Here is a 72,089-nt window from a genome sequence, read left to right on the forward strand (position 1 = left end):
TCTAAGCTGGAGCCAAGGGGTGGTGTTGCAAAGAAGCTAGAATACAAGCCGCAGGAACCTGGTTATCGATTCTTTTGGAAGTGCTACAACTGTGGTAGCGAGGGCTTTTAGCTCTATTAGGGCTACATGCCACATCTGTTTCGAGAAGAAGCTATTTACAACTTTCGAACAGATTAGAAACGATGAGAAGTTCTTAATGGGAAACTCTGCTACCTCATTTGTTAAGGGAAAGGTGGTCCTGAAGTTAAGCTCAGGAAAAAGAGTTAACCTTGAATTTGTAAGAATCTTGTCTCAGGGTCTCTTCTCAGTAAACATGTTTTTGTGCATCATTTTTGAGTCTGACAAGGTCGTTCTGACCAAGAATGAAGTGTATGTGGGTAAGGGTTATATGTTGGGGCGTATGTTTAAACTCAATGTGATGACTATTATCCCAAAGATGAATAAAGGTACATCTTCTTCTGCTTACATGCTTGAGTCTTCCAATTTGTGACATGGTAGACTAGGACATGTGAACTTTGAATCTTTACGTAGATTAATCAAGTTAGATCACATACCATCTTTTAAGATTAATCTGAAACACAAGTGTGAAACTTGTGTTGAAGTGAAGTTGACAAGATCTTCGTTTCATTCTATTGAAAGAAGTTCAGAACCATTGGACTTAGTACATAGTGATGTGTGTGACTTAAAGTTTATACAATCACATGGTGGCAATAAGTACTTCATCACTTTTGTTGATGATTGCACTAAGTATTGTTATGTCTATTTGCTCAAAACCAAAGATGAGGCTATTGACAAGTTTGTTCTTTATAAGAATGAAGTTGAGAATCAAGTAGGCTGCAAGATTAACGCTTTAAGAAGTGATCGTGGTGGTGAGTATGAATCACTGGTTATTGAGATTTGTGCTCAATTCAGGATTATCCACCAAACCACGGCGCCTTATTCTCCTCTGTCAAATGGGATTGCTGAGCGTAAGAATAGGACGCTAAAGGAAATGATGAATGCAATGTTAATAAGTTCTGGGTTGCCACAGAACATTTGGGGGGAAGCAATTCTCTCCGTGAATTACATTTTGAATAAAGTACCCCGGAAGAAGATGGACAAGACCCCGTATGAATTATGGAAAGGCGTTAAGCCTTCTTATAAATTCTTACGAATGTGGGGATGTCTTGCAATAGTGGCGATACCTACACCCAAACGGGTTAGGATAGGCCTGAAATCCATGGATTGTATATTCATTGGTTATACACATAATAATAGTGCATATCGGTTTCTTGTACATAAGTCTGAAATTTCAGACATACACAGGTTTACCATCATGGAGTCAAGGAGTGCATGTTTCTTTGAAGACATTTTTCCTTACCAAACCCAAGAAGGGGTTCCGAGTTTTTTGGAGTAATTTGCTGAGCTTGCTAGTGATGATGATCATATTGATGATCAAGTTGATGATCAAATTGAGGTTTTAGATGAGCCTAGAAGGAGTAAAAGGGCTAGGATGTCCAAGTATTTTGGTCTAGACTTCTTGACTTATATAGTTGAGAACGAACCTCAAACTTTCCACGAAGCTATGACTTCTCTTGAGAGTCCTTTATGGAAAGAAGCAATCAAAAGTGAGATTGACTCCATCTTACAGAACCACACCTAGGAGTTGGTGGATTTACCTCCAGGTAGTAAGCCTTTAGGCTACAAGTGGATTTTTAAAAGAAAGATGAAGGCCGATGGGTCAATTAATAAGTATAAGGCTAGGCTAGTTATCAAAGGGTACATGCAACGAGAAGGCCTGGATTACTTTGCTACGTACTCACCTGTAACTAGGAGAACATCCATTCGCATGGTGATTGCGATAGCAGCTTTGCGCAATGTGGAGATACATCAGATGGATGTAAAGACAGTTTTCTTAAATGGGGATTTGAATGAAGAAATCTACATGGAGCAGCCTGAAGGGTTTTCAGCTCCAGGGTGCAAGAAAGTCTGTAAACTTGTCAAATCATTTTATGGTTTGAAGCAAGCGCCTAAACAATGGCATGAGAAGTTTGACAACGTAATGTTGTCAAGTGGGTTTAGAATCAACGAATATGACAAGTGTGTTTATGTCAAAGACACTGACAGAGGTTATGTCATTTTGTGTCTATATATTGATGATATGCTCATTATAGGTAGTAATGATGAAATGATCAAAAGTACCAAGAAGTTGTTAAATTCTAAGTTTGACATGAAGGATATTGGCATTGCAGATGTTATTCTGGGAATTAATATTACCAGAACATCTGGCGGAATTGTACTTTCTCAGTCTCATTGTGTTGATAAGATACTTGAGAAGTTTAGTGGATCAAATACGAGTGTGTCACTAACACCTGTTGACTTAAGTCTATATTTTATCAAGAATAATAAAGACAGTGTCTCTCAGTTAGAATATTCTCTGGTAATTGGAAGTTTAATGTATCTAATAAGTTGTACTAGGTTGGATATAGCCTACTCGGTTAGCAGGCTTAATAGATACACAAGTAATCCCGATGCTACTCATTGGAAGGGCATGGTGTGGGTGTTAAGGTATTTACGCTACACTCGGGATTATGGGCTGCATTATACTCGATATCCAGCGGTGCTAGAAGGCTATAGTGACGTGAATTGGATATCAGATATAAAGGACTCAAAGTCCACTAGTGGATATGTGTTCACTCTTGGTAGGGTAGTCGTGTCTTGTAAATCTTCTAAGCAAACGTGTATATCTAGATCAACGATGGAATCAGAGTTTATTGCTTTAGATAAAGCAACGAAAGAAGCTGAATGGCTTCGCCATTTCATTGAAGATATCCCATGTTGGTCGAAACGTGTGCCAGCTATTTGTATTCATTGTGATAGTCAATCTACAATTGGTAGGGCACGGAGTAATATGTATAATGAAAAGTCTAGACATATCCGTCGTAGGCATAATTCCATACGAAAACTACTCTCGAATAGAGTTGTCTCTATAGACTATGTAAAGTCTAAGGACAACATTGCGGATCTGCTAACCAAATGGTTAAATTGAGTATTAGTTGAGACGTCGTCAAAAGGAAAGAGGTTGAGGCCTTTGGAAGTTACCAGAATGGAAACCCAACCTAGTTGACTGGAGATCCCTAGATCTAGGTTCAATGGGACAACCTAATTGCGTGTAATGGTGATATGTCACTAAGGAGGTTAAACCTCTAACCATTCTTTTTATCAGTGATACCTGCAAGTGTAAAGGTTAAACTGAGCTTTTAATGACTCTAGTGTGTTAAGTTGTTGAGCCGAGTATAGCAGGATATTCAAGTAGAGTCACCTATGTGAGTGTGAAGTAGGGCTGCTTCTAGAAGAACTAGGCAGGCCAAGATTCTTTGAAACCATTCCCTGAACCAGGCTAGTGCCCAGGGCCATACAGGGCACATCAGTGAGAACAGAATGGTAGTAGGAGTAATTCCCATGTGAGATCTATTGTCTCAGTTTACATAAACGACAGAGCAATTCAGGAAGTCATAGTCACTGATCAGCCAGTAAACTCGATAGGTTTTTACTATGAGAGGTTCAAAGCCAAAAGCTACCTTCTCTGATGTCGGGGTTAGTCCGTTGTACTCTCTCTCCGAGTCATTATTGTTGAATGGTACCCGTTTGTTAAGTCATTTGGTCAATTTTTATTCATGTGGGAGATTGTTGGAAAAAATGGATTTTTGGTGACTTTAATTAAATATTAAAGTGGGTTCCAACCATCTATTGTGTTGGGTCCAAGTGGACTAAAAACTATTGGAAATTGAATAAGAAATTGCCAAGAAATTGCCTCATGAAGTTGGGCATCCAAGCTTTTCAACTTTCTGAAAAGGGGTTATGGATGCTGGTTAATGGTGCTTTAATGACACTCCTGTCAAGTCTCATATATTGAAATTTTTATTTTATAAGTCAGTTTGCTAGAAAATTCCTACAGTGAGAGAGTGCTGCCATGGTTTTGTTCGCTAGGCTAGACAGAAAGTGCTTCTGCCGTAGCTAGTTTTTGACCATCGTACCTGGGAGACAGACGCCGGAATTCCTCAAGCACTCGACCCGTGAGGCGGCAAAATCTGTTTTAAGGAAGCTGCTACCGTGCAGGCTTCAGTTTGCTTTCTTTAGCATTTTATTGTATTGTGTATTTCTGTTGTAATTTAGTTATAATTCTCAGCATGTGTTCTTAGTATATAATTTTAATTTATTTGTGAATCTATTTATTTAATTTCACAATTTGGACAACAATACATAGTTTATAATAGTTTGTCCATAAAAATAAACTTCTACAAAATATCCAAAATATTCATACATTGTAGCATCCTGGTATTAGATCATTTCCTTCTTCTCTCCTGTACCTTTCTTTGTCCTTGAGTCAAATAAAATTTAAATAGATAAAAAAAAAATTAAACAGCTAAAAAAATTCAACAGATAGTTTCAACATATAAGGGAAAAAAAGATTTAACAGATAAGAAAATATTTGAACAGATAGTCAAAAAAAAATTAAAGGTAATTTTATTTACACATCGTCAATCCTCTTCGTACACACAATTTAACCATTAAATTTATATGATATCTTCAACTAAAATGATTATTAAGAACAATATAGGTGAGTATATATTCATTTCAACAATTCACATATGAAAATACAAATATCTTTATACACACCATCACCTAGAATAAATCTCTTTTCTATTATTTTTCAAACTCAAAATATTATTGTTTTGGAAGAATTAGGATTTTAAAACATTGAAATCAATTGATTTTAAAGATTTACATATTATGGATGACATTGATTTGGAACAAAACAGCAATAAAAATGTTAGTTTACTTTGTTATTTATCTTGTTCGTATTGATTTGGAACAAAAGATTGATGTTCATCTTTACAACAATGGCTTATTCATTTCGTAGACTTGACCATTTACAAAATGTTCAATTATTTATATTTGAATAAAATTATTTTGTTCATATTATTAAAATTGAACAAGTATTAAACGTTCATACATAAAAAATTAAATATTTTGGTTTTGTTCGAATGCAAATTTGTGAACATATTAAGTTTTTTCAACACTGTATTTATGAATAATACTAAAACTATTTTTTTTTGTTTAAATTTTTGTAGAATACCACCCCAATTACTTCGTCGCCGAAAAATTTTAGCCTGCTATTTGGTTCTCGCCATTTGCTCTCACGTTGCTTTCATAAATTCAACACCAATTGGGAGGAGAGAGAGACACATGAATCTAAAATTGTCGTGAATAGTATTTTGGACCGTATTGTCTTTTTAACTTTGATGGTGCATACATCATCTTGTGTTAGAGTGTGTATTGTGTTGTGTAGGTTAGGCCAAAAGAGTAATATTATGCTATGTGTTAAGTGAAAAATCAAAAGTTTAAAATATTATTGATGTGAACTAAATAATATGTGTGCTGAAAGCATTAATGGCGTGTAAATGGAATCACCCAAAAATTAAATAGATAAAAAAAATTCAACAGATAGATTAAGGGTTAAAATTGAAAAGAAAATGTCCTCTAAAATAATAAAATGTACTTCTCGCCAGAATATTTCACAAAGAGTGTACTTTTCACCCAAGAAAAAGTGATATTCACTTTTAGTTTAGGGGGTCTTGGTGTGATTAACTCAAAACAAAATGTGTGGATTACATTTATTTAAGATATAGCCCATATAACACTAAATTAATTGAACCAAGAGGTTTTGGCCTATGTGGCTAACCGTTTGACTACTAAATCTCTCTTAAGGAAAGTCTCGTGTTTCACTCTTAGGAATGGAATGAGAGACAAAACTTAATTGATTGCAAGGAGTGAGTATAAGTTAAACTCCCCTTATATGCTAATCTAACAACGAACTATTAAATTTCGTCAATAAAAAAAAATAAAATTAAATGTACATTATACACTCACTTTTGGGATATGTTTACAAAGGTAATTGCTTGTACTGTGAATGTAAAAATTAAAAAAGAAAGCCTTGTCAACATGTAGTATGCGAGAATCGCTAAAAAAAATAAATAAAAACATAGAATACAATACGTGACAAGCTCTAGAGAGAATTGAAACAGTTTTGTGGCAACAAAATACACGAAATGAGATTAAAGAAAGCCTTCGCCAAGAGTTGTTCATACATCTCAATTCTATTGGTAGAAGTGTTAACATTCCACTTGAAATTCTAGTCTACTTCATAATGGGAATTTTCAATCAGGCACACCAATTTGTGTCATTGCATGATAATACTACAACATCTATGTTGATAGACATCTTGTTAAAACCCACAATTATAGGGCAACTTATTTAAACAAACTTTCCTTAAAAAAAAAAAATTTAGTAACATAGGTCAGACCCAAAAGTTAACATATATTTCATTTTCTCAGGTTCAAATTCAAGAACTTGCATCTTAATCAAGGAGATTACATACTTCTATTGCAAAAAAACTTCATAAAATTGTCCAAAAAGAAGTAGTACCAAGAGGTCATGCACATTTCAACAAGGTGAAACCAAGCTTGTCGCCAATGAGGATTTATGAACAAAACTGCAACAATCCCCAACAACACAATAATATATGAGACTAGAAAGCTGACATAGAAAACCTCCAGATCTATGAAACCACCGTCTTCAATCTCTCTATCCAGGCCTTTTGACATTGTTGATGTTGATACAGTTTTATTACAATTGGTTTGCAAGGGAAGTCCGCAGAGAAGGGGATTTCCCTCATAGCTACTTTCTTCAAAAGTTGCGAACTGAGCTTTTTGGTCTGGGGTCGCACCTGATAAGTTATTGTATGCCACACTAAAGACTTCTAACTTGTCCAATTCAATCAATTGAGAAGGGATCTTTCCATTCAATCTATTGTAAGAGAGATCCAAACTTTCTATTTGCTTTAGTTGTGAGAATGTTGATGGGATTGATCCGAATAAATTGTTATGAGACAAGTTTAGATCATGGATGTTGCTCAAGTTTCCCATTTCCAAAGGGATTTCCCCTGTTAACTGGTTACAAGAGAGATCAACTCCAGACATGTAGTCCAAAATATTGCCTTTATATGCATAGGATCCATGCTTTGTTGTGAACTCCACTTTTTGTTGGACATCCAAAGAGTGGACGCTAATACTTTCATATGCAATATCCACCGAATAATGGTCTTCTAGTGACTTTGACCCCTCAACAAAGTTCCACAATGCAAATGTTAAAACATATTCTTGAAATCTAGTTTCTAGAGAAGATTTTTCATGGGTAGTCTCAAAAGGTATTTCACGAAAACAAAGAGGTATGGGACCAGAAAAGTTATTTTCAGAAAGGTCCAATATGCTTAATTGTTTCAACTGGCATAACTGAACTGGAATTTCACCTTCAAAATTATTAAATTTTAAGAGAAAAATGCTCAACACATGAAGGCTTCCAATCCAACTGGGAATAGTACCATTCAGGTGGTTATCGCTAAGATCTAATGTCACTAAAGAAGGACTGTTGTAAAATGCATGTGTCATTGGACCGCTCAACTGGTTTCGGTTCAAGTGGACATGTTTTACTGTCAATTGGTTGAAGCAAGACGGTATAGAACCAGACAGGTTATTATCTGAAACATCTAAAAACTGAAGATAACTAAGTTTGCAAAACTCTACTGGAATAGGACCTTCAAAATGATTTGAGAACATAGCAATTCCCATCAGACTGGACATGTTCCCCATCCATCTTGGAAGCTTTCCATACATGTGGTTGTTGCTAATATCAAGTGCTTCCAAAGAAAGGGAAATAGATACACTATCTGGAAATTTGCCTGTGAAATGATTATTGTCCAAATATAAGTATGCCACTGTGGTTAAATTTACAAACGAAAGAGATATTTGGCCAGACAAATTATTGTTTGATAGTTTGAAGAAGAATAAATTGGGGCAACCAATTGTCAAATGCTTTGGTATCTGTCCAGACAAATTATTGTTAGATAAGTCCAAAATCTCCAAAAAGTGCATATCACCTAAAGAAGTAGGAATGTGACCTTGAATAACGTTTCTAGATGTTTTTAAATTCAGCAAATTTGGAAAGGTCGAACCTATATTTGTTGGAATTGGGCCCTCAAGATGATTGTCAGAAATATCAATTGAAATGACATGGGGATTACGATACGATGGCAATAGGAAAGGCCCAATAAGGGAGCAATTTATTAGATCAAAAACTTTCAATCGAGTATTATTTTCTAACAACCAAACTGGGAATGTTCTGACCGAGTTGTGTGATAGATCAATTATTCTGAGGTCATATTGGTAAAAGAGAAAATGTGGAAATTTCATACCAAGATTCTTTGATCCACAGTTTGATAAACTGAGAACCTTCAGTTGGAACTTAGGAATCCATGTTTGAAACTCAATTTGATCACTCAATTTGTTGTTGTCACCTAAAAATACCTTAAGCTTTGAATGGTTGCAAAATGAAATAAATGAGACTGGGATTTCGAAATGGTTATATGAAAGGCTAAGAAATTCCAGTGTTGGGAGATTACTAAGGGGAGATGAAGTAAGATTTCCAGTGAACTGATTGAAAGAGAGGTCCAATATTCGAATTGATGTTAAGTCTTCCAAACATGAGGGAAGCATTCCATTAAAAACATTCTCACTGAGATCCAACTCTTGGAGGTTAGAAAGTTCACACCAACCTGTGAAATAAAAGAAGTGATGCTTAGCTTAGACGTTTTATTTGCTTGGAGGCACATTCAAATCATAACACAATTAATCCAAGGAATATAATCAAATTGTGAATACCTTGGTTAGGTAGGCTTCCGTTAAGGCTAATATTCCGCAATGTCAGCACCCTTAGGGAGGACATTACTCCGACATTATGAAGAAAGATCTTGTCAATGGATGAATAATCCAAATACAACTCCTGTAAGTGTTTTAATCCATCCAACCCTGAAAGATGTAGCTAAAGAATTATTCATTAAAAATTATGTGCCATCAAAATATGATGATACCTTACATGAAAGTCACAAAGAATCTTCAAATATCAGATCATTGTGATAAGATGATGCATCATGTCCCAATACCTCAAATTTGAAATTTTGCGATATTAGTTACAAGGGAAAATTACACCCATGGTTTGTGCATTTGCCTCTTGTGTCACTTTGGTCCCTACACTCTTAATTGGCTCAAATTTGACAGAAAATTATCACTGAATTGGTTGAGATTAACTCACTGACTTAAGTACGTTTATATGTTTTCTCTTAAAATTATGACACATGTCACTTATGTACGTATTTTTCATAAAAAAAATGTTAAGAGTTGGACCAAATTGAGGTAAAGTTATAAATTCAGTGTCAAAATTGAGCCAATTAAAATTACAGAGACCAAAATGATAAAAGAATCAAAATACATGGGCTACTGTTGTAATTTACCCTACTTACAAACTATTGTGGTTATGTTAGGAAGGGATGCACTGTAATAAAAGTCTTAATTACGAATTATTTTGGTTACATTACAACCTAATGTGGTTATGTTATATACATTAAGAAATTATGAGTTATTGTAGTTATGTAATATACATTAAGAAATTATGAACTATATGGTGAGAAAATTTATGAATCATTGTGGTTTTGTTACAAAACAATTGTATTATAGCCTTTCCCAAACATAACAGATCTAATAGAGCCTACTGTTATTATATAATGAAAATGCTACATGTACTAACGTGGCATGCAGCATAAAACTTGAGAATTTAAAATGGGATCCAATAAATAAATTAACATGATAGGAGCCACGTCAATTTGAATAAAATGTTTATAATTTTTTTTTTTATAATACTACTCTGTACAAAATCTTGAAAAAACGTTGTGAGCTCATTTTGTAAAGCACTGTGGACTTAAGTGAATTAATGTCAATTCCAAGTAAGCTTAAGTTCTCACCATTATTAGTAACTAGTCCTTTCAATTCATTCCCTCGGAGGTTCAACATCTTTAGCTTGCTTAAACTCTTCAAACCTGTTGTGTGAAAAAAACAATATTGTAAATATATGATCTTGCTTGTAAATTTTTGGGCAAAATTCATTTTATTCCTATGTGGTTTGAATTTGGAGCACTTTACCCTCTAAACTGCAATAGTTACACCTTACCCTCTCTTGAATTTTGGACTAAATTGCAATAGTTACTTTTTCTGTTAAAATTGACAGAAGATGTAATGCACTTGCCAAATTTGAGAGTGGGCATATTTTTTTGGTTGAAAATAAAGTAAAATCAAAATGCAAAAAGTCATTTTTACCCAACTTCTCCATTCATCCTTTCATCTTCATCGTCTACCTTCAAACCTAAAAAAACTCTCTTATTGGGGTTAGTTATATGTAGAGTTTCAATTACTGGATATATATTATCATTGGTGTATATATGTATAGTTTTTATAATATACTTTTAGTTTTTTTATTTTTTTTCTTAAGTGAGATTACTCTGTGTATATATTTTTTAAGAAAAATTATAATTCAGTGATAGTTTTACAAAATTATTATAAATTCATAAAAAAAATTTAAGACTTTAATTATTGATGTACATAAATTTTACCATTAATTTAAAATTATTTATAAAACTTTACATTGAATAGTAATTATCCTTATTTTTTATTCATTAAAATTAATGGTGGTGGTTGGGTTGAATGCAACTGTGATACTGATTTACGTCCATTAACAAAGAAAGATGAGGAAGATAAGGAAGTGAGTATAGTGGTCTTTTTCTATTTTTTTTGTTAATAGAGTTAATAGTGTGGTTTAGTCTAAAATCACAAAGGAATTATTTGTCTATATTTAAATTATAAGGGGGTAAAATGTTCCGAGCTCAAACTACAATGAGGTAAAGTGAATTTTTCCCTAAATTTTTTTCTACTTGGAAAAAGAGAATACAACCACTGAAACCTTCACCATTACCTTTTATGCTGTCTATGTGATTTGCACTCAAGTCCAGCTCCTCTAAGTTGCTCGTATTATGGAATTCTAAAATGAAAAGAAAAATATTAAAAAAGAAACAAAAATTGAGTAAATCTAAAGCCCTATTGGTTTATAAATTCAGCAGGACATACCTTTATGTAATAAATTCAATCTCAATCAAGACTTACTCTTTTGGTCTTATTATGGTTTTTTGTTGAGTTTGACTATTAAGAAATTGGGTAATTATTCAATATTTTGGAAATATCACGTGATCTTTGTGCATGTGGTGTTCCTAACTAATGATATAACTAAAAATTTTACAAATGAGACAATGTTGACCTATATTTGTTAAATAATTGGAAGATAAGGAATGACTCACCTAGTGTATTTTGGGATTTCACATTGTCAGGAGCACCACATAGAAAATGTCACATGGTACTCTAACACTACCTAATAAATTTTTTTTTTCCCCCACAATTTTGTCTAAGACATGTAGCATTGCTTATATGGTGTTTCAAACCAATCATGTAGTAAAAAATTTTACAAGTGGAATATGTTGACTAATCTTTGTTAGGCAGTTAACGATAAAAAATTACTCATTTAGTGTGTATTGTGATTGTTTATTTGCCAAAAATACCACGTAAACAATATCTCCGAAAATATTTAATAATTTTTCCTAACATTGGTCATAACAAACAACGATGAAGAACATATATAAACAACCTAGGGAATCTTCAAAGGGATTGTCTACCAATCCTAGTAGGTGGTGGAACACATGGATATTGTGCACTTGTTCATGTGGTTACCAACTCATTTTGATGCTAGAAAGATTGTCTCGTTGTGAACATGTGAAGTGTTTTATTATTAGAATTACCTCCTATATCAATTAATCCATTCAAATTGATGCCCCGTAAGTTTAAAGTCTTGAGTGATGAGAGAACACAAAGAGATGGTACGATTCCACTATTGAATGAATTGTAGCTCAAATCAAGTAGCTCCAGCTTGCCTAACACATATGGTCTTTCAAAACCTGCAAAAATCAATTTCCATTTCAAGTCACCACCATCCTCACAAACTAAAAGGAAACGCAAAATTGTTATGAAATCCATCCTGTTTATTAAAAAATAAAAAATAAAATAGTTAGTTTATTTACTAAGAAACTTGGAGAGCTTCATTTGGGATAATGATATACAAACATTATTTTTGTACAAAACATGTTGTGTGAAATAATATTATAAATATATTGCCTTTAAATCTTTTTTAGCTCGGCAAATGAGAGTACAACCTCTAAAAACTTTTGCGAAATCACTATTGTATACCTTTTATATCTTCTATTGAATTGCGACCCAAATCCAGCTTCTCTAAGTTGTTTATATTGCGGAATTCTACAATGAAAAAGAAAAAAAGAAAAAGAATTGAGTGTAAATCTGATCATATTTGTTGTATGAGTCATATTAAACTTCATTTGGGGCAAAATGAAGTTTACGTCAGCAACTTCCATTTGATTATAGACTACAACTAACGACGGGGTGAAATTGATTCAAAATCAAATAGATTAAGTATAAAATTGATATTTTAAAAGAACATGAGTTCAATTAATTTTTGAATGATAATTTAGAAGGCACAATGAAGTTTTCTCCTTACAATATAGTTAAATTACATTTAGCATCCTTACATTTTCATCAAAATCTCACTTTAATTGATTTACTTTCAATTGTAATAGTAAGTGGCGTCTCCAAAAATTTGTAGAGATAAGGTCACCTTGCATGTTCAAGTTCCACAAATTCTAAAAACTAGAAAAAAACATTTACACTAACCAACATTTAAGCCTTGTTTGAAAACTTGACTTTTAGGTTAAAAAAAGCTAAAAGTTTTTTATTTATTTTTTATTTAAAAAAAGTACAAAAACAAAAAAGTTAAAAAACTGCTACAAAAGCAAGTCATAAGTACCAGTCAACACGTTTTTTCATTCAACTAAAAAAAGGCATTACCAAATTCATTTTACTCATTTCATCTTATAAAACAATTAAAAAATTAAAAAATTATTAAAAAAACCGAACCCAAAACGATGCCCTAAACTTTTCAACCTTTTTATGACTAAATTTCTCAAATTTAAGTAAAATAAACGCAAAAATATTGTACTATTTGTCTGAACAACAAATAATATAAACTTTTACACTTACATTTGATGAGGTTTTATTTTTTAGAACTATTGCATAATAACTTCATTGTTAATAATGTCAAGCACATTTTCTTGTATATATGTAATTAAAAAATTATTCATTCATTGATGTCAAACTATACAATGAGGTCCCTTAATTTTAATAAGATTAAATCATATTAAATAAAATATTAATAATTTAAATAGTTGTTCTATTAAGAGTTTTTGATAGGTTGACGGGTGATGGAACCCCATCAACCCTAAGCTAGTGTCGCCCCCGGTAATAGTCAAACCCTACATTTTTTATCAATTTGCAATATCACCTTTCTATCTATTTGTCATTAACGAAGTTTATAGAACTTGTCATTTGAAACCCACGTGACATTCTTTTTTTTTTTCTGGTTAGCACTCTTACACTTTTACTAAAATCTCACTTTAGTCTTTACTTTCACCAAAATCTCACTTTAATCCTTCAACTTTTAATTTATGCTAGCTTATTAATGATAAATGGATAAAGCGGGTGAGATTTTTTTTTCTTCTTTTTTGAACAGTTAAAAAGAACTTTATTGATAAAATTTAGAGTACACTATACAAAGATCAAAAGGGGAAGAGAGCACTAAGCATCAAAGCTAGCAATTCCATTCCAACTAGGTTGACACCGAAAAATGAGCCCTATCACTTGCTAAGGCACAACCCCACTAGTTGGATAAAGTGTTTTGATTTGGTCTCCCAACTTAATTTTGTCTACCTTTCTGGCTAAACTAAGGGTAAAGCTTGAAAACTATATATACACATCATCAAAAATTGAGGAAAAAAAAAAAGAAAAAAAAGAAAAGAAAAGTCAATATCTCTGGAGAGGAATATTCACATTATTATAATAAAATGTAATTTTTGTGACGCAGGAAAAAAAATTTGTCTCCCAAAGCTTATATTCTATAATAAATGAGATCCTTGCCAAATTTTCTGTTGATAATTATTTTGGCAATTTTTTTTATTTTTTTATTTTTCTTGTAATACATCACCCAATATATTTTCATATATAAGCATTCGCTTTTTGTTGATGTGTGTTTATGATTTTTATGTTTTGCTCTTAGTTTAAATAAAGAAAGACAAAATAGGTTAGAGGACCAAATTTTTTTATCAGTGTGGGAGCCAAATAAAAAAATCAACTTCAAACTGGTCCTTTCAATTGGGTCGTATAAGTACAAAGCCCAGTGAGCTAGGGATCGTTGCCGAGTAGGCATTGAGGCCCACGTGGGAAGCCGAGTTAAATATTCCGGCCATGTGCCAAAACCAACTAATCCGGAGTAATCGGAAGGGTCCTATTGGACCAAACTGTGGCTCATCCCATAAAAGCATGATGAGATGGTGGGAGCCAAGAGAAAAAACAAAAAAAAAAAAACTACAAAAGAGAAAGGCAGACTCTTAAGAAATATAAAATACCAACTACCCACACGTAAAAATTGACTAAGGTCAAGTTTGGCATACATAAAATAATCTATCTTTTTATTTTTTTATCTTTTTTTCATCACATTATCTCTCTATTTTTTTACACATTTTTTCGTAAAAAAACAAAAAATATACTTATTTAGGTCATCCCAAACAATCCCTAAGTCGTGTTAATTCTGACACCATTGATCGGAATTGTTTATCTGTTTTAGGTCACATTGTGAGGATCTTTTAGGTTCCTCAGAATTCGAGAAGTATTTCTAAACTCATATCTCCACAACCAGCAAAATAAATATTTCATTAAAAAATATGAAATTAAAAATATAGGAAGATGCAATGTATCAAAAGATGCAATGTATCGAAAGAAAGAGATTAGAAATTATAAATTACCGCTACTCGCATCCATATAATCAATCTCTTGGCCGAGAACCACCCACCTTCCGTGGCCGAAAAACTCCCTAGGCTGAAAACCGTGGCCGAAACTACACCCATGGCCGAAAACCACCCCTCTCCCACCTATTAAACAACCAAGAGGCACCACCCATACCCAAAAAACCACCTCTCCCACCTGTCAAACACCTCCCTGAACCGAACCAGCTGGCACCGAAACACCACTTCCATGGCCTAAAACCTCCCAAGATTTAACACCTCCCATGGCCTCCATCCATGGCCGAAAATCACCACCCATGGCCAACCCCAAAGACCCATGCCTCCTACATCCTCCTAATCTTCAACCACCCATAGCCGTGAGCCCCCATAGAACTGAGATCACTGACCTCCTCTTTGCCGAACAACACCTGATCTGAGACCACTGACCTCTTTGCCGAACAAACTCCTACATTCGAACACACCCATGGCCAAAAAACTTCCAATACCGAACAACCAAGCACACATCGCAGAGAAGCGCCCAAAACTAGATCACCATACACCCACCGATAGAAGACCCGAAAGAAGATCCATGGCCAAACACCATAGATCAAAACACACCTAGGCAAAATCTATAGATGTCGGAAAAACTAATATCGTGGGAAAACTTTGGGGATTCAAGTTAAAAATGAGAGAAAACAACAATCACACACAAAGGAAGCGAGGCCAGCCGACTGCCATGGCCACAGGCAGCAGCCAGCCTGCCAACGGTAAGACCCGGGATGGAGGTTTTTAGAGAGAGAGAGAGAGAGAGAGAAGAAGCATGGATAGTTTTGTAATTTTGGTTAGAGGATCAAATTAAAACACTTTGTACACTTTAAATACTAAATTGCCATGATCTATATATTAAGAACTAAAATAACACAAATATTTTATTTTAGGAATTAAAATAGTGAAATTTTAATTGAATTTCTATATTTATCCTTCAATTTAATGGTATATATAAATTAAATTTGATTGGAGGACGAAATCAAAATAATTTTAATACATTGGAAACTAAACGGATACAATTTTAACAGAGAATCAAAATCACACAAACTCCATACATTAGAAACTAAAATAGTAACCATCTCAACCTTGGGCACTTACTTTTTTGGTGCTATGGTTTTTTTTTGTCGAGTCCAACTATCATAAAATTGAATAATTAATAACTATTTAATAATTTAAAAATATTATATGACGTTGAATCACATGGTATTTTAAGGCAATACATAGGCTTTGTTTGATTAGAATAAATAATAGTGAGAGGATTAACAATTCATGGAATCAGTGAAAGATTGGTTATCCAATTAGATTAGTTGGATAAATAATCCCCTCTTTTTCACGTTTGTTTTGCAATAAATATTGAAATATATAATACCAATTATATGTTTATTTTGTATTATTTGTTATAAGATTAAAAAATTCACCAATTTTGTTGAATAAAATGTCCATTGAAATCTAATTTGAATAATAAAAATTACAATCAAACGTTGTGAATTTCATGGATTGATAATCATAATCCTACGTTATAATTTGTCCAATAAAAATAGCCCATAAAACTTACATTGATGCTGCCAAGATTGTCCATATTGATGCTGAAAAGGTTGTTTTAGTTGTGAATAGGTGAAACATTTTAAATAAATATGCTCTGCATCCATTTCTTCATGAATATACTCGGCATCCATTTTTGTTTTAGAAAGCTCTATAGTCATTTTCTTTGATGTATGAGGGTTTGGTTTTTCTATAAAATAATAGATGGTAAGGAAAATAGATAGAGGGAAAATTGATGGTTAATTTTGGAGGGAAATATTTAGAGAAGAAAATGAACGTTTGTGGTTGGAGTTTGAATGAATAGTGACATACTCTCTATTTACTTTTTGAATAAAAAAATTTATTTTCATCCTCTTGGTGAGAGGATTAGGCTAGAGATGCTCTTAGGGCCAAGTAGGCTTAGATTTGTTCAAAAGCCTCAGATCGAAAAATAGAGGTCATTTCTTATGGCTTCCTCGTCTTGCACTCTCACGTTTAATGCCACATCCAGTATAATCTCGCCAGTGTTCCCTTCGGATCTCACCTCGCCTTACTCAACCACTACGCCGGATCTTCAATCCTCACTCCCGAGGCCGATCCCTCCTGTACTGTTATCGTGATTCCTATTCGTGAAGTGAACATCAATCTCATTTGAGGTACATATACTTTTTTCTCTTCAATTTGAAGATTTACGCGTTAAAGGTTAGGAATTGTGTTTGATACATATTTGAAGTACTCATTCAGTTGCCAATTGATAGCTAATGAAATCATTTTTTAAGTTTAAAGTTTGAATAAGCTTTTGATTACACTTAATATTAGGCGAAAATATGATTACAAGCTGAATAGAATAAAATTTGGAAGCTTGGTATGGTATAAAGGTTTTTGTTGATGAAAATTGTTGGAATTTGTCTGTCAGTGGATTTTTTTGGCACAATTACAACTAGAAGCGTAAGTCAGTTGATTTATTGGAATTTTTGCTTGAAATGGAATGAAGTAAGAAATACTATGGTAGTAATTTCAGAAGAAGTTAGGGAAATTTTTAAATTTTTTGTCATCTCTCTCTCTCTCTCTCTCTCTCTCCTTTGGTGTTTACAGATTGTGTTTGTTTGGAAAAAGTTATGGTTGGAGGAGGGACAGTGGCTGTGAAGAGGCATCACAAACAGATTTGTTCATCTCTTGCTCATTCCCCCTCTTCCATGGGTCTCTGATCCAGATCTGTTGAATTCCAGAGATCATTTTTTTTTTGGTTAAACAGATTGAATTTTTTTTGGATGATTGTTATTGTTGATATTGATGTTGATGTTGATGATTGTTGTTGTTGATGAACAAATAAAGATAAAAAAATTAAACAGATAGAATTTGAACATATAATAAATTTGGACAGATATAATTTTATTTGAACAAATATTTAAACAAATAAGGAAAATTTGAATTGAAAAGATTAACAAATTAAACAGATAGTGTAAAAAATTGAACAGATCGGAAAATTTTTGAACATATAAGAAAAAAATTGAACAGATTGGAAAAAAATTTGATCAGATGAGAAAAAAATTTGAACAGATAATCAACGAAAGTCAATCGATAAAAAAAGTCAACAAATAAATTAAAGGGTAAAATTAAAAAAAAATGTCATTTAAAACAAATGAAATGACTTTTCACCAAACTATTTAACAAAAGGTGGATCTCTCTAACTTAGATTTATCACTAATTTACTCTTTAATTCCCCACAAATTTGGTGTAAGGCATGTAGCATTGCTTAAAACCAATTACGTTGCAAAAATTTTTACAAGTGGAACATGTTGACTAACTTTTTTTTAGGTAATTGAAAGATAAAGAAATTTTCCTAACATTGATCCTAACAAACGACAATAAAGAACATATATAAACAACATAGGGAATCTTCTAAGGAATTGTCTATCAGTCCCAGTAGATGTAGAATACATGGATATTGTGCACTTGTTCGTGTGGTTACCATTCAATTTTGAAGCTTGAAAGATTGCCTTTGGTTGTGAATATGTGAAGAGTTTTATATTGGACTTACCTCCTATATCAATTGATCCATTCAAACGGTTTCCATATAGGGATAGAGTTTTGAGTGGTGAGAGCACACCAAGAGATGGTAGGATGCTATTATTGAATGAATTCAAATCCAATCTAAGTAGTTCCAGCTTGCCTAACACAGATAGTCGTTCAAAACCTGCAAAAATCAATTTCCTTTTCAAGTCACCACCATCTGTACAAACTAAAAGGAAACGCAAAATTGTTATGAAATTCTTTATATATATATATATAGAGAATAGGTAGTTTGTTTATTAAGAAACTTGGACAGCTTCATTTGGGTTTGGGATAATAATGTATCCAAACATTATTTTTGTACATAACTTCTTGTGTAAAATAATATTATAAGCGAACAATATTGCCTGTAAATCTTTTTCAACTAGGAAAATGAGAGTACAACCTCTAAATACTTTTTTTTTTTTTTTTTTTTTTATAATCACGATTGTATACCTTTTATATCTTCTATATAATTTGCAATCAAATCCAGCTCCTTTAAGTTCATATTGCAGAATTCTACAATAAAGAAGGAAAAAGAAAAAGAATTGAGTGTAAATCTAATCATATTTTATTTATGAGTCATATGAATAACAGTCCATTGCATTGTCAATAAAAGAAAGTGCCAAAATAATTGTCACTGTAATGGCCAATGGGTTTCATTTATTAGGAAAAAATTTCATAAAACTAGACTTCGTTTGGAATGTGTGTTGGTTTTTTAATTTTTTGACTTTTTAACTATTTTAACCTGGGGTTAAAAAGTCTCGTTTGAGATTTTTTTTTTTTTTTTGACTTTTTGATTTTTGTGAGAGAAAAAATGAAATGATTATGGTTTAGATGTGACATTTTATCTTATTGAATTTTTAACCTATTTTGTCTTTTTCTGACTAAAATAACAAAACAAACTCTCAAACCCACATACAGTTTTTTTGTCACAATTTTTCATTGCAAAAATGTTTTTTCGTGTAGTACATCAACTAATATTTATGCATATACATAAATATAATAAAAGTAACATGTATGTACATTTTGGGTGACCAGGAATAGTTCACGAAACATGATCGTATTTTTTTTAATATTTTTTTTTTGTGGCTTTTTGTGTTTTTTATTTTATTTTATTTTTTTATTTTCATGTTTACTTTGATTCAGATGAAGAGAGACACATAGGCTCAAAGACCAAATTTTGACACTTTTTATACTTTGAGAACTAAATTGATATAATCTAAATATTAAAAATTGAAACGATACAAATCTCATACTTTGGAGACAAGAAGAGTACCTTTTTAATTGAATTTTTATATTTACCTTTTTTATTTATTTATAACATCTACAAATATAATTAGGTTGGGGATCAAATCAAAATATTTTTTTATATATTAAAAATTAAATTGATACAAATCTCAAAAACCGATCTACATAAGTGTTTTTCTTCATATTGTTTTTGCATTTGAGTCATATTGTAATTTTCACTTTCAATCACAGTCCTTACAGAAGCCAAGTGGGTAAATTTTAGAAAAACAAAATTGAAAATGTAGGATTCAAATTATTCAAATTAAAATTATGAGAATTAAAGCAATACTTCACTCAAACTAAAAGACTAGTGGTATAATTTATCCAAAAATATTTTACCCAATTATACGTAACTGAACACCAAAAATTTAGGAAAAAAATATTTTCCATGTAAACAAACAAAACCTTAGAAAATAAAAAGGTAACTAACGCTTGTTTATAAATTTGGCAGACTATCTTATGTATTAGATTCCATTTCAATCCGAGGGACTTACTCTTTTCGTGCTATGGTTTTTGTCGAGTCCAACTGTCATGAAATTGGATAATTGATAATTATTTAATAATTTTATAATATTATATGACATTATTCATGTGATGTTTAGAGATATTATCCACTACTCCGAACAGCTTGCAGAACACATGGAACTCACATTGGTGATAGAAAGATTGTCTAGTTGTAAACATATGAAGTATTTTATTATTGGACTTACCTCTTATATCAGTATCAATTGATCCATTCAAATTGTTTTCCCATAGGCATAAAGTCTTGAGTAATGAGAAAACACCAAGAGATGGTAGTATGTAATTATTGAATGAATTGTCTCTCAAATCAAGTACCTCCAGCTTGTAATCCGTTCAAAACTTAATATTTACATGTGATTTATTCTATTTATTAAAAAAAAAAATCAAAAAATAGTTTATCCGTTTACTAGAAACTTAGAAATCTTCATTTGGGATAATGATTACAAACATTATTTTTGTACAAACTTCTTGTGTGAAACAATATTGTAAATGAAAAATCTTACCGACAAATCCTTTTTAACTTCCAAAATGAGAGTACAACCTCTACAAAAATTCTCCATTATGCACCTTTTTTTGTTTTCTATTGAATTGCCACCAAAATTCCGCTCTTCTAAGTTGCTCATAAAAAAATAAAAATAAAAAAAAGAAGAAGAATTGAGTGTACATCGGGTCCTAATTATTTTATGAGTTGTATAGGATTGTGTCAATTTACCTTTCTGGCTAAACTAAGGGTAAAGTTTGAAAACTATATATAGACATCATCAAAAATTGAAGAAAATAAAAAAAAAGAAAAGCCTATCTCTGGAGAGGAATATTCAAATTATTATAATAAAATGTAAATTTTGTGACGCGGAAAAAAAAAATTGTCTCCCAAAGCTTATATTCTACAATAAATGAGATCCTCGCCAAATTTTCTGTTGATACTTATTTTGGCAAAAAAATTTTTTTTCTTGTAAAACGTCATCCAATATATTTTCATATATATGCATTTGCTTTTTGTTGACGTGTGTTTATGATTTTTATGTTTTGCCCTTAGTTCAAATAAAGAAAGACAAAATAAGTTAGAGGAACAAATTTTTTAATCAGTGTGGGAGCCAAATATAAAAAATCAACTTCAAACTGATCCTTTCAATTGGGTCGTGTAAGTTCAAAGCCCAATGAGCTAGGGATCGTTGCCGAGTAGGCATTGAGGCCCACATGGGAAGCCGAGTTAAATATTCAGGCCATGTGCCGAAACCAACTAATCCGGAGTAATCGGAAGGGTCCTATTGGACCAAACTGTGGCTCAACCCATAAAAGCACGATGAGATGGTGGGACCAAGAGGAAAAACAAAAAAAAAAAAAAAGACTATAAAAGAGAAAGGCAGACTCTAAGAAATATAAAATACCGATTATTCACACGTAAAAATTGACTAAATCGTGTTAATTCCGACGCCATTGATCGGAATTGTTTATCTGTAACATTGCGAGGATCTTTTGGGTTCGTCAGAATTCGAGGAGTATTTCCCATAACATTGCGAGGATCTTTTGGGTTCGTCAGAATTCGAGGAGTATTCCCCACAATCAGCAAAATAAACATTTCGTTCAAAAATATGAAAGTAAAAATATAGAAAGACGCAATGCATCGGAAGATGCAATGTATCGAAAGAAAGAGACTAGAAATTATAAATTACCGCTAGTGACATCTATATAACCAATCTCTTGGCCGAGAACCACCCTCCTTCCATGGCCGAAAAACCCAAGGCCGAAAAACTCCCTAGGCTGAAAACCGTGGCCAAAACTACACCCATGGCCGAAAACCATCCCTCTCCTACCTATTAAACAACCAAGAGGCACCACCCATAGCCAAAAAACCACCTCTCCCACCTGTCAAACACCTCCCTGAACCGAACCAGCCGGCACCGAAACACCACTTCCATGGCCTAAAACCTCCCAAGATTTAACACCTCCCATGGCCTCCATCCATGGCCGAAAATCACCACCCATGGCCAACCCCAAACACCCATGCCTCATACATCCTCCTAATCTTCAACCACCCATAGCCGACAGCCCCCATAGAACTGAGATCACTGACCTCCTCTTTGCCGAACAACACCCGATCTGAGACCACTGACCTCTTTGCCGAACAAACTCCTACATTCGAACACACCCATGGCCAAAAAACTTCCAATACCGAACAACCCAGCACACATCGCAGAGAAGCGCCCAAAACTAGATCACCATACACCCACCGATAGAAGACCCGAAAGAAGATCCATGGCCAAACACCATAGATCAAAACACACCTAGGCATAATCTATAGATGTCGGAAAAACTAATATCGTGGGAAAACTTTGGGGATTCAAGTTAAAAATGAGAGAAAACAACAATCACACACAAAGGAAGCGAGGCCAGCCGACCGCCATGGCCATAGGCAGCAGCCAGCCGGCCAACGGTGAGACCCGGGATGGAGGTTTTTAGAGAGAGAAAGATAGAGGAAGCATGGATAGTTTTGTAATCTTGGTTAGAGTATCAAATTGAAACACTCTGTACACTTTAAGGCCTCGTTTGGCATAATCTATATAATCCATCTTTTTATTTTTTTATCTTTTTTCTATCACATCACCTCTCTATTTTTCTGCACATCTTTTCGTAAAAAGACAAAAAGTACACTTTTTTAGGACATCCCAAACCAACCCTAAATACTAAATTGCCATGATTTATATATTAAGAAATAAAATAACACAAATATCGTATTTTAGGAATTAAAATAGTGAAATTTTAATTGAATTCCTATATTTACCCTTAAATTTAATGGTATCTATAAATTGAATTTGGTTAGAAGACGAAATCAAAATAATTTTAATACATTAAAAACTAAACCGATATAATTTTAACAGAGAACCAAAATCACACAAACTCCATGCATTAGAAACTAAAATAGTAACCATTTCAACCTTGGGCACTTACTCTTTTGATGCTATGGTTTTTCGACTATCATAAAATTGAATAATTAATAACTATTTAATAACTTTAAAATATTATATGACATTGAATCACATGGTATTTTAAGGCAACACATAAGCTTTGTTTGATTAGAATAAATAATAGTAAGAAGATTAACAATTCATGGAATCAGTGAAAGATTGGTTATCCAATTAGATTAGTTAGATAAATAATCCCTTCTTTTTCACGTTTGTTTTGCAATAAATATTGAAATATATAATACCAATTATATGTTTATTTTGTATTATTAGTTATACAATTAAAAAATTTGCCAATTTTGTTGAATAAAATGTCCATTGAAATCTAATTTGAATAATAAAAATTACAATCAAACGTTGTGAATTCCATGGATTGATAATCCTAATCCTATGTTATAATTTGTCCAATAAAAATAGCCCATAAAACTTACATTGATGCTGCCAAGATTGTCCATATTGATGCTGGAAAGGTTGTTTTAGTTGTGAATAGGTGAAACATTTTATACTGGACTTACCTCCTATATCAATTGATCCATTCAAACTGTTTGCAGATAAGGATAAAGTCTTGAGTGATGAGAGCACACCAAGAGATGGTAAGATGCTATTATTGAATGAATTCTGATCCAATATAAGTAGTTCCAACTTGCCTAATACAGATTGTCTTTCAAAACCTGCAAAAATCAATTTCCATTTCAAGCCACCACCATTCTCACAACTAAAACAACACGTAAAATGAACATGTATTCCATTTTATTAAAAAAATATAAAAACAAAAATGGGTAGTTTGTTTAAAACTCAGGCCTCGTTTGGGAACAGGTTAATTTAGTAATTTTTTGACTATTTGGCTAAAATATGAGCTAAAAAAAATTAGTATGTTTCGGATGACTTTTTTGACTTTTTACGAAAAGATGCGCAAAAAATAGAGAGAAAAAAAAATCTTTGACTTTTTTGTATGGGTTGTTGGCTTTTTGACTTTTTTAGTAACTTTTTGACTAAACGGGAGGTTCCCAAACGAGGCATAATGATCTACAAACATAAATTTTCTATCGAAATTTCATATAAAACAGTGTGGCCTGTTGTGATCTTTTTATTACATGCCAAAACATCTATCATTGTGGCTCATAATTACGAACATATTATGTAAAATTTTTAGTAAATTTTTTGGGGCCCTAACATTTTTGCACAAATGAGTCCATTTCTGCTGTTCAACAAATGTTGCATAGTATGACAAGTAGCAGATGGGATAAATCAGGTGATGGACCCATAAATCATAAATCATATACAAAGATTGAGTGTTTAAAAAAACAAACTTTATCATCATAAAATAAATAAATAAATAAAATATACAAACTTTATTTTTCAAAAAAAAAAAACTAATTCGCTAGAATCATTAATTCGGCCACCATCCGAGGAGTTTGTTTTTAATTTTGGGTTGGGCAAGGAAGGGTGTTGTCCGAATCCATCACGAGTCCTATTTCAATCATTCAAATGGTTTATTTTGTATGTCACTTCATGTATATAATCATAATTTATTTAATTTATCGCATTTATTCTAAAAAATAGAGTTAAAAAAATGTGTTTTTGAAACTAGAGCATCTATATTTTTTTCGGTTCATTATTTTCTTCATATTGAAGTGGTATTGTTATCATACCTGAGTGAGTTATGAAACCATCCAACTGATTATAGCTAATATCAAGCTGCTCCAAGTTATTCAAACCTTTAAGATCTGGTCTCGAGTCAAGAAAATAAAAGTATTAATTAGTTGGAAACCAAGGAAACCTGCTTATTTTTGAATTCTTACACTAGTCTCAAACTCTCAGTTAAGAATGAAAAGAAATAGACTTTAATTTAAACTCACCATTAATATGAATAGTTCCCTTCAAATAATTAGAAGTTAGATTTAGAGACTTTAGAGATGTTAATTCACCCAACTTCTCAAAACCTGTAAAACAGTCAATAATGTATATCATAGCATAGGCCACAACGTGATTTCTGGAAATATTGTCAAAAAGAAAACAATAGAGTAGACTTGTTCGGTTGCTATTCTAGTAATCAAAAAAACCTTCATTCTCAAGCCAACCCGCTAATCCATTGTATGATAAGTCGAGACTTTCAAGTTCTTCAAATGGAAGAAACATGGAGGCATTCATATACCAATCTCTTAAGTTCCAATAATAATAATAATAATTCTCTGCGGAATTGAGTGAGAGTTGGATCACTCGCCCTGTTGTAGCGTTGCACTTGACTCTTTCCCACTTACAGCAATCAGTCGTCGTTTCACCCTCCCAAGCCTCCACCCACATTGGGAGGACATTGCTGTGTTTGATGGAATAAGCTTTTAGTTGCAGAAGAGCAACCCTCTCATGCTCCAAACACCCATAGCACTCACTAGCCAAAACCAACAACATTACCCACAACCACACCAACCTCATCTCTATAAACATCATGATACACCTATTTCTTCTTTGCATGTTCTGCACAAACTCAGAATTGCACATTTAGCACCCAAGTGGTCTGAGTCTTTATAAAGGCACTAAAAGCACCATCATACTCTGGGCCCTCCCACTTATTGATTTGACTAATATTTGTGGAAAAATTAAAACAAACTCTCTCCTCAATATGAATTACTAAAAGCACCATCATACTCTGGGCCCTCCCACTTATTGATTTGACTAATATTTGTGGAAAAATTAAAACAAACTCTCTCCTCAATATGAATTAAGCGGTTGGCCGGCCTTGATTAACTGTAAACGTGAAATCGCAATATATAGTAAGTAAATTATCATTTGTCTCTTAATCATTTAATAAAAGTGAATTATCATGTATTACTTGAAATTTTTTTCAATACGTTGTAGTCTAATTATCCCCCTTATCAGGTGGGTTTTGGGATTTAAAATTCCCACATATTACCACTACTAATATATAAATAAATAAATAAATAATTATAAGGGGAAATTACAAACAAAAAAGAAAAAAGAAAAAAAGCAAGCAAACAAACAAACAAACCAGCCTCAATGTTTAACCCTTAACCTTTGTAACAAATTAAGTCTCGAGTTTTTAATTTTATCAATCTAAATCCTAATCTTTTGATTTAGGGCAAATTACATATACCTCCCTCGAGATTTAGCTACATTACAAACACCTCCCTGAGATTTCAGAAATTACAGATACCCCCTGAGGTTTATATTTTCATAACAAATTGTCCCCTGAGGTTTATATTTTTATAACAATTTGTCCCCGAATTTGTTATGCAAATAGTACCTTCAGGGGGGTATCTATAATTTTGCTAAATCTCGAGGGGGGTATATGTAATTTGCCCATTGATTTATTTTCAATCTAAATATTTGCATATTTTGGTTAGATAAAACCAACATAAAAAAGAGTATTTTAGTGATTAAATTCAATGTAAGTGTACATAAAATGAGTCTACATTGACAAAATTAAAAACTTTATTTTTATTTTATTTTTAGGGTCGAATCCTGAATTCCTTTAAAATTACCCCTAATTATAATAATAAAAAAAATTATATCACGGCTAGCTAATTTCATATTCATAAATAATTAGACCAAGGAAAATCCTATACCAAGTAACATTATCAACTTTTCTAACTAAATGACATTACCGTACAATAAAGAAATTTTAGAATTTGAAACAGAATGCACTTTAATAATGTGATTTGTGCCATATTAGTAAGTAAAAAAATTTTACAATTTTTTTAATTTGTATAGTATTAAATCTAATCCCATCTCTTACCAAGGTGGTGTCAACCCTAATGTTGCTTTGTTTCAAAATATAATGATAATTTCCCCTCACTTGGGCTTTTATTTGCTTGCAGAGTATAGCTAGCTCTATAAAAAAACACTAACATGGACTAATTAGACGGACCGCCCCTCCCTTGAGGTTTTTAACAAATACACAAATCTTAGTGTAATTTTAGAATTAAAGGAAAGGTCCACGTATTTATCAATTCAGATGATTCCATTCTTAGGGTACTGTCAGATTAATCTAATAATGGACCATATATTTATTTTACACAAAAATTTATAACTCACTCTGTACTTACTTTCTTTTTTTTTTCCTTTCAAATGTTACCGTTAAAGTTATAGGGAATTTCATTAATTTCTAGAGACATCAAGAGTGTGTATCATATCCATCTTATTACAAATTGGCACAATTTTAACACAAAATTTTATAATATTAATTACAAAATGTGTAATCTTGTCACAAATTGATGTTAAAAAAAATATCGTAACCAAGCCACAAACTTTTATTATATGAATTACAAAATTCTGAACATTTTATTATGCTAATTTATGGTTGATGTTACAAAGTTTTCTAATAAAATTATGTCAATTTATAGTACGATGCATTTTATTATGCTAATTTATGGTTGATGTTACAAAATATGTACCATAGAATTTCCCTAATTTCTATATCTATATATTAACTTTTTAAAAAATTTCTTTTATAATGAGTTGTTAATGTTGAATCATAAGTGTTCACATCATTGAAGGCGACACAAGAAATCGCCCATAGTATTGACATGACCATGCCATAAAGTCATTCAAATCATCCATTTGTGTGGAGCTCATGTGGAATTTATACAAATGAATAATTTGGATGGCTCTGAGACAATGCCAAATATATATATATATATATATATTTTTCTGGAAAGTCATAGCAAACTACCTTCCATATAATTGAAGTTGTTGGACGTAATTGATTAAATGATCATTCTCAGTGTTAACCGCGTTTTTATATTTTTCATACCTTTTTGTTAAGGATGAAGAACCTTCTAGTGCATCAGCAGCATCTTCTCATGCATCAGCATCAGATGCAATCACAGCTCTCAACTGTTTCTCAACTGTTTCCGTAACTACTGGAAAGTAGTTAGAAGTCATTAGAAGTAGTTAGACTCTATTATTCAGTTACATATCTCTTGTATAAATATACTGATATTCTTTAATGAGAATTGTGTTCAATCTTTCTTCATGGTATCAGAGCATTCTGAAGCTCTCACGAGCACAACTCTGGGACATCCATGGCTTCTTCTGATTCATCTTCTTCTTCTTCTTCTTTATCGTCTAATCTCAGTCTGTTGATGTCTAATCTCAGTTCACTCATTACAGTGAAACTTGATTCTGCAAATTTTCTAATCTGGCACAGTCAGTTTCAAAATGTTTTGCGAGCAACTGAGTTGTTTGATTTTGCAACTGGTTTAGTTCCTTGTCCACTATTGCAGATCAAAGATTCAAATGGTGTTGAAGTGCTCAATCCAGCTCGAGCACAGTGGAACAAAACAGATGCTCATCTGCTAAGCTGTATAACAGCTACACTTACACCTCCGATTTTTTCCTCTGTTCTTCATTTGCACCCTAGCTTTGAGGTTTGGAATGCTCTCTGTAAAAGATTCACAGTGTTATCTAGATCTCATATTCATGAAATGAAGAACCGTTTGAATCATCTGACAAAAGATTCTTTGACCATGCATGAGTACTTGACTCAGATAAAAGATATTTCTGATCAATTAACTCTGGCCTCTTCACCGGTTGATGAAGAAGATCTGGTACTTCTCACTCTCAATGGCTTACCAGATGAATTTGAGGCTCTCAAAACCACCATTCGAGCACGTATTGAGCCTATTTCTATGGCAGAGTTAACATCTCTCTTAAATTCTAAATCAATTCACATTACAGCTAAACAGAGAAAGTTGCATTCTCATGAACCTTCAGTTGCTTATACTGCACATCCACAACGTGGTTCATTTAGTTCTGCTTCTAGAGGAGGACGCTCGTTCCTTCGCGGTTCCAGAGGTGGTTTTAGAGGTGGTCTTCGTGGTGGCAGTACCCGATCTACTTCTCGTGGTGGCAAAGGTCGATATTCCTCCTACAACTTAACTTGTCAAATCTGTAGGAAAGGCAGTCACACTGCCATTGACTGTTGGCATGGACTGGATCCTACCTTTCACCCATCCTCTTTCTCTAATTTTGCTTCTTCATCTGCTTCAACATCTCCTTCATCTGGCTATCCTTCTCCTCAAGCCTTTGTGACTTCCACTCCATCCACTATTTCTGCTGATTCTTCTCCCTGGTACCTTGATTCTGCAGCTTCTGATCATATTACTAATGATCTCTCTAATCTTCACATGTATCAGGATTATCATGGTCCTGATCAGATTACTGTAGGTAGTGGTAAGACCATTCCTATTCATCATACAGGTAAAGGCCTACTCCCTACTCCTCATTTTTCCTTTAAGCTTAATAAGCTTTTGCATGCTCCCATCTCCTCCAACCTTCTTTCTGTGCATCAGCTCACCAAGGATAATAATTGCACTGTGACATTTGATGACTCTTCCTTTGTGGTCCAGGACAAACACTCGAAGGCTATTCTGCACCAGGGCCATAATGCTCATGGCTTATATCACTTTCCACATTTGTCATCACCATATCCTACTGCTGTGCATCCTCTTCCTGCATCATCCTCGCATGCTGTATTTTTTGCTACTACTAGTCCTGTATCTGAGGTTACTTGGCATCACAGATTGGGTCATCCCTCACAACAAAAATTTGTAGTTTTAAAACAACATTTGTCTGTTGCTAATACTCACCCTAAGTCTACTGTGTTTTCTTGTAATCATTGCAGCATAGCTAAAAGTCATAGACTGCCTTTCAAACTTTCTAATTCTACTGTAAATAAGCCCCTATCTCTTATACATAGTGATGTATGGGGCCCCTTTCATTCTTCTTCCTCTTGTTACAAATTCTATGTACTTTTCATTGATGACTATAGCAAGTTTACTTGGCTTTATCCTCTTTGTTATAAAAGTGAAGTGTTTTCCAAATTTTTGGAATTTAAAGCTTATGTTGAGACTCAATTTTCCACTAAATTGCAAGTGCTTAGAACTGATGGAGGTACTGAATTTGTTAATTCTTCTATGACTCAATTTCTGAAAGCACAAGGAATTGTTCATCAATTATCTTGTCCCTACACTCCCCCTCAGAATGGGGTCTCTGAACGCAAACATAGACATATTATTCAGACCACTATTGCTTTGCTTCATCATTCTAGTGTTCCCCTCAAGTTTTGGTTTGATGTTGTCTCTACTGCTACTCATCTCATTAATCGGCTCCCTAGTGACACCCTTTTGCATAAATCACCTTATGAACTTCTTTTTCATGCCTTACCTGATTACTCTTTTCTCAGAGTATTTGGGTGTCAATGTTTCCCTTGGTTGAAACCTTATACCACCCATAAGCTGTAGCCTAGATCTACTCTTTGTGTTTTTCTTGGTTATCACTCCTCCTATAAAGGTTACCGGTGTTTGGACATGGCCACAGGTAAAGTTCATATCTCCAGACATGTGAGTTTTAATGAAAATATTTTTTCCTTTTCTGCTATTTCTTCAACTTCTGCAGCATTTCATTATCCACTCTTCAATCTTTCTTTTGGCCTCATTCTCCTTTGCCCTCTGTTACTGCAGTCCCTGTGTCTCCATCTGTTTTACCAACTTCTACATCTGGTTTGTCTCCACAGCTCACTGATGCTGCCCCACTTCTGTCTTCTGTTGCACCACAATCTCAGCATACTATGCCTCCAGCCCAGACTTTTACATCTATATCTGCTGCCCCAGCATAACATCAGTCTGTTTTATCACCTTCTGCAACTGTTTTGCCTCAGCAGATCACTGCTGCTGCCCCACTTCAGTCGTCTTTTGCACCACTTTCTCAGCCTATTGACTCTGTTTTGGCTGCTGAGTCAGCCCAGTTTACTGCTGCTCATCCTACAGTTGCCTCCGTTCCTTTTACTTCTGCATCTCCTACTGCTGCCTCAGTTCAACCAGTTCCATCTACTACTGCATTTCCTACAGCTGCCTCAGTTCAACCTACTCCTGCATATCCTCCAGCTGCCTCAGTTCCATCTCCTATTGCATCAGCTCAGCCTATTCCAATTCAATCTGTTTTTGTTGACTTACCTCCTCTTTCCTCTACTACAAATATTCATCCCATGGTCACCCGTTCCAAGGTTCATGGTCTTATGACACAAACATCTTCCTCATTTGTTGATGTTGAACCTTCTACTTATCAACAAGCCCTTGCCTCTCCACATTGGCATGCTGCTATGCTTGATGAGTACAAAGCTTTAATGGCTCAAGGGACCTGGTCTCTGGTCCCTCTTCCAGCTTCTAAACAAGATATTGGTTGTCAATGGGTGTTCCGCATTAAGCGCAACAGTGATGGTTCCATTGCTAGATACAAGGCACGTTTGGTAGCTAAAGGTTTCTTGCAACAAGAAGGTATCGATTATAATGAAACCTTTAGTCCTGTTGCGAAACATCCCACAATTCGCATTTTGCTTTGCCTTGCTTTGCATCATCACTGGCCCTTAAAGCAGCTCGACATTAGCAATGCCTTCTTACATGGTCACTTGGATGAAGAGGTTTATATGACACAACCACCAGGCTTTGTTCGCCCTTCTTTCCCTCCACTTGTATGCAAATTACAGAAGGCTATCTATGGATTGAAGCAAGCTCCCCGAGCTTGGTATTCTACTTTTTCCAAGTTTCTCATTTCTCAGGGATTTGTTAATAGTCACTGTGATAATTCCTTGTTCATCCATAAAACTTCTCATTCTATTACTATTCTTCTAGTATATGTTGATGACATTCTTCTTACTGGTAGTCATTCTTCTCAACTTCAAACTCTTATTCATCATATGCATTCCGCTTTTGCCATGAAGGAGTTAGGTGATATTTCCTATTTCTTGGGCATTTCAATTCAATCTCTTGGGGATTCTTATTTCTTATCTCAGCAGAAGTATGCCTCTGATATTCTTATTAAAGCCGGCATGACTTCTTGTAAACCTTGTCCCACACCTAGCTCCATGAAACCTCATATTCACTCTGCTGCTGCTCTTCCATTTGCTCAACCTCAGTTATATCGCAGCTTAGTTGGAGCACTGCAATATCTTACAATTACCCGTCCGGATCTTTCCTTAACTGTTAATCAAGCTTGTCAATATATGCATGCTCCTACCAATGGTCACTTTGCTTTGGTCAAACGAATTCTTCAGTTTGTAAAGTACTCTCTCTCTCATGGGTTGATTTTTTGTCCTAGTTCCTTCACCTTACAAGCATTCTCTGATTCTAACTGGGCTGGGGATCTCCTAGATCGCAAATCTACTTCCGGTTATTGTGTCTATCTTGGTTCAAATATTATCTCTTGGTCTGCAAAGAAACAACCAACTGTTTCTCGATCCAGTACGGAGGCTGAATATCGATCCCTTGCTCAGGCTACTGCAGAATTGAGCTAGTTACAAATGCTTCTCCATGATCTTTCCATTCCTAATCCCTGTCCTCCTATTCTTTGGTGTGACAACTTATCCGTCATTGCCCTTGCTTCTAATCCCGTATTTCACACACGCTCAAAACATATTGAGGTGGACTGTCATTTTATCCGCGAAAAGGTTGTTGTGAAACATTTTGTTCTAAAGTACATTCCCTCTGAAGAACAGATTGCTGATATCTTTACTAAGCCTCTGTCAGCCTCTCGGTTTCAGCTTCTTCAGTCCAAGCTTCTGGTCTGCTCTGCTCCTATCAGCTTGAAGGGGGCTGTTAAGGATGAAGAACCTTCTAGTGCATCAGCAGCATCTTCTCATGCATCTGCATCAGATGCAATCACAGCTCTCAACTGTTTCTCAACTGTTTCCGTAACTGCTGGAAAGTAGTTAGAAGTCATTAGAAGTAGTTAGACTCTATTATTCAGTTACATATCTCTTGTATAAATATACTGATATTCTTTAATGAGAATTGTGTTCAATCTTTCTTCACTTTTCATATTCCTCTTGGAGGTCTTAATCTATACATGCATCGATAATTCAAACCATCTATTTTGTACGTCTCACAGTAAATATTGTTTATGTAAAGTATTAATTTTATCATACAATTATAACATAAATAAATAACAAAATGTGATTTATTTCTATATTTATAGTTGTTTGATGAAGTTAATTTTTTGCATATGTGACTTTTATTGTGTGACCTACAAGATAGACCGTTCAGATTATTGATACGAATTTGAATTGAGACCTACAAAAAAAATATATAAAAAGGTATAAAAAAAAAATAAAAGTATAGAGGAAAGCTCATTTCTACTCTCAAACCGCGTCTGACTTTGACCTCCTTATCATACACTAGTCTACAAAATTATTATTCATATGTAATACCGTGTGGATTTGGGTATCAAAATTTCCTTCATATTAGCATTACTGATAGTTACAATTTACAACCGCAAGAAAAGAAAAGAAAAAAACCCATAATATCATAATATGGCTAATTCGTTTGGCCATAATACTTCATTAGACGTTCAGTAGTTTGAATCTTTCTATCTATGTTTGGATCAATTATATGTTGTATTTAATTTTTATCATTATGATTTTAAATTCATTAGTTTCACTGTAATATCATATATAAATTATAAAATTAAAATAAAAGCTTTATTCAACATTGTAAAATAGGGTTAAATTTAAATAATTGCAATCCACTATTTATATCATTCAACAAACTACTAACCTACAATAGCTAGAAAGTGATCAACAAATCAACCGAGCCCAACAACCACTAATAATCACATACAATCAACCAACACAAAGGATATCAAACTTTTCTTTATAAAAGCTGAATCTAAAATCTCACACCACAAAAACTACTATACAATTACTGGACCAAATGCTGTGGTGAAATGTTGTTGTAATAGTGCATCTCAAAAATGTAATTATATTGCATACTCACTTTCATAACATCATGCATTTAGTAATGAAGACTTGGAATTAATTTGAAATGAAGACTTGGAATTTGAAATGAAGACTTGGAATTAAGACTTGGAATTTCAACTTCATATCTCAAAATTTGAAATGAAGACTTGTAATTAATTTGTATGATTTGGGAGGACCTTGACTTGGGGTCAACAATAAATATCCCATGATTTTATAAATCTTGAAATTTGCATAAATAAAATTCAAATTGAGTATATTTATTACCGTCAATTTTTTGCTTAAATTTCACTCTCATCATTCTTATTGCAATTTGTCTTAATTTCAAACGAATTTTATTATGAAGTTGAAATATAATATAACTTTATTTATATATATTTTTTTATATAAACTTGGAATTTTAAAAAATTTATAATAGCAATTCAGGGATCAAAGTGAACCTAGAAAGCAAAATTAAGAGACTTGAAAAGTGAAAAGTATTATAAAATATTAGAGCTAAAAACATCAAAATGAAACACTATCACTCCTAAATGTCAAAATTATGATTTGATGAAGTTATTTCAACTTAACGTCTTATATGCTTTTTATTTTTTATTTTTTTATGTGCAGAATAATAACAATAATAATAAAATTAAAAGGGTTAATTACATTTTTAATCTCTATATTTTGACTCAAATTTTACTTTGGTCCTTATAATTTCAAATTGAACAATTTTTTCCATACACTTTAAATTCAGTTTCAATTTGGTCTTTCCGTCTAAAATTTTGTTAATTTTTCTTACATATATACCTTTTTTTCATATAGCAAAAAAAAAAAATTTACATATATACATATATACCTTAGAAGACTAACAAATGTCCCAAAATCATTAAGTTTAACCTCCAACTTAAACAGGAGAGGACCAAATTAAAACTAAATTTAAAGTGTAGGGACGAAACTATTTAATTTGAAGCTATAGGGACCAAAATGAAATTTGAATCAAACTATAAAGGTGAAAAGTGTAATTAATCCAAATAAAAAATATTTGGAAAAATTATATATATATATATATAAACCATAGTTTGACCATTTTGTAACAAAATAAATTATGAATTTTTAATTATATACTTATATAACATTTGATGGAATGACCTCAATTTCCACCAATTTAATTCCCCTACTTAGTTCATTATAATAGAACAATAACAAATTTACAGTTTTTTTTTTTTTGGTATGATTTGTTGGTGATAAGATATAATCTTGCAATGACTTTATCTTAATTATAAAGAGTTTATTCCAATGGAAAATTTTCAGGTTCAAATGCTTCTAAGTGTTATTTACACTAAAACCCTTTAAACTATTGAGAACTATCATTTTAATTCTCTAAACTATAAAAGCATAGAAATAGACCTCTTAAATTATTGAGAATTATCACTTTACCCTCTAAACTATAAAAGCATGCAAATGTTTTTAAATTATAAAAATATACAAATTGGACCGTTAATACAAGCGATCAAAGTGAAACACACCAATAGTTTAGAAGGTCTATTTGTACGTTTTATAATTTAGCTGGGCAAAATGATATTTCTTAATAATTTAGGGAGTCTATTTTTATGTTTTTAAAATTTAAGAGGTCAAAGTGATACTTTTCAATAGTTTAGAAAATTTCAGTGTAAATAACCCTGCTTATGAAGGAAAATGGAACAATTTCAGTTCTGGGGTTCATTAATGTAGAGAATAATAAATTTAGTATGACTGATACTTTCTTATCATAAACATTTTGTATTGTAAACTAATAATAAGTAACTACTATTTAAAAAATTAATAGATAATATTTGGGCATACTTTTTTTTTCAATTAGGAAGAGATTATTTATGTGTTAAGGAAATCATATTAAACTAGACAATTAACTATATAAATTTTTTTTGCAAAAACATCCATTCAAGTCCAATATCAACAATTACTGCTAAAAAATCAGAAAGGCCCATAATTAGGAATGAAAAAATAGCTAAAACAAGACCCTCTAAATAAATAGTCAATCTACCCTTTGCAATGATTAACCATCCCACGTATAATTTCAGAATGTACAAGATTGCAAACTCAGCTAATTCTTCCTCAATTGATTATGTGGATATAGTTGAAGTGGGTAACTATTCGGTTGTCTCAAAGCACCCTATGTATTATTTACGTAATATTTTAAATCAATCATATAGTAAATAATTTTACGAATGGAATATACTGACTTATCTTTCTTAGATACTTAGGGGACAAAATATGAAAATTTTAGTATATATTGTAATTTTTCAATGGCCGAAGACATTATCATAATACTCTATGAATATCTAATAATTTTTATAAAAATAGTGGTTAATAAATTATATTCGATGATAGTTACATTTAAATAATGAGGATCACCAAAACTCCATTTTGCATATGTTGTAATTATTAAATTGTTTGGATGGTAGTTACATTTAAATAATAAATTTCATCAATGTTATATGTTGATTTATTATTAAATAATTATATGACATATTAATAATTACATGATACTGTTAAACTGAATTTTTACTTATGAAGATACCTCAAGTTAAAGAAAAGTATTCCATAAGTATTCCAAACCTCAAGTCTGTCTAACGTCGAACTCCTTATTACGCGTTGGTTCATGAAATTTAAATGAAAGGGTTGGGTTGAATTGGTTAAAGAACCACTCAACATGGACCTCCTTATATTACATGTTATTAGTCTATGAAATTAAAATGAAAGGGTTGGACTTAATTGATTAAAGGACCTACCCTCAAGTCAGTCTAATGCGGGCCTCCTTATCACACGTTAGTCCAATGAAATAGTTAGTCTTAATTGATTAAAGGACCACCTTTAAATTTGTCTAACGCTGGTCTTCTTATTACACGTTATTCCATATAATTATTATTCAATCATAAAATTGCATGTGTCTCAGAGTTGAAAATCTCTACATATTCAAACTACTAATAAATACAATTTATCAATATATATATTATGTTCATTAAGATTAATTTTCACACTCAAGATTAGATGAATTCAATCCCACCTCTTAACGAGGGTGGTCTCAATGGTAATTTGGCTTTATATTAATATCTTGTGATAATTTTCTTTCACTTGAGCTTTATAATAGTGCAATTTCAACTATTACAAAACTTAAATGTGCTTAATAAAATTAATATAGTAATTAGGTACTCTAAAACTTTATTCAACATTTTAAAAGTCACCAAATTTGAATTGTAATCCACACCTACCAACTGTAGAGCCCACCTTGACTACAAGTCGTGATAGTGCCTCACTGTCACATTCATAACACCATGCATTCTATATCTCAAATTTATTATTGAAGACTAAGAATTAATTTGTACTATTTGAGGAGACCTTGAATTGAGGTCAACAGAAAATATCCCAGGTTAATAATTCTATAATTTTTTTTTGGGGGGGGGACACGTAAACACAAAAACAAAAAGCAATACCAAACTAGTGCCAACATGAGGGGAAAAAAAAAAAAAAAAAAAAAAAGCTCAAATTAAATTTATCATCATTCAATTTTTGCTCAAATTTTGTTATATTTTTTGCATTTCAATTGTCACAATCTTAAACCCATATTTTCAAACAATTTTTTTTTAATATGATCTTTTGATCAATTGGTTGTTAAATTATATCCAAATTTCATATTAGTACCTGAATTTTCCTAAACTTTGAATCATACTGATATGAGAACCTTTATATTTAATTTAATTACATAGAACTCGAGTTTATTATGCTAATTAAATTTGGTGGTAGATTATTGTGCGAAGAGCCTTTAAAAAACTCAATAAGAATATTGATGGTTATGAAAATGGAAAACAAAAACTAATATCACAAAATGAATAAGAGCGGGAAGGATAATCACAAATACACAAGACCAAAATTTACGCATAACACAAAAAGAACAATACCAAAAAGAACAATACTATGAAGAACTACAGATGATAAATAATAAAATATAAAAATATATAAAAATAAAAAATAAAAAAAACCCAGAAACTTTATGTTAGTTAAATTCCCGGGTTACACTCAAAGCAAATTCAAACGAACCCGAAAGCTGATCATATATTTGCTTTTCAAAAAGATTTATAAATCATTATTTACAATGAATTTTCAATTTTACCTTTTAAATATTTCATTCTATAAATTAACTTTTAAAATATTTAGTTCTATATTGAGTGGTCACAAAAATTTTAAATTAATGTTAAATCACGGCTAAACATGAGTTTATTTGAATTGAGTGAGTTCAGTTTCAAAATATGATTGATTTCGATTTGAGTACAAAAATTTGGAACCAGTAAATAACATATGCCTAACCGTAATTTGCCGCTACGCCACAAGGGCAACGGGTATTGTTGCACCCTTAACGCTATGTTTGGTCCATGAATTTTGATAAAGATTTAGAAAGAAAAATGAAAATGATAAGTAAATGTGAATGAAATACAATAATATTTACTTATATTTCACGCATATTTTTCCTTTCTAACACCCCCTTTGGCCATATGATGTGGTTTTTAACCCTTCTTCAATTCAATAATTTTTTTTTTTTGGTGACCAAAAAAAAAAAATTAATATAACGGTAAATTTGAATAATGAGATTCAACAATTACATTTAAATAGTAGCAGTTATTGAATTTTGTTGGATAATAATTACATTTAAATAGTAAAATTTATCTTTTTTATATTTTAATTTATTATTTAACAGTAATATCACGTATTATTAATAGTGATAATGTACTGTCACACCAAATTTTTACCCATCAAGGTGTTTGGTTTAGATGTTAAAAAAATAGTTATGTCACAAGTATTTTATATCATTTGGGTTGTATTTGAATTATAAATTTGAGTATAAATTTAAAAAACAAAAAAGATGAGAGCAATGCGGGAAAAAAATTATGTTAATTTTTTTTATTTTCTTTTCTTTATCAAAATTTATAATTTAAATACAGTGTTAAAGATGATGTGAAAAAATCAAAGCAAATTTTAGTAGAAAGATCAAAGCAAGGTATCTGAAGTCATTGGACTTATTGATTAAAAGTCACCAAGTTTGAATGGTAAACTACACCTATCAAAAGATTGAGCCCTCATTGGCTAAAAATTGTGAATCACGCATTATTTGGCTTTATGATTGTGTAACATAATTTATGATATGAAGTATATGATTCAATTTCAATAAAAAAGAATTTGATATCCTTTTGTGATGGTAATTTATTTTTACCCTATAATGGGAGTCATATGTAGTTAGTAATTTTTAATTGACTGCCTTGGATTTGTTAATATGTTTAATAATATAAATATTTTTTTATATTTATAATTACTGTCATATTTATTGACAAAAAAAAAATTCAAAAAATTGTGATAATGCAGCACAAAAATGTAACTATATAGACTATAGTGCACACTCTCTTTCCTAACATCATATCCATTTAGTAAGGTCTATATCTCAAAACTTTCAAAGAAGACTTGTAATTATTTTTTTATAATTTGAGGAGACTTTGACTTGGATCAACAATAAATACCTCATGATTTATAAATTTTATAATAAAAAAAAGAAAAAATCGAACATGTAAATTCAAATGTAATAACATCATATCCATTTAGTAAGGTCTATATCTCAAAACTTTCAAGGAAGACTTGTAATTATATTTTTATGAGTTGAGGAGACTTTGACTTGGGGTCAACAATAAATATCACATGATTTATAAATTTTACAATAAAAAAAAAAGAAGAAAAAATCGAACATGTACAACATAAGAGAAAATAAGCATAAGTTACAATGGAGAGACGAATTATATTTACTGTCCATGTTAGTTAGAACAATTTCAAATACCAAGACATTATGCCAAACAATTTTGTGTAACTCACAGCAATTTCGTTTTTTTCTTTTTTTTCTTTTTTTTGTTTTTTTTTTTTATAGAACACAGCCCTTTTCGATTGAGTGATTTAGTGACCAAAAAAAAAAAAGAAGTGGACTTTTCTTGGTCTCAATTATTTGTTTGTATTATTAAAGGGCAGAAAATTGAGAGGAAATTGAAAGAAATAAAAGGAAACTCATTTTTCTTAAAATTTACTTTTTGGAGAGATTAGGTGAAAAAATAATAGTGATTATTAACTTTTATAATGTCAAAATTATCCATTTAAGTATAAAGAAATAAAAACATTAGTAAAAGATAGTTTTTTTTTTTTTTTTTTTTTGTCAACCAATAATATATTTTTAACTATGTGAAGAGAATTATATCAAACTAACAATCATAGTCCAACAACTAAAGCCATCTAATTACTAACCACCAACATAAAAAAGAGCCCATAATGATATTAAATAAACATAATACAACAAAATAATCAAACTTTGTCTTTGGCAAAGACTGAGCTCCTAACTTCGCAGTAAGAATATACAAGAGTGGTCTCCTATGGCTTTTTGTTTACCTTATGTACAACATTAGTGAGATATGAATTTGTTTTCTCACTCGTAACATAATTTTACGAAGTTTTATGATTTTATTTCAAATGAAGTTTGTTTTTGAGAGGGTCATGAGTAAACGAAAGTGTTTATGTACACAGATTAATTCTACAAGGACAAACTTGGGCTCCTTTGAATTTCTAAAGATTAGTTGAGCGGTAAGTTGAGCCATGAGCCATAACGAGTGTTTCAAAGAATAAAAGTCACTAGTTTGAATATTATGAAGTGCTTCAGCGTTAAAATCACCCCTAAAACTCGTACTTAATAATTACTTGATATAATGACAAAGTAAACGTATTATAAAACTAATTAAGCAAAGCCCCAAATACTCTCACTACTGGGGGGGGGGGGGAATGTCGTAAGATTGATTCAATTAGCCCACTATTGTGGAATCAAAATTTATTCAATTAATAATGATTCCAAATTAACCAGCATTCCAACCCATATATCTATTGAAGTTTATTTATTTATTCAATTAATCATGATTCCAAATTAACCAGCATTCCAACCCATATATCTATTGAAGTTTATTTATTTATTTATTTATTATTGATCGGTAAGAGATTATTTACGAATGTAAAGAGAATTACATCAAATTGAACTCTAATTCTAGAAGCCTAAAACCAACACAAAAATGAGTCATAATGAAATCAAATAAACAACTCAATGCAATGACAAACCCCATAATAGGTGAAAATTAATCAACTTAGTATTTGACAAGAATCAACTCCCATGATTTCTCAGTTAAGAGTATATGAATGATCTGCTTAATTTGTTATAAGTTGTTTAAAGTAGGGATTGGCCTAATACTCAAGACCTAGGATCTAGAATGTGCTTATTCTATAGTTTAAAGTTCGAAATCTTCTACACATAATCTACACATAAATAATTTTTTGAGATAGTCTATATGAAATTTGTCGCAACTTTAATTAAACCTTTATTAGTGGATGATAGAATTAATCCCCAAAATTTTCGGTTCTTTTAAGGGCAGATATTGAGTCAAAAGAAGGAAGAAAAAAAAAAGAAGAAATTTACTTGTCAAATGGAGCCAATTGTGGCAAAGGTTGGGACATAGCTTTGCTAATGGAGTCATAGGAAAACACACGCACCAAAAAAAATGATGACACATAATACTTGCCAAGTGGAGCCAATTGTGGCAAAGGATGACGTGAAAATGATTTTTTTTTTTTTTTGATAGGTAAAAAAATAATTTTAAAGAAATAAAATAAATAATTGAAAACAAAGGTATTAGGGAATTTCAGCATCACTTTAGACGAATATATTAGAATTATCACAATTTTAAATTATATTTAAGGGAGAGAGCCTAATCAGACTAGTGTGTTGTTGGGCTGTGTTGGAGCTTATTTCGGATTCATTTTAATGATTGAAATCGTTCAATGTATAAGGATCGTCTAATACATAATACTTGTAAAAAATTACATTGATTATATATTGATAGTCACTTGAACATCAGATCTGTACCATGGTTTTAAAAATAAATTGGGACGCAAATATAATCTAATTAAGTGGATATTCATGTCTAATCGGTGTGATTTTCTGTAAATATAACATATTTGATGGCCCTTGCACATTAAACTATTTGGATTATCAATATGTGTTAAATATGTTATAAAAATGTGATATCATCATAAGTGAACCCTTTCGAAAAAAATAAGGTAAATTACAATTTGCACCCTTACACTTTCCACTAAATCTCACTTTGGTCCTTACACATGGTGTTTTGAGAAGTTGGTAAAAAAAAACTAGTTTTTTTGGCTTTTTTGTAGCTTGTTTGTGTAAATAAGCTAAAAAGTCAAAAAGCTGGCTTTTTACCAACTTCCCAAATAGCCAGTTAACCCCCTGTACTTCAGGTCAAATCTCACTTTGGTCCCTACATATGAAATCATGACAATCAACCCCTACACTTTTGCTCAATCTCACTTTGATCCCTATACAAGTGTCAATGTCTCTTTTCTGTTACTTTATTTTTAAATATTTAATAAAATTCAATCATATGATAAAAATGTGATTACAAAATTAGGGTAAAAGAGGAAAATCATCCATATTTCTCATTAATACACTTTGTCCTACACAATAAGCACGTGATAGTTATATAATACAATATATATACGTTCGAATGCTAAAAATTGGGATGAAGAGGTAAGAAAATAGAACTTTTGAAATAAAAAAAAAAAATGCGACAAAGAAATCAAAGAGAAAGAAAGATCAATGTACAAAAGATTGTGTTACTGTGACAAACAGAGTTTCGTGATTCCAATTTATGCAAAACCCTAATTCATATTCTTAATCGTTCACAATCTACGTTTTGTTTTAGCCTAAAATAGTCATAATTTAATGTAAATTTTGGGACAAAGTGTGTACTGGTGAAAAATGTAGATGATTTTTCTCTCTTATTCTCATGTCGTAGTCACATTCTTGTCACATGATTGGATTCTGTTAAAGATTTAAACAATTGAGTAACAGAAATGAGACATTGGCACTTGTGTAAGGACCAAAATGACATTTGACCAAAAATATAGGGTGTTGACTGTCATAATTTCATATAAAGGGACCAAAGTGAGATTTGACCATAAATGCATGGGGTTAACTGTCATGATTTCATGTGTAGAAATCAAAGTAAAATTTGGTGCAAAGTGCAGAGGTGCAAAGTGTAATTTACCTCAGCTTGTTTGGTTTTGATTCCAGAAAATTTTACTTTTTTATTTTTCATATTTTTTTTTCAATGAATTTTTTTAATATTTTAAACAATTTTTTTAATTTTTAGACACATCTAACATAAATACACTTAAAAGGTATAATATTTGTGAATTTTTTTTTAAAAAATTTACTAAATACCAAAAATACAAAAATAAATACGAAAATTCAAGACATTTTTTTTTTTATATTTTTGGGTATTTATTAATTTTTAAAAATATTTTGTCACAAATATTTTACTATTTAGATACATCTAAGTAAGGTACATTTAAAAAAAATACAAAAAAAAGGGGAATTTAGTGAAAAATCCTATTTTGCGAACTGTTATACTATTTGATCCTATGTTTTAAATGATTGAGTGAGGAATCCTTTTTAGGTGAAATGTGTGACTACAAATTCCTTTTTCAAATGTGGGTGTGGGTTGCTTAGACGGACATAGCCTCACTAGTTTAGTAGGAAAGTTTGTTTTTTTTTTGGTAATAGGTGATCACACGTTTTGGACAGTGGGGAGTGTATTTTTGTTTACAAAGGATTCCCGCATGGGGGAGGGGGGAATTAGGGTTTTGAATTTCTCTTCGTTAACGACGTGGGCGAGTAGTCTTTCGCAGACGACGTAAAAAGAGACGACCGTTTTGTTGGGAGTTTTTCTTGCTGTTTGTGGATTATTATGTGAACATAAACCCCAGGTTTATGCGTGGAAAAACATGGTTGCAATGGTGGATTGTTTACGGGGTGGACGTTGACGTCAATTTATGTTCACACACCAACACTTACTCTGTGTGTGTGTTTGCACCTTTTATTATTAGTGTTTTTTTTTTTTTTTCAAATGTATTTCTCTTATGCAGATGGACTCCTTTTTCAGGCTACTGTATTGTTATCATTTAGTTAATGTTGCATATGAACTGCAACCACCATATGACTTTTTCAAATTTGTCGATTTTTTTAAAAATGTGTGACAGGTATGGTGTGATACTCCAATGTGACATGTATTAATGTGACACTTCAATGATGGGATATTCCAAAAAAATTAAAAATTCTTTAGTGTACTTTTTCAAATGTGATAACGTGGTAGGTATGATGTGACACTCCAAACTTTTTACTCATCCTTAGTGTATTTTTTTCTAAATATAACAACGTGATAGATATGATGTGACACTTCAAAAAAAAATTCTTTAGTATATTTTTTTTAGATATGACAATGTGGCGGATATGTTGTAATACTCCAAAAAAAATTAAAAACTCCTTAGTGTATTTTTCCTAAATGTGACATGTGACACTCCAACGTAGTGGATCCAATTTGATTAAATTAATGCATGTCTTCACGTCACTTGCGAAAAAACAATTAGTAAAGAATTTACGACCCACTTTGCGCGTGTTAAAAATAACTAAACTTTAAAAAGTTATTAGTGCACTTTTCGAACAATGTGACACACAAACACCCCACCATCCAATATGTTCTTGTGTGAATCGGGTTGGAACGACCTACTTTACAAATGGGTACAATTGCATGTGTTGGGTCTAAAGGATAAGGGCAAACGGGTTAACATGGGTTCCATTAAGCGACTTCACACATTACGCAACAATCAATCACACGCCCACAATATGACTGCACACATATAGCAACTTCGCATACGCTGCAAATTACTAAAAGAATAGTATGCTTTTTCCAACAACGTGAAACACATGCACTGTTATTCCCATAATTAAATTAACTAGAGACAATGCTTTGCCCAATGACAAATTAGTAAACAACCAGCCAGAAGGACTATCTGATTAATAAAAAAATATTTGGGATCATACGGATTAGAAGACCAAAATATGGGATTTATTGATCAATTCTCCAAAAAAAAAAATTTGCTTAAAATTTTGAAAATATTTACTAAAAATAAAAAAAATACAAAAAATAAAAAATTTAGTTTTCGTAAAATTGAAACCAAACAAACTGCATCTATCTATTTTTGTCATATTTAAAAATATATATATATATATATATATTTAAAAAGTTGACATCTTTGACAAATTATACTTTTTTTTTTTTAGCATCATGCTGTTTTTAATAATAATCTATGAACCAAATTGAAAATGTGTAACGTAATGGTTTTTAAAAGTTTATTTATTTATTTGGCTCAATTGTAAAAGTAAAATCATAACAATCAACCATAGTTTTGAAAATCGGATTGGATTAGCCGGTCCAACTTGTTGACCGAACCAATTTCCGATCTGAATTATACCACATTACCGTTTGTATTGAAAGCTCAATTTAAACCAGTTGAATCGGGAACTCGCTTGAACCGCTAGTCCATTGAACCGTTACGTTGACAGCAATATTTAAAAGCATTGTTCATGGTAGAAGGATTCGAACCTCCAACCTTTTACAATGTACTTTAAATGCTAACTGTACAACTATTCGCATCTGTCGCTATTAGTGCTAAAACAATTTTATTATAAGTTAGTTTTAGTTTGTATATTTTATATATGTACTTTTTCTTTCCCTTAAACTTAATTTTTTTTTACAAATATATTATAAAATTATTTTATGATATCACGGTTTGATTTCAATTTACTCGCGATTGAACCAGTGATCCATCCACTCGATCAATTTTTCAGTGCGCTCACCGGTCCGATTTGCAAAACATTGCTATCAACCATTCGAGATTAACAATTTATAACACTAAGCAATTACATTTTGCACACATAATGCATAGAATGTATATCATCTGTCATATATTCTGTCTCATGTTCATCATAGATTGCCATGTCAAAAACAATGAGTAGAAGAATTGGTACAAGGAATTATCATAGATTGCCACATCAAAATCAATGAGTAGAAGAATTGGAATGAAACAGATGATTTCACACCCAATATGTGTGGCACCACTTCTAGTGTTGAATAATATCAAGTGCTAGATTGTTCAAATCTGACATAGATATGTTTACTAAAACTTCTTTTTAACATTAAAAAGAAGGATCATATTGCACAAATTATAAACTTCATGTGCAATGATCAGATGGAAGTTCAAGAACCAACATATCAAGGCTCAAGAAGCAACACACACACACGCAAAAAAAAAAAAAAAAAAGCAGTTCATTTAATTGCATTTTCAAAAAAATATATATATATATATATCCTACATTCTCACACTTCATTTTTCTCTCATCAATGATTTGAACTCTGAGGCAGCCTGAAGGATCCCCCAGCATAAAGCATCTCATAAACCGGCTTGATTCGCTTTGTTAGAACTACGCTCAGGACAGTGCCCATGGCACACACAGCGGCCAAAACGATGAAGGTAAGCCTAAAGCAATTTGGGCCCAAGCAAGAAGTACGAACCCTGCAAGGACACCAGAGAAGAGGAGAGCACCAAGAGGATTCCCGAGCGACATGAAATTGAAGATTATCCCAAAATGCTTTAATCCGAAAAGCTCAGAGGCGGTTGGGACCATTATGGAAAACTGAAAGCCGTAGCAGATTCCAAGTACTGCTGTTGCGACATAGAGTGTACCATCAAGAGCAGAAGCAAAGAAAAGGTATGTAATGATCATTATGATTTGTGTGAATGTCATCCAAATTGTCCTAGGGATTGTTTTTGACCTGTAAAATAGGAAAAACCAACAAGGAATAAATAGGAATTACCAAGAGATTGTATTAAATAGGAATTAATCAACAAGGAATAATGGGTATCTCATCTGACAAAATGTTCGGAAACAATGCCGCCACCGAACCGAGCCGAGCCACAAAATTGAAAAGGCTGAAGAGAGATAACAGGACGGTTGTATCTTCTGCACCTTGAGCTATTCCTATCTGAGTCAAGTTGTTGAGAACAGTAACACCCGAACCAACACGGGCAAAATAAACAAAGAACAGAAACCAGAAATCAGCCTTCACTATAGCTTCACGGAAAGTGAAATCTTCCCCTCTTTTGGGCCGTCTCTTCTTCTTCACTGCGCCCTCTCCCTCAGCTAGAAGCATATCCACCTCCGAAACACTATCGCTCTCATGAAAACTTCCAATATTTGTTGTTGATGTAGATGGGGTGAGCAACGGTTCCGATTTGTCCATATCACCTTCTGCTTGAATAAGTTGGTTCGAAGACCCTACTGGTCGACCAAGTGTTCCTAACTTACTCCGGTTTTAGGGATATAATGTCATCTTTGCAGGGATAGCAAGTGGAGCCATGAGAAGTAGAATCATTATGACAATTTAAGTACAGGAAACAGTATCACTCAAAGGAATAAAATGACTCAATACTGTGGTTAGTGAGAAGATACAAGCCAAGCAAAACACTGGCCACTTGGATGAAAAGAAAATGGCCACGCTCAGCAGAGTCTTCCCCGGAAGCGGGGGTACAAGGTTTAACAGCATATGTCATTACAATACATAAAGTTGGGATCCCTAAAGTGAGAAAGAGCAAGAGCTTGGCAGAGGAATTGTGAAGAAAGATGCCGAAAATTTCCATGTACACTGCAGCACTCAGCCCCGCATAACCTTTGAGAATACCAGCGACAGTGACCCGACTGACAGGAAAGTTTCTCATGTTTGTTACAAGCACGTCTGTGCCAAGCCAAGCACCGCTATTGGTGGCAACACAAAGTGCAAGCCATAACTGTCATTGAATTAAAAATTAGACATTGTCAGTAGAAAATTTCTTAGGCGATCGACCAAAATGAAAATTCAAGGTAAACTAGATGGAAGGGGGATGTTTGTTAACTGCGTATATACGACGTGTTCAGTAAGAATGAATTGATTATATAGATGGAAGAACTAAAGTACTCCAGAAACTGTGACCATCTCGTGTTCTGCTATAATTTTATAGTATGCATATCTATGCAAAGAAATAGGCTTTAAAAAGAGATCCACGTAGCCTATTAAGGTCTCCTGGAGCCTAAGCGTGAGACGCATGTCCGAGGCACCTCACGCCAAAGTGCGCGCCTTTTAAAACATTGTGTCTACTCATGTTCAATGATCATTTGGGCATTTAGGAAAGAGTCCCACTTTACTGACATGGAAAAACATGTAGTAGTGATTGTTGTGTTCTCTTCGTTGACAAAATTATAATGAAGTATTTGTATTCATCATTGTTCATGCTCTCTACATTTCTTTTGCATGACGAAATGAATTGTTGTACTGGTCCAACACACACACAGGCATGCATACACAAACACACATACAAATAAACAGATGTATCCCCATGTCTAGATTTTCAGGAGTTTCAATTTACAACAACCTACATCTGTGTCAAAACAGTACAAGTTTGTCAATCCACAAAGCATAGCAAACTTGCCAGGACTTCAAAACTATTCTTCTAGGCATTCAGAGATGTACCAGAAGCATAAAGCCCAAAAATACGAAAAAGAAATGAAAGGAAAGAAAAAAGAGAAAAATAAACACTGGCCAAAATAAAGTAAAATAAAATAAAATCAAGAGAACGACAAGGGCAGTGTAAGGTGTGGTCCTCTGTTTGCATGATCTTTAACTTCTAGTTGATACTTTTCAGTTCTTTGCTAGTTCATTTTCATGCATCCTAAATTCACAAAATGACTTTTCAGTATGTTTGCAAGTGTAAAAACCAGAGGCAGTGAATTATTTATATAACCTTTGGGTTAGTTTTATTACTCAAGATTTCTTAGGTTAGGCAACTGTCCTTTGCCCATAAATTAGGTGGGATAGACATGGGATTGTAAATGCTAAATGACAAATGTAACTGTACGGGAAAGAAATAAACCTTCTCGTATAATCCTGTTGATCAAGTCTGCGCTCCTCTGTACGTCGTCGCTTTATCACCTGAAAACACAAACGTGAGCTAGCCGGCGGGTGTGTGCCGGAAACCTCTCCGATGCCTAAGTCAGTAAGCTTGACCAATAGACAAAAGCTCTGTGTATTCAGAAAGCAAAGTTGTGTGTGTTACCTCCCCAAAGGTGATGTTTGTAAGCTTTTATAGGTTTCGTGTGGCACAATCCTAATAGGACTTTTACTTCTCCATGCAGAGTCCTCCTAGGATTCATACTCCTGAAGGACAATGCTTATCCTTCAACACCCCCCTCACTGCTTAAACCAAGTGAGATGGTTTTTATCATGGCCGAACTCCAATATAACCGAAGTAATTACGATCACGCCGAGCCACAGAGTAAACCGAACCGTCTTTAGTTCGGTTCTCCTTTTCACTACTCCTTATCTCGGTTCCTCATGTACAAAGAATGGCGTGGTTAGACCGAGCTACCGAGTAGCAAGGTTCTAACCGGTCTAACCACAATACGTCATGACCGGGCTAACTCTGAGACCGGTCTAATTTCAAAGCGTCTTCCAACCGGCCTAACTCCAAGTCGCTTCCGGACCGGAGTAACATTACATTTCTCTCGGGCCGGAGTAACTTTGTACCTCTCTCGGGCCGGAGTAACTTTACGGCCTTTTTACTCAGCCCTTCGTATTGTGGGCCATAATGACCCATTTCCCAGCTCGGCCCAATTTTCACATAAATTACCCTCTCAATTGCCCCTTAATTCCATCTGCGCAGCATGATAGGGATTACCTGTCTATCAGCCGAGCTAAAGTTTTAAGCCTTTCCAGCTGAGCTAAAAACCCTTTAGCCTTTCCAGCCGAGCTAAAACTCGTAAGCCTTTGCAGCCGAGCTAATTTCACACCGGGCTCTGTTTGTCCGGTCAAAACGTCTCTTCAATCACAGCAACTGAATCGCTTCTCATCCCAAGGACACGTGGCATGCTCTCATTGGCTGAAGGCAACTGTCCCGCCGTCTTCGTACCTCGTGTTTTTTGAACAGTTCCCGCCTTTGTCCCTTTTCTTTTCATAAAACAAACTCTTTCACTCTCTTTTGAATCACTCACACCACTATTCATTTCCTTCTCTCTCTCTTCGAGCCTCTATTGTTCTTCCAACTTTGCAACTGTAAAGCTCGTGTCCATGGCTGCTTTCTACTTCCCTTTCCTTCCTCTTATCTTGGTAAGTAACACAAATCTGTTCTCTTTTTGTTTGTTTTCGTCTTTGTTCTGATTTATAGCATATTGTTTGTGTTTTTGCAAAACACATTTTCCTGCTTTACCTTGCGTTTTCTAGGAAAAACTTCATAAGATCCTCATGAACTTCATGAAGTAATCTATAAAACAGTGTTTGATCCACAATTACCATATAACCGAACTAAAAAGTAGTTTGTAGTCAATGTCCTTCTATCAGACTTTAACCGAACTAGCACTCCATGTTGGTACCAGTAGTTTCAGTAAGTCAAAACCACCTCTTGATAGACCTTAGCCGAGGTAAACGAACCGAACTAAGTCCAAACGTAGCATACTGAAACCTTTTCTTTCGACCGAGCTAGGTCTTTGGGGCTAAGCCGGCTTTCTAAGTTTTTAGACCGAACTCAGGCAGCTGCCCCTAGAGGCTTAACCGATCTGACCGAGCCTTCTCTTTAACCGAGATAACGAATCGCTTTGCCAAGACCGAGCTATCGAACCGCCTGCTTAATCCAAGCTACTAAGCATCTTGTTGAAACCGAGATAGAACCTATAGCATCCCACACACCCGATGTAGGACTCCTATTCTTGCTTTTATTTTGTAGCACGGTCCAATGACCTGTGCTTAACCCCTTTGTTTTCCACTTTGCAGCCTTAGGTTGCCCAGGCACTCCACTGCGCGCCCAGCCGAGCTACTGAGCACAATTTTGCGACCGAACTAATTTATCCGTAACTTTAAAAATTAAATGGGAAAGTATAGGTTTTTGGTAGAAACCCTTGGTGGCCTGGCTGAATTCCGAAGGGATTACAACATCCCTGACGTCGTCCAGCTTATTCTGGCCGAACAAGATACCCTTCCATGGGGAAAACACGGCTATGTACCTTTCACCCTCCTATCAATAATAGAAACCGGACTAAGATTACCCGTTCAACCCTTGATTTGTGAATTTTTAAGACAAACCAGAATATGCCCAACTCAGTTTTCCACCAATTCTTACCGTATAATAATGGGTATAGCCGAACTAAACCGCCGAGCCGGTCTTAACCTCGGTCTAGCCGAAATATTCCACCAATATTCCATTGGCTCCAAAGATGACGGCTGGGTCTACTACCTTAGGATACGCCGTCGCAGAGAAAAAATAATAAAAGATACGCCGGATAAGGACTTGAACGATGATGACTTTTTCTGGGTGTCTGGCAATTTTGAAGACCAGCAAGCCCGGATCCCTGGCCGAAGTATAAACTGGAATAAAGGAGAACCTGGTATAATTACTTCGGTTTTTGGTATGCTTTACTTTATTTCGGTTTCTTGCTCCTGAACTGGACTAACAGTTTGTCTTCTTTATGCAGATTCAGCCCATCTTCAATCACGTTACAGCTACCCCAATCTAGGCATTCTCCGCGCCGCACTACGGCATCCAAAACGGAGTTGGGCCAAGCTATTAAATTTTGAACCGACATACAGATACAGCGGCCGCCGAAAAACGAGAGTGACCGACTTTCTGCTAGAGGAGGCCCCCGAACCGGACCCAACTTTACCCCAAATTATCTTAGTCCCTCTCACAGCCGAACAAGAAATGGCTAAGAGAAATAGAGTCAGGGCCCTCTTGACCGAAACCAACAGACCCGAAGTACCACCACCGAGCCAAACCCAAGAGACCGTAGTGGCGATGCCAACGCAACAACCTTCTTCATCTCGGTCAAAAAAGCGTGCCCGGACTAACCAAACCGAGCAACGCTTAGTAGATGAGGATGAAACCATCCTTCCGCCGAGCCCCCCACCAAACCCTCAACCGGAGCCATCTGACCGATCTACCTCCAAGTGGGTTCCCAAGCTCACGTTTCAGAACCGAGATATCCAAGATACCGACTCGGTGGTTGCTGAGAAGGATCACACACTGGCTTTCAACCTTGCCAAAAGTGTGTGTCTTCCAAAAGACATGGAGCACCACAATCAATTGAACACCGAGTTGAAGGCCATCCGATCTTCAACAAAATCCATGATCCTGGTAGGCAATTCTCTTCTTTGCTTTTTCATCTTTATCATTTTTCCATCTTTTAGTTTGGTTAAAAAAGAAAGTTTCTACACTATTGCAGGCCATTCAGAAAAACAACATCGCACACAAGCGAGTGTTGGAGCTCAGGAGAACTACAAGGGAGGCCATGGCAGAAGCTGAAGCCAAGACCACCGAGCTCAAACAATCACAAGCAAAGATGGCCGAGCTGGAGGCCGAGGCAACTCGCTTAACCGGACTGGTTACCTCAGCTAATTTTGACAAACAAAGAGCTCTAACCGAAATGAAAGACAAGCATTTGTGGGAGCTCGCAAAGCTTGAAAGTACCAAAGACGCCGAAATAAAAGAATTGAAGAGGAAAGCTGATGACACCGAGCAAAAGGGCTACAAAGAAGGCGAGGCTGCTTAAATCCAACAATGCGAGGCAGCAAAGGACTTATTTTTCAAGTGCGGCTGGAGAAGTGCTGTGGAGCAGCTCGGCTATGGGTCCGAAACCGAGGTCTACAATGCTCCGCAGTATTTTATTTCGGCCTCACTAACTCAGTAGTATGCTGCATCCGTTCAGCAGCAGTTCCTTGAGAGTTCTGACGATGATGATGAAGAAGAGCCCACTGATACCTCGGTCGGCAATGTTCCAACAAATCAATCAGCTCGGGCGGAGCACACGGTGGAAGACCTGATCATTGAGCAACCAACCGAGACCGTGCTTCCGACCGAGACCATACTTGCGACCGAGACCGAGCTCCAGCCAGAGACCGCGCTTCGGGATGATGGTGATGCCGATCTGGACGCCGAGATTGATGATTTGTTCAACTGATTCCTGTATTTTTCTTTTGCCTTTTGTTTTGGACTTGTAACCGGGCTGCGGCCCCTCCTTTGTATTTGCTTCTTTGATGAATGACAATTTTCTTGTTTTGAACTCTTACTTCGGTTGATCTGCATGTTTGTACTTGTAATGACTTTTCCATGATCTTTTCACTTCCAACTGTTATCTCGGTTTGAATTCCTGTTTGAGCTTGCTTTCTAATAGTAGTGTGGCCGAGATACTTTATTCTGGTTTTAGCTGAGCAATCTGACTGAGTTTACTAGCCAACCACTCTTTAGCCGAAATACGTACTTCGGCTGAAGAGTACCAAGAGTGATTTAATCCAGTCAACCTTTCTTCAGCCTATACCCTTACTTCGGCTGAAGAGTAATAAGAGTTTAATCCAGCCAACCACTCTTTTAGCCGATGTCCTTACTTCGGCTAAAGAGTACTAAGAGTTGGTTTAATCCAGCCAACCACTCTTCAGCCATACCCTTACTTCAGCTGACGAGTAACAAGAGTTGGTTTAATCCAGTCAACCTTTAAGTTAGTTTTTCCAGCCAACTTAGAAAAAAATTTTGGTTATTCCGACCAAACGTCCTGCAGCATGGATCCTTATCCTGGGCTTAGGAGGGGTGTTGGTTTAATCCAGCCAACCTCTAAGTTAGTTTTTCCAGCTAACTTAGAATAGAATGTTTGGTTATTTCGACCAAACGCCCTGCAGCCTGGATCCTTAACCTGGGCTTAGGAGGGGTGTTGGTTTAATCCAGCCAACCTCTAAGTTAGTTTTTCCAGCCAACTTAGAATAGAATGTTTGGTTATTCCGACCAAACGTCCTGCAGCCTGGATCCTTATCCTGGGCTTATGAGGGGTGTTGGTTTAATCCAGCCAACCTCTAAGTTAGTTTTTCCAACCAACGTAGAATAGAATGTTTGGTTATTTCGACCAAACGTCCTGCAGCCTGGATCCTTATCCTGGGCTTAGGAGGGGTGTTGGTTTTTCCAGCCAACCTTACTTTTGATGTCCCTAACTCACTAATACAATCTCATACAAAAAACAACTATGCTGAAAAGAATTGATTTTGTTTTTATTGAGAGTAAGGGAAATTACACATACTCGTAAAAAAAAAAGCTAAAAATAAAATAGTTTGAGATTGGCAGTGTTCCATGGCCTTGGAATGGCTTTGCCGTCCTCATCTTCCAGGTGGTATGCCCCTTTGCCAGCTAATCCGACTATTTTGTAAGGTCCTTCCCAATTTGGCCCTAACTTGCCATCTCCTGGTATCAAGGTGTTTCCCATCACTTTGCGCAGTACCCAATCTCCGATCTTGAATTGTCTTGGATGCACTGTTTTGTTGTATTTCCTGGATAACTCTTGTTGGTATGAGGCAATGTGAACCAGTGCTCTTTCTCTTCTTTCTTCCGCAAAGTCGAGCTCCAATGCTATGGCTTCTCCATTCAAGTCTGGATCAAAATTTTCGCTTCTAATTGTGGGGAGGCCAACTTCGAGTGGGATTACTGCTTCCATACCATAGGCTAAGGAGAATGGAGTTTCTCCTGTTGACCGTCGTGGTGTGGTGCGGTAAGCCCATAAAACATGAGGGAGTTCCTCCGCCCACTTGCCCTTGGCTTTTTCTAACCGTTTCTTTAGTCCATCCAATACTACCTTGTTTGATGCTTCTGCCTGACCATTTGCTTGGGGATATGCCGGTGTGAAATTGTAGAACTCTATCTTGTATTCTTCACAAAAGCTTCTAAAGATTTTGCCATCAAACTGGGTGTCGTTGTCTAATATGAGGGCTTTAGGTATGCCGAATCGTGTAATGATATTTTGCCAGACGAACTTCTTCACATCTTTTTCCTTGATTGATGCCAATACTTCTACTTCCACCCACTTTGTGAAGTAGTCTGTTGCTGCGAGAAAGAACTTTCTGTTTCCGGGTGCCGTTGGAAGTGGTCCTACTATGTCCAAGCCCCCACATTGCAAAGGGCCATGGGCTGGTCAATGGTAGGAGTTCTCTGGCCGGCTGATGTATTTGATGTGCGAACTTCTGACATTTCTCGCACTTCTTCACATATTTCTCTGAGTCTGCCTGCATGTATGGCCACCAGTATCCTTGCGAAATGGCCCTGTAAGCTAGCGATCTTCCTCCTTGATGGCTTCCGCACACCCCTTCGTGTATCTCGTATAAGAATGCTTCCACTTTGCTGGGGTGGACGCACTTTAGATAAGGTCTTGAGAACGACTTTTTGTATAATGCTAGAGATGGGGAGAGCCAAAATCGCTGTAACTTTGCTCTAATTTTGTTGGCTTCTTTCTTTTCTTCCGGTAGGATGCCATCTTTCAAGAATAGTATGATGGGATCCATCCATGAGGGGCCTAGATCGACGCAGCATACTTCTTCTGCTTCGGGGTCTTCGATGCTTGGTCTTGGTAAGTAGTCGATGAGCAAGGGATGAGGGATGGATGTATCTTCCATTGAAGCAAAGCCTACTAGTTCGTCTGCTCTGCCGTTCTCTTCCCTGCCTATATGTTCTATCCTCACTACTTCAAATTTCTTAATCTCTGTTCTGACCAATTCTTGGTACTTGACCATCCTATCATCCTTTGCTTCATAGTTGCCAGAAATTTGGTTTACCACCAGCTGTGAGTCGCCGTAGACCATTAATTCGATGGCCTTCATGTAGTATGCTGATTTGAGTCCTGCAAGAAGTGCTTCATATTCTGCTTCGTTGTTTGATGCTGGGAAGCCAAAGTTGATTGCTTGCTCCACAACCAGGCCGTTTGGTGAGATGAGGACTATGTCGAGTCCTGCACCATGCCGGTTGGATGCTCCATCCACAAAGAGCTTCCACATCTCACCAACGAACAACTTCCAGCAAGTGGAGGGGTCGGATGATGTCGTGGGGTCAAGAATGTTGCTGGTGTTTTCTTCAAGGTCCATGCTTGCTGTCTGCCCCTCGCTATCTGATTGTACCAAGTCTTTATTTGTTGGTGAGTCTTGGTTTGGTGTAGCTTGGTTTGCTTCTTCCTTGCTGTCTTCAGTCTGGTCTGCCTTGGAGTCTGACTGAGCACCTTCTGCTAGGGGTTGCGCTATTCCGGCGTCAACTTCCATCCCTAGTTTGGTTGTGTCAGTTAGGTCGACTGGGCAGATATGATGACTTCCAGGAGTAAACTCTGCGACAAAGTCAGCCAAAGATTGGGCCTTTACTGCGGTTCTGGGTTGGACTTGATGTCGAATTGTCCCAACTCTACTGCCCACTTCAAGATTCGCCCAGAAAAGTTCGCCCTCTCAAACAAAGCTTTTAGTGGGAAAGCTGTGAGGACGACTATGGTGTGGGCGTGAAAGTAGTGTGCCAATTTCCTAGAGGCCATCATTAAGGCTAATGCCAGTTTTTCCAGTGACAAATACCTTGTTTCGGCTCCCAGCAATGTCTTGCTGACATAATAGATGGGCAGATGTTGAATTCCTTCTGCACGGACCAACACTGCGCTAATTGCGTGCTGAGAGACTGCCAGGTACAGGAAGAGTTCTTCTCCGGGTATTGGGGTGACCAGCAATGGTGGAGAAGACATGTATTCTTTCAAGCTTTCCAGAGCTTGGTCGCATTCTTCGTCCCATTCGAACTTCGCTTTTAAAGCTTGAAAGAATGGTCGTAGTCTGTTTGACGACCGGCTTATGAAACGATTGAGCGCGGCTGCCATGCCGGTGAGATGCTGCACTTCTTTCACTGAGTTTGGTCTCTCCAAATCTTGAATTGCTTTGATTTGGGAGGGGTCCGCTTCTATACCCCGGTTAGTCACAAGGAAGCCTAGAAATTTGCCAGATCCTACTCCGAATGCACACTTGGATGCATTAAGGCGCAGCTTGTGCTTCTTCAGGATCTCAAACATCTCGCCTAGGTCCTTGAGATGGTCATTCTCATCCTTGCTCTTGACCACCATGTCGTCGATGTAAGCCTCCATTGTTCTGTCTAACAATGGTTCAAACATCTTGGTGACCATCCGTTGGAATGTTGCCCCTGCGTTCTTTAGGCCAAAGGGCATGACCTTGTAACAGTATAGTCCTCTTGGAGTTGTAAAGGATGTGCCCTCCTGGTCTGGTTCATGCATGGCGATTTGATGGTAGCCGCTGTATGCATTCAGAAAGCTGAGTCGGTTGTGCCCCGCCGTTAGGTCTACTAGTTGATCTATCCGCGGTAGAGGAAAGCTGTCTTTTGGACATGCCTTGTTGACTGTTTTATAGTCGACGCAGACACGCCACTTGCCATTCTTCTTTGGCACTACGACTGTGTTGGAGATCTATCTTGGATAGTGCACTTCTCTAATTACTCCTGCCTCCAGCAGGTTACCTACTTCTTCCGCCACTATCTCGGCATGGTGGAGTGCCGATCTGCGTGTGCGTTGGATGATTGGTCTGGCGGATGGGTGGACATTAAGTTGGTGACAGATGAAGTTGGGGTCAATTCCTGGCATGTCGTATGACGTCCAGGCGAACACTTCGATGTTAGAGGTCAAAAATTCCAACACCTCTAATCTCTCAGTGCTGGACAACGACGAACCGAGCAAAAAGAATTTATCCGGGTTCTTTTCATCTATTCTTACCTCTACCAAGTCCTCCACCGCTTTCTGATCAGCCGCTTTGCCGACATCTGCGAATAGCTCATTGCTCTCAGGTTCGTCCACCGAATGAACGTATCCTTTGGTAGCGCGGCTACCATTCACCGTGACGAAGCATTGCTTTGACATGATCTGATCTCCATAGACTTCTTCAATTACCCCGGTATCGTTGGGGAACCGCATTACTTGGTGGTAGGATGACGCCACCGATCTCATGGCATGCAGCCATGTTCTACCCAAGATGATGTTGTAAGTGGAGGGGACCTTCAATACCCAGAACTCCACTTGTTTCGTTACGCTTCCTGCTCTGACTGGAAGAATTATTTTGCCGACGGGCCATTCTGGCATGGAGTTGAATCCAATTAGGGGAGATACGGCAGACGCCAAGTCTTTGTCTTGCAGCTTCAATTGTTTAAATGTTTCGTAGTACATGATTTCACATGAACTACCCTAGTCAATCAGAATCCGCTTGACGTCAAAATCCTTGACTCGGAGAGTGACGACTAGGGCATCATTGTGAGGGCAATATATCCGTTCCAAGTCTTTATCCGAAAAAGACATGACGTTTGTGGCCTCTGTCTTCCCCTTCTTGATGGCAGGTTGAGCACTTAGCACCTCTCTTAAGTGTTCAGCCTTTTTGATTGATCCCCTAAGCTCGCATACACGCTCAGGTTCAAAGACTCCATGTATCACATTGATAACGCCTTGAGGTGGGGCATCGACTGGCATCCCGTTGGGGTTATTATGGTCCTGGGGGGCTGGTTGCGTCCCTCCTTCAATGTATTTATCCAAATGACCTGCTGCCACCAACTCCTCCAGGTGCTGTCTCAATGGCGTGCAATTTTCAGTGCGGTGCCCCTTTTCTTTGTGGAAGGTGCACCGTGATCTTTCGTCATAGTCCTTCTGAACTTCCCCTAGTTTGGCTGGCCATCTGACGAAAGGCTCATCTCTTATTTCACTTAGAATTCGGTAGATCGGTTTCTTGAATACCGTGGTTATGGCCGTGCGGACCCTCAACCATCTTTTATCCTGGTCCTCTCCGTTGTCTCGTTTGCCACGTCCGTTTCTGTTCGGACGATCTACCGCGTTGACCTTTGCTGAGGCCTTCTTTTCTGGTACTATGGTCGTGCCAGATTTTGTTTTGGCACGTGCGCCATCCTCTTCTACCCTGATGTGCTGATGCACTCTTTCCATCAAGACTTCCATGGTGAGGGGTGGCGTCATGGTGATCGAGTCCCTTAGTCTATTCCCGACTGGAAGGCCTCTTTTGTACTGTGCAATGGCGAGATTGGTGGGGCAGTCCCCAATTTGGTTGAATATCTCCCAGTAGCGGCTATTGTAGGACCTTAGTGTCTCTTTTTCACCCATGTCGATGGAGAGTAACTGGTCAATCTCCACCGGGGTTTTGGTGTTTGTTCTGAATCTTGTGACAAACGCCTCCGCCAATTACGCCCAGGAGGCTATGCTGCCTTCTGGAAGTTTTTCGAACCAAGTCAAGCCTAGGTCGCCAAGGCTTGATGGGAAAAGGATGCACATTAAAGCCTCATTTCGTCGATATACCGCCATAACCTGGCGGAAGTGGCTTAGGTGAATGTAGGGGTCCGTCTTCCCCTCGTACGTGGTGAATTTGGGCTGAAGGAAGCCTGAAGGCAGGGGCGCGTTTTCGATTGCCGGAACGAACGGCGAGGTCTGCAGCCTCGCCAATGCTTTGTCCGTCGGTTCGTAGGCAGGGCGTGGTAATGACATTCCAACCTCGACGCTTCCATGCGATCGAGGGGCCAATCGTTGAAGGGCAGAAACTCTGCGTGGGTCGCGCGCCCCAGTGTCCTCCTTCCATCGTGCCTTTTCTTCTAGCATGTCCCGCAAATCGGATGATCTGGGCAACTCCGCCTGTTTGGATAATGTTTGGTGCGAGTGTGAGGATCGGTAGGTACTTCCCTCTGTGTAAGACCTCAATGATCTCGTTCTCTCAGACTTGGAGTAACGAGTTCTGGAGGTTCTAGACCGAGTATCGCCTGTCCTGAGGCTTCTACTCTCTGTTTGTGATGGTGTGGAATGCCTTCCATGGTCTTCTGAACGGCGAGGGGGCGTCTTGTTTTTGCGCCCCTCTCCTGTCGCCACTCCTTTTCCCTTCATCTGGCGCTTCAGGGTCTCCATGTCCGCCGCCATCTTCCTTATTAATTCGTCCTGCTCTTTCACGCGGTCCTCCAGAACTTGAGGATCAATCCTCCGCCTTTGCCTGTCAGGACTTTGTGAATGAGAGTGACGGGGACTGTGAGTCCGCCTTCCCCTAGTATCTCTCCTGGAGTTATGTCGTTGGGGCTCAAAGTCCGCCATGGGAGGGATAGAAGGTAATCCTTCACGCCTTGCACCCCCATCTGGTGTTTGCCCGTCGATGGCGGACTGTGGTAATTCTTCATTGTGCTCCATTGTTCCTAAAGAGGTAAAGCTTGATCAAGAGGTTTTGTCCTGTCTGTTTTTCCCACAGACGGCGCCAATTGTACGGGAAAGAAATAAACCTTCTCGTATAATCCTGTTGATCAAGTCTGCGTTCCTCTGTACGTCGTCGCTTTATCACCTGAAAACACAAACGTGAGCTAGCCGGCAGGTGTGTGCCGGAAACCTCTCCGATGCCTAAGTCAGTAAGCTTGACCAATAGACAAAAGCTCTGTGTATTCAGAAAGCAAAGTTGTGTGTGTTATCTCCCCAAAGGTGATGTTTGTGAGCTTTTATAGGTTTCGTGTGACACGATCCTAGTAGGACTTTTACTTCTCCATGCAGAGTCCTCCTAGGATTCATACTCCTGAAGGACAATGTTTATCCTTCAACACCCCCCTCACTGCTTAAACCAAGTGAGATGGTTTTTATCATGGCCGAACTCCAATATAACCGAAGTAATTACGATCACGCCGAGCCATAGAGTAGACCGAACCGTCTTTAGTTCGGTTCTCCTTTTCACTACTCCTTATCTCGATTCCTCATGTACAAAGAATAGCGTGGTTAGACCGAGCTACCGAGTAGCAAGGTTCTAACCGGTCTGACCACAATACGTCATGACCGGGCTAACTCTGAAACCGGTCTAATTTCAAAGCGTCTTCCAACCGGCCTAACTCCAAGTCGCTTCCGGACCGGAGTAACATTACATTTCTCTCGGGCCGGAGTAACTTTGTACCTCTCTCGGGCCAGAGTAACTTTACGGCCTTTTTACTCGGCCCTTCGTATTGTGGGCCATAATGACCCATTTCCCAGCCCGGCCCAATTTTCACATAAATTACCCTTTCAGTAACCAATCAAAACCAAGAGGATTTCATGGGTTTATTCTTCATTGAGCCAAAAAAATGTTTTTCAATATAAAGATGTCCATTGAACAAGAAATAATAGGGAGAGGGTGTTGATATGGCTAAGCTCAGCACCCATCAGTGGCATAGATAAGTAAATCATGAAAGGTAATGCTGCTTTAAAAAATGAAATAGAACAGAATAGTGAAACAAAACTGGAACTGTTGAGTGGAACTATTTCTGTAGATATTGGGGTGCCAAAGTACATGGGGAGGACAAGCAAAATCAGGAACAAGAATGGACATTACATCCAAAACCTAGCATATACACATTCTTTAAAAAAAAAATTAATCAATGCTGTGTTTTTTTCTGCGGGGGTGATGCAACAACTGGCAAATGTTAAATTGACATCTGATATTCGTATATGTTTCAGACAGTAAGGGGAAACCATAACAGCATAACTTATTATGAAACTCCTACATCAAAGTCTGAATTCAGTCATAGGAACAAATCTGATTGGCAGATGCTGATTTTTTTAAACCATAAAATTTAAAACCACACTGATTCAAGCTGACTGTCAAACCCACATGATCTGACTATACATCAAGATTATCAAATTGTTTTATATAATAATCTGGTTTATTCAGTTCATTTAATTAATGTTGTTCCCTAATGCCTAGTGTTGTCAACAAATGAAAAAACTCCATTAACAAAACAATCTTGTAAACAAAATCTAGCATTGATATATTTATCCATATGATTTGTTTGACTACATAACAGAGTCCTTCAAGCATCACAATCTATCAAAGGGTTCAATCTTTCAAAATGCTTATATGCAATCAAGACTCCATTTTACTTTGAAGCAACAAGAAAGACTAGATCAAATCTGAACTTCTATATAGAGATCTACAAACCCAAGCTTGTGTTCAAGAACAAAAACAACTAACTAATAGTAAACTACTCTGAAATATACACCACATCAAAAATTCCAATAAATCTAATCAGAAAATAACAATCATCTATCCAAAGACCAATAAATGTATATTATATTTGAAAAAAAAAAAAAAAAAAGAGGAGCCTACCATCTTTATAGCACTAATCATATAATAAATTAAAATTAACAAGCAATCTATTAAACTAGTTTAATTTGAATCCCGTAAAGCGCTTGCCCAGTAATTACCTGAACTAGTCAGAACCCAAAATAATAACAATAAATTTCAAGCAAACTATTAAATGGGTATGCATAAATTTCAATTTTAGGCAAAGAAAATTAAGAACAATACCATGTAACAATTAACAACAAACAAACAATCAAATGGGTATGCAAAAAATTCAATTGTCGGCCAAGAAAACTATGAAGAACAACACTATGTAAACAATAAACAACAATCAAACACTTAAATGGGTATCCAAAAAATTCAAATCTAGACAAAGAAAGCCAGAAATTACCAGCCAATAAGGCAAGGACTGAACAGTTTGGCTAACAGCGAGCCAGAGGACTCCATTACCCAAAAAAGAAGCAAAAGCTCCGATCAAAAGAACAATGCATGGGGAGAACTTGTTGCAGGCGATCCCAGGAAGGATTCCAACATTCTCACCAATATCGTTGGCGACTCCGAGCATTGTGAGTTGTTGTTGAGAGAAACCCAGAACAGATTTGAGAGAGTGAGAGTAGAGAGGGACGTTGTAGGCGTTGCCAGATGCAATTTGGGGCCAAACAGCAGCTCCAAGACCCACCCATGGAGGTCTGGACCCGCCTTTGAGGTGCACCATTGATGGGTTGTTGTTGAGCTTTCAAGAATCTCAGTTTTTGTACAGTGTGTTTGATGTGTATGTGGACAGAGAAGAGGCAAGTGAGGAGGGAAAGAGGAGTCCGGATTCTCGGCCGCCCTACCCGGCAGCCCCCCAAAACGACGTCGTTTTGGGGGTTTTTTTTTTTTTTTTTTTTCTTTTCTTTTTCGTCTTCGTCTGGCTTTCTCTCTCTTCGAAACCAGACCAGAGGGGAGGGAGGAGAGGAAGAGGGAGGAAGGAGGAGGAGGAGGAGGAGGAGGAGGGAGGGAAGGGCCGGACTGGAGGGGCCATAACCAGTGGGGGAGGAGGAGGAGGAGGCGGAGGCGAGGCGGTGCAGCTGCGGCGACGGCGGTGCAGCTGCTGCGACGATCCGGATCGAGCGACGATCGGACGGCTGCGACGGCCGGCGGCGAGGCGACGAGCTGCGATGGCGAGCTCGCAGCCTCCTCCCTCCTCCTTCCTCCCTCTTCTCCCTCTCCCTCCCCTCTGGTTCGAAGAGAGAGAAACGGCAGAACGAAGACGAAGAAGAAAAGAAAAAACAAAAACAAAAACAAAAACCCCCAAAACGACGTCGTTTTGGGGGCTGCCGGGTAGGGCTGGCGGGTAGGGCGGCCGAGGATCCGCGTTCGGGAAAGAGGGGGAAAGTGGGGAGAGAAGTCAGTTTTCTTTGTCTGAGAGTGTGGTGTGGTGGGAGTGTGTTGGGAATGCCAGGTTGTTTGGTGGGATTTTTTTTAAGTCAATTTTTGATTTTTGATTTTTAAAAAATTATTTTGAATTGTTTGGTTAAATTTATTTCAAATAGTTTCTGATTCTAACAATTTATTTTAAATCAAAAAACTTAATTCTGAGAAGCTATTCACCCCTTACTTCTGATTATCAGCTTCTGTTGGGACATATTAATTCACGGTTATACTCTTAGATTTTTTTATTTTTTATTTTTTTTAAAATAAAAAAAAAACTCAAATGGACTATAAAATATTATTATTATTTTTTATGAAAAATGTAGATAAATAATGAATAATAAAAAATAAAAATTAATTGAAAAAACTACTTCACAGCTTATTTAACAAACATTACTTAGCAACTTAAATCTATAATCTAACAATTATACCAAACAAATTAAAAATTTCTGATTAAAGTCATAATTTATAATATGTTAAGTTATAACTTATAATCTGTTTTAACACCTACACCAAACAGCACCACTATCTAGTGATTGTAAAGTGGACCTTTGCTTGACATGTCAGCAATTATAATTTGGGCCAGTGTGCAATTTTTTTTTTTTTAGAAATTAAAAAAACAAAAAAAAAATCGCGATTTGAACTTTGTAATTAAAAAAAAATTAAATCTTTTAATTTGTCAATTTATACTTTTTTATTTTTTAATATTATTTATATATTTTCGTTAAGTAAATTGTTGGAAAATTTTGTATTTTAATTCTTAAATATAGATGTATTTCAATGATTAAAGAACTTGTTTTCATTAACTTTAATAACAAAAATGTATTTTTTTTAAACAATTTTACTTAACAAAACTAGATAAATTATTTATATTGAAAACAAATCAAAACCATATCATGTATTAATAATTTAATATTATATTGATAACAAGTATGAATAATATGAAATCAATACGGTCAATTAAGGGGTTATTTGAGATGATCTAAATAAGTGCACTTTTTGACTTTTTATGAAATATAGGTTGGATTTGGGTTGGGTTTGAAGTGATGTGTTAGAGAGATAATGTGACTTAAATAAGATGATGTGACTTAAATACGATAGTGACTTTTTTGACTTTTTATCTTTTTCAAGACATGCCAAACTTGACCTAAATGGTGGTGTACAATTGATTTTGTGTCTCAAATAACCAATTAAGTGTCTGAGCTAATCTTACTTAAAATTATATATGGATCAATGATATTATATAATAATATTATTATTAATATTGCACTCAATATTGGGTGCAATTAAAAAATGAATAGAAGCAGGATCAAATAAGATTATTGACCATTGAATTTTGTGACCCCATTTGTCAATTCTACAACGCGTTATTAGATTTGGATATAAAATTTTAGATACGATCTTTTCTAATTATGTAACTAGTGTATGGGATAAATTCTCTTTTATATTTATGTATATATTTTTTTGTGGGTTTTAATTTAGACTCACTTTGATAATTTGAGCCACCTATATTGTAAGCTTTATAGTAAAGGTTATTCGTATAAAAAATTAAATTTAGCGAACAACTATAAACACGAAAACAAATCATGTTTTGTTTTACAAAATGAATAGTGTGATTTGTTCTTATGTTTATAGATGTCCGATAAAATTGATTTTTTGCATGGATGACATTTATTACAGGACCTACAAAGTTAACAGTTCGGATCATTGATGTAATTTCAAATTTGGGCCCACAAGAGAAATATGGATAAGTATGGAAAGATGCAAGTATGGAGGGGAGTTTATCCGTTAATATATTACTTTGAGGCATTAAAAGTGGAGCATTAAATCAAATAAATTAGGGGAGAATTACATTACAGTGGGACAAAGGAGAAAATTACAAAAATATATAGGGTACAAGTAATTCTGTGATAGGGTGCAAGTGAAAAATTGTGACTTGCACCCTTCATGCTTGTGTTAAAAAAAAATTCCGCCATGTAATTCTCCCATAAATTAACGCATCAAACTTTTTTTTTTTAATTGTGACATTAAACTTTGTTTGAAATAGAGTAATGTTGTACAAATAAAATTTTTTTATAACAAATTTATTTAAAATAAAGTGTCATCTCACGATCCTTGTATTTTAATTTTTAAGTTACAATAATAATAATTGCAATTTATAATTATAAAAATGCGATTGATATACCATTCTCAATGAATTTCATGCACAAGAATTAGGGTTAGTTACACGAATGCTACTCAAAATATACATTTTGTAATACTTTAGTCCCAACCCAATCTTTTAATTGTTCCATTTTGTTTTTCAAAATATATGTTACACTTTAGTCCTAAACATCAGCACTATCCAAAATCAGTAATGGAAGGAGGGAGTATTTTTGAAAAATTACAATAAAATTAAAAGATTGAGGATGAAATAACGTGCATATTTTGAAAACTAAAAATAAAATAAAATGTATATGTTAGGAAGTAAAATGCTATAAAATACACTCTTTGAAATCATATGTAAATTTAGTCATTCTAAAATATACCTTCTCCTTGTGTTGATGTGAGTAATTAAAGTATAACTGATAGTATATTTTGAAAATAAAAAATAAAGAATAAAAATTTTGAAAAAATATATATTTTCTTTCAAAATTTAATACTAGTTTTATTTCAAACTTTATGTGTGAAATGATTATGGGTCCAAAGCAAAATTAAAAGTAGACGTCTCTAGAGTTGCGCCAATTAAACAAATCATCCTCTCACTTGTTTCTATACATTCTTTTTTTTGGGTACATCGGAAATAAAACAAAGAAGGACTGCATCCTACCACCCTCCTGGGAGAGATGAACAATATCCGCAACAAGTAATGGGCGGAGTTCCGCAGGGGGTTCATTTACAATAAGCAAGTCTGCCGGTTGATAGTCACCTAACTTGGCCATTGCACCCGCACAAATATTAGCTTCCCTTCGAATGTGTTGGATGGAGCAGTCACATCCTCTCATGATAATGCGCGCATCTTCCACAATGCCCCGAAAAGGACATTTTTCTCCCAGATCCTCACTCAATAATTTCACCACTTGCTCCGCATCAGTTTCTATAATCACTTCATTGAATCCTCGTTGAAGTATTATAGTCAGCCCCTTGTAGACTGCCCAAAGTTCCGCTTCTAGACAAGTACATATTTCAAGTCTTCCATAGTATCCACTAATCCATGCTCCGGATTCATCCCGAAATAAACCACCAAAACCTCCACCTCCTCCATGCCTGCGAGTGCTACCATCCGTGTTAAGTTTGATTTTACCTGCATTTGGACAAGACCACACAGAAAGACTTTTAGCTTGAAGTGGTTGAGTAACATCCAAACTAAAAGCTTGAAAGATATCCTTGGCATAATCTGTTATGAGTTTAACACTCTCATGGATATTAGTAGTTTTAGATTCAAAAACCATCTTATTTCGATTTTTCCAAATAGTCCAAAGGGAGATCAGGAACAAATAAGAATTATGGTTCTTCCCTTTCATATTTTGGATGAGCCAATCTTTCCAAGGTAATGAGAGCCTACTGCAGTACCACTCCTTACTATAAACATGGCACCATATCTGGGTAGCTTTGGGACAAAACCAAAGCAAATGTTCAAGATCTTCCACATTAGCACAGTAAGGGCAATTGGGATCAGAAGTAATACCCCTCTGGTTTCTCATTTTGTTAGTGAGAATTTCCCCATGAAAGACAAGCCACAAGAAGCTTTTAAGTTTCTGAGGAAACTTAAGCTTCCAAATCCATCCCCAATCCCTTTCCTGGTTATGATGATCAACAATTAAATCATATGCACTTGATATGGAGAATTCCCCATCAGATGATTTAAACCATCTGGGAGTGTCTTCTCCAACATTGGGTCTCGGTGGTTGTAGTTTTAAAATAGCTTCAACCATAGATAAAGGGAAGGAATTTTGCAAAAGATTTAAATCCCAATCACCATGAGTATCAAGAAGAGACTCCACAGTAGTATGTTCACAATTTGGAGTTGGATTGGTAAGTGTGTTCAAAACCAATTCAAAAGCCCCAACACCACACCACCAATCTTTCCAAATTCTCACTTTGTTACCGTTACCAAGCTTCCATCGAACTCCCTGAACCAGGAGCTTCCTGGTATTAAGGATGCCTTTCCAAATGTGCAATATACTCTTGCCTTTCTTTTTAATTAAGAAAGGTTGTTGACCCAAGTATTTATGATTTAACACATCAACCCAGAGAGTATTCTCTCCACTTAACATTTTCCATCCCAATTTGGAAAGAAGAGCTAGATTTTGATCTCTAGCCTTACGGATCCCAAGACCCCATGTTTTTTCATTTTGTAAACCTGATCCCAATTAACAAGATGAAATTTCTTTTTCTCAAGACTGTCACCCCAAAGAAAGTTTCTATTGATTTTATCAATCTCATCACAAACTTTCCTCGGGAGCTCCATAGTTTGCATGGTATAACTGGGCATAGCACTAGTGACAGATTGTATCAGTGTTGCTCTCCCTGCCAAAGACAGCATCCCAGATTTCCACCCCGCAAGTTTATTCTTCATTTTTTCCAAAATAAACATAAAATGATTTTTGGAGACTTTATTATGCAGCAAAGGGATCCCCAGGTATTTCCCCAAATTACAGGTTAAAGGAATGCCACACATATTACTAAATTGATTAGCTTTTCTTCTGGCAATATTAGGAGACACAAACAAGTGTGACTTATGAAGGTTGACCTTTAATCCCGAAATTTCACTAAACTCGTTCAAGACTTGCAAAATAGTGTTACAATTATGCTCATTTGCTTTGGCGAACAAAATCAGGACATCCGCAAAAAACAAATGCGATATATTAGGACCATTCTTAGCTAAGCTAAGCTCATTCCAGTGTTTACCTTGCACTTGCTGGCTAATCATGGCTGAGAGACATTCCATGCATAACACAAATAAATAGGGGGATAGAGGATCCCCTTGTCTTAAGCCCTTAGCTGGTTTAAACTCTTCAAGGGGCTCACCATTCCACAAAATAGCTGTGTTCACACTAGTGACACAACTCATAATCAGGTTGACCAAATTTTTATCAAAGTGGAATTCATGCAAAGTTTGTTGAAGGAAATTCCAAGAAATGTTATCATGAGCTTTTTCAAGGTCAATTTTAAAAACCATGAAACCCACCTTCCCTTTTTTCTTAGTCAAGGTATGAATAGCTTCCTGGGTGATTATGATATTATCATGAGTGGAACGTCCCGGAATGAAACTACTCTGATTAGGACTAATAATATCATTCAAGATAGGCCTAATTCTGTTAACAAGGATTTTTGAAATGATTTTGTAAGTGACATTACACAAGCTAATAGGCCTGAATTGTTTCACACTTTCAGGATTAGCAACTTTTGGGATAAGAGCTACAATAGTTCTATTAATCTCAGAAGGGATGTGTAGACAAGCCCGCGGGGGACCTCGCTACAGCTCGGACTCGACTTTCGTAGTCACGGTTCTAAGTCTGAACCAAAGAGTCCAAATCCGGCAAATCGTTTTGAGAAAACTGATTTTTGAAAGAAGTGCCAAACATGGACTGCTTTGCCAGATACAGAGTCGCCACCTAAATATTTTATTTTGGGAAATTTAGGAAACCCTGACTCGGTGCCAAAAGGCCACGTGTCCGTCATCACCAAAGTTGCCTCGGCTCGGGAACTTGGGTACGATTGGGGAAGGTCACTTCGTGAGCACCCCCACTCGCCCGGTCGTAGACCGGCCTCTACTAACCATGATATCAATTTTTGAAAACATTGTGAGTTCTTATTCCGGTTATTAGCCTAGGTTACTACGTGATGCGCACAGCATACAAGTATAGACTGGATCGCCTGAATTGGAACAAAACATTTCATATTCGCTTTTGAAAATGGTTTGCTACCCGCAGGTAGGCTTGAAACATTTGATGATTTATTCCAATTCAGATAACCCAACCTTCACCCACAGGCATTCAGGCAGTTATATCATATAAGCACATAGCCTCATGATAAGCACGCTATTCATGGCAGTCACTCACACGCATGCAAGGATGCTAAAGCATAAGGCTTACCGAGTACTCCAAGCCAAAACAGAAACTTATTAGAAATCATGCATGAATCCTAAGTATATAGAAATGCCTAATGCAACACAGGCAAAATGCAACTATAGCAGGCTCGACTATTCTAAACATGGTATATGAGATGCTACAACTATCATGTATTCAATTTGGAATTGAAAGTACAATGCAGTTAGTATGATGCGCCGAGCCCGGTGCATGCAATACAGATGAATGATGCAAACATGCTGTCATACTGTATGCTAAATGAAATATGCCCTAATCTAACCATCATAAGCAGATAAATAAAAGGGAGAAAGACGTGGGGTTGGAAGACATACAACACACACACGCACACTTATTACAATTGTGCCCTCGCGCAGAGGGTCCAAATAAATATACAGTCCGAATATTACAGTCCCGAATGAAAGAATATTACAGTCCCGAAATATTACAAAATCCTAATTAATTAACTAAGAAAATAAATAAAACTGGCATGCAAGCCAGGGACTGCCTCGCTTCTGATGGATGATGCATGTCCGGGTTGTGCTGCGCGGAAATCCACCGGAATGCCCCAATTAGCCTCTGTTTACACCTGTTCTTGAAATGCGTGCCAAGCCTCAAAAAGTTGCTGATTCTTCGTTTTGCTGCAACAGAGAGCAGGAAAGGGGCATAGCAATGTATTTGCACAAATATATGCATGTCTCGATTCTCGTGCCACTAATCACGCATACCGAGGCATGATGGCCGAGGAGTCGAAATGCATAACTCAATATGGGATGAATGCACGTGAAACTACAGCTAAAACCTAACTCCATCATGGATAATCTGGAGTGTCGGTGACTGGGGAATTGAGACACATTCCGTCACTCGGAGTACGGAATGTACCTCGTTTCCCGTGCCCGGGCTAACTCCTATTCCGGACACGATGCGATATGCATGATATGCGTGAAATGCAACTAAGATACAATCCTAACATACACAATGCTATGGAAATGAGATGTCTCGAAATGCGTGCACACGGGCACGCAAACCGAGAAAATGCATGAATGCGATCTAAGATACAACCTAGCATGCACTATGCTGTGAAAATGAGATGCCTCGAAATGCGTGCACACGGGCACGCAAACTGAGAAAATGCATAAATGCGATCTAAGATACAACCTAGCATGCACTATGCTGTGAAAATGAGATGCCTCGAAATGCGTGCACACGGGCACGCACACCGAGAAAATGCATGAATGCGATCTAAGATACAACCTAGCATGCACTATGCTGTGAAAATGAGATGCCTCGAAATGCGTGCACACGGGCACGCAAACCGAGGCGATGACAAAATGCGATGCAATCACATGAAAACATGATATGGACTTATACCAATATGAGTGAGCCTCAGCCACACTCACATAGGATGCCGACGGATAAAAATGAGGTGCCTCAAAATGCGTGCACATGGGCACGCAAACCGAGGCGATAACAGAATGCGATGCAATGACATGAAAACATGATATGGGCTTATACCAACATGAGTGAGCCTCAGCCACACTCATATAGGATGCCGACGGATAAAAATGAGGTGCCTCGAAATGCGTGCACACGGGCACGCAAATCGAGGCGATGACAGAATGCGATGCAATGACATGAAAACATGATATGAACTTATACCAATATGAGTGAGCCTCAGCCACACTCACATAGGATGTCGACGGATAAAAATGAGGTGCCTCGAAATGCGTGCACACGGGCACGCAAACCGAGGCGATGACAGAATGCGATGCAATGACATGAAAACATGATATGGACTTATACCAATATGAGTGAGCCACAACCACACTCACATAGGATGCCGACGGATAAAAATGAAGTGCCTCGAAATGCGTGCACACGGGCACGCAAACCGAGGCGATGACAGAATGCGATGCAATGACATGAAAACATGATATGGACTTATACCAATATGAGTGAGCCTCAGCCACACTCACATAGGATGCTGACGGATAAAAATGAGGTGCCTCGAAATGCGTGCACACGGGCACGCAAACCGAGGCGATGACAGAATGCGATGCAATGACATGAAAACATGATATGGACTTATACCAACATGAGTGAGCCTCAGCCACACTCATATAGGATGCCGACGGATAAAAATGAGGTGCCTCGAAATGCGTGCACACGGGCACGCAAACCGAGGCGATGACAGAATGCGATGCAATGACATGAAAACATGATATGAACTTATACCAATATGAGTGAGCCTCAGCCACACTCACATAGGATGTCGACGGATAAAAATGAGGTGCCTCGAAATGCGTGCACACGGGCACGCAAACCGAGGCAATGACAGAATGCGATGCAATGACATGAAAACATGATATGGACTTATACCAATATGAGTGAGCCACAACCACACTCACATAGGATGCCGACGGATAAAAATGAAGTGCCTCGAAATGCGTGCACACGGGCACGCAAACCGAGGCGATGACAGAATGCGATGCAATGACATGAAAACATGATATGGACTTATACCAATATGAGTGAGCCTCAGCCACACTCACATAGGATGCCGACGGATAAAAATGAGGTGCCTCGAAATGCGTGCACACGGGCACGCAAACCGAGGCGATGACA

General features: G+C 35.7%; 1 protein-coding gene and 1 pseudogene across 11 annotated transcripts; both read right to left on the reverse strand.

The window, feature by feature from the left end:
- Positions 1-6,336: 6,336 nt before the first annotated feature.
- Positions 6,337-25,793, reverse strand: LOC114312669 (cuscuta receptor 1). 10 transcript variants are annotated; one of them, XM_082887434.1, is made up of 12 exons: positions 25,338-25,793; positions 25,134-25,217; positions 24,927-25,001; positions 23,790-23,945; positions 18,956-19,018; positions 18,489-18,644; positions 12,219-12,284; positions 11,774-11,929; positions 10,900-10,965; positions 9,896-9,970; positions 8,760-8,906; positions 6,337-7,780 (listed from the first exon to the last, which is right to left on the reverse strand). In XM_082887434.1, exons 1-12 carry the CDS (start codon positions 25,771-25,773, stop codon positions 6,414-6,416), a joined length of 2,847 nt encoding a protein of 948 aa, XP_082743560.1. In that variant the 5' UTR covers positions 25,774-25,793; the 3' UTR covers positions 6,337-6,413. The 10 variants fall into 10 exon arrangements, with proteins under 10 accessions (XP_082743560.1, XP_082743551.1, XP_082743552.1 ...); XM_082887425.1 differs by having other exon boundaries at positions 6,337-8,653; positions 25,338-25,792; XM_082887426.1 differs by lacking the exon at positions 18,956-19,018 and having other exon boundaries at positions 6,337-8,653; positions 25,338-25,792.
- Positions 25,794-46,176: 20,383 nt separating this feature from the next.
- On the reverse strand, positions 46,177-62,789 carry LOC114316409 (protein NUCLEAR FUSION DEFECTIVE 4-like; annotated as a pseudogene). The gene is made up of 2 exons (XR_014340171.1): positions 62,375-62,789; positions 46,177-47,848 (listed from the first exon to the last, which is right to left on the reverse strand). The product of XR_014340171.1 is annotated as a protein NUCLEAR FUSION DEFECTIVE 4-like (transcript).
- Positions 62,790-72,089: the final 9,300 nt, after the last annotated feature.

This window comes from Camellia sinensis, chromosome 9, assembly GCF_055761805.1.
Source record: "Camellia sinensis isolate YWXY chromosome 9, ASM5576180v1, whole genome shotgun sequence".
Classification (NCBI taxonomy): domain Eukaryota; kingdom Viridiplantae; phylum Streptophyta; class Magnoliopsida; order Ericales; family Theaceae; genus Camellia; species Camellia sinensis.

What these genes read in the sequence shown, in the direction of transcription:
- LOC114312669 (XM_082887425.1), bottom strand. Translation starts at nt 25,773, where the DNA reads ATGTGCAATTCTGAGTTTGTGCAGAACATGCAAAGAAGAAATAGGTGT. An exon ending in GGGAACTATTCATATTAATG is followed by an intron (nt 25,002 to 25,133) that starts GTGAGTTTAAAT and finishes ACTCGAGACCAG; the next exon opens with ATCTTAAAGGTTTGAATAAC. An exon ending in TGGATTAATTGATATAGGAG is followed by an intron (nt 10,966 to 11,773) that starts GTAATTCTAATA and finishes TTTTCATTTTAG; the next exon opens with AATTCCATAATACGAGCAAC.